We start from the raw sequence: 72,089 nt of genomic DNA, 5'->3' as shown, positions 1-72,089 counted from the left end.
TCTCCCAGCACAAAGCCCCTGCACATACAGATACTGACCATACAAATCCAAACACACACAAATACCTTCTCCTCCAACAGAACTCCAACTCAAACTCCCCTGTTTACAGCTCTGTTTGCTAGTTCCTGTGCCGCTGCCTGACTGGCTGCTACCTTTATAGGACCCCTAGTCAGTGAATCCCCGCCCCCTAATCAGGGCTCAGCTTCTCTCCCAGCACAAAGCCCGTACACATACAGATACTACCAATACAAAACCAAACACACACAAATACCATCTCCTCCAAGAGAACTCCCACTCAAACTCCCCTGCTTACAGCTCTGTTTGCTAGCTCCTGTGCCGCTGTCTGACTGGCTGCTACCTTTATAGGACCCCTAGTCAGTGAAGCCCCGCCCCCTAATCAGGGCTCAGCTTCTCTCCCAGCACAAAGCCCCTGCACATACAGATACTGACAATACAAAACGAAACACACACAAATACCTTCTCCTCCAACAGAACTCCCACTCCAACTCCCCTGTTTACAGCTCGGTTTGCTAGCTCCTGTGCCGCTGCAGCTGTCTTCTCCGCTGCCTGACTGGATGCTACCTTTATAGGACACCTAGTCAGTGAAGCCCCGCCCCCTAATCAGGGCTCAGCTTCTCTCCCAGCACAAAGCCCCTTCAAACCTCTACACATACAGATATTACCAATACAAAACCAAACACACACAAATACCTTCTCCTCCAACAGAACTCCCACTCCAACTCCCCTGTTTACAGCTCTGTTTGCTAGCTCCTGTGCCGCTGCAGCTGTCTGTGCCGCTGCCTGACTGGCTGCTACCTTTATAGGACCCCTAGTCAGTGAAGCCCCGCCCCCTAATCAGGGCTCAGCTTCTCTCCCAGCACAAAGCCCGTACACATACAGACACTACCAATACAAAACCGAACACACACAAATACCTTCTCCTCCAACAGAACTCCCACTCAAACTCCCCTGTTTATAGGTCTGTTTGCTAGCTCCTGTGCCGCTGCCTGACTGGCTGCTACCTTTATAGGACGCCTAGTCAGTGAAGCCCCGCCCCCTAATCAGGGCTCAGCTTCTCTCCCAGCACAAAGCCCCTTCAAACCTCTACACATACAGATACTACCAATACAAAACCAAACACACACAAATACCTCCTCCTCCAACAGAACTCCCACTCAAAATCCCCTGTTTACAGCTCTGTTTGCTAGCTCCTGTGCCACTGCAGCTGTCTGTTCCGCTGCCTGACTGGCTGCTACCCTTATAGGACCCCTAGTCAGTGAAGCCCCGCCCCCTAATCAGGGCTCAGCTTCTCTCCCAGTAAAAAGCCCCTACAAGCCTCTACACATACAGATACCACCAATACAAAACCAAACACACACAAATACCTTCACCTCCAACAGAACTCGCACTCAAACGCCCCTGTTTACAGCTCTGTTTGCTAGCTCCTGTGCCGCTGCCTGACTGGCTGCTACCTTTATAGGACCCCTAGTAAGTGAAGCCCCGCCCCCTAATGAGGGCTCAGCTTCTCTCCCAGCACAAGGCCCCTCCAAGCCTATACACATACAGAAACTACCAATACAAAAACAAACACACACACAAATACCTTCACCTCCAACAGAACTCGCACTCAAACGCCCCTGTTTACAGCTCTGTTTGCTAGCTCCTGTGCCGCTGCATGACTGGCTGCTCCCTTTATAGGACCCTTAGTCAGTGAGGCCCCGCCCCCTAATCAGGGCTCAGCTTCTCTCCCAGCACAAAGCCCCTACACATACAGATACCACCAATACAAAACCAAACCCACACAAATATCTTCTCCTCCAACAGAATTCCCACTCAAACTCCCCTGTTTACAGCTCTGCTTGCTAGCTCCTGTGCCGCTGCAGATGTCTGTGCCGCTGCCTGACTGGCTGCTACCTTTATAGGACCCCTAGTCAGTGAAGCCCCGCCCCCTAATCAGGACTCAGCTTCTCTCCCAGCACAAAGCCACTACACATACGGATACTACCAATACAAAACCAAACACACACGAATACCTTCTCCTCCAACAGAATTCCCACTCAAACTCCCCTGTTTACAGCTCTGCTTGCTAGCTCCTGTGCCGCTGCAGCTGTCTGTTCCGCTGCCTGACTGGCTGCTACCTTTATAGGACCCCAAGTCAGTGAAGCCCCGCCCCTAATCAGGGCTCAGCTTCTCTCCCAGCACAAAGCCCCTACAAGCCTCTACACATACAGATACCACCAATACAGAACCAAACACACACAAATACCTTCTCCTCCAACAGAACTCCCAATCAAACTCCCCTGTTTACAGCTCCGTTTGCTAGCTCCTGTGCCGCTGCAGCTGTCTGTTCCGCTGCCTGACTGGCTGCTACCTTTATAGGACCCCTAGTCAGTGAAGCCCCGCCCCCTAATCAGGGCTCAGCTTCTCTCCAAGCACAAAGCCCCGCCAAACCAATACACATACAGATATTACCAATACAAAAAAACACACAAATACCTTCTCCTCCAACAGAACTCCCACTCAAACTCCCCTGTTTACAGCTCTGTTTGCTAGCTCCTGTGCCGCTGCCTGACTGGCTGCTACCTTTATAGGACCCCTAGTCAGGGAAGCCCCGTCCCCTAATCAGGGCTCAGCTTCTCTCCCAGCACAAAGCCCCTCCAAGCCTCTACACATACAGATACTACCAATACAATACCAAACACACACAAAAATACCTTCTCCTCCAACAGAAGTCCCACTCAAACTCCCCTGTTTACAGCTCTGTTTGCTAGCTCCTGTACCGCTGCAGCTGTCTGTGCTGCTGCCTGACTGGCTGCTCCCTTTATAGGACCCCTCGTCAGTGAAGCCCCGCCCCCTAATCAGGGCTCAGCTTCTCTCCCAGCACAAAGCCCCTACACATACAGATACCAACAACACAAAACCAAACACACACAAATACCTTCTCCTCCAACAGAACTCCCACTCAAACTCCCCTGTTTACAGGTCTGTTTGCTAGCTCCTGTGCCGTTGCCTGACTGGCTGCTACTTTTATAGGACCCCTAGTCAGGGAAGCCCCGCCCCCTAATCAGGGCTCAGCTTCTCTCCCAGCACAAAACCCCTCCAGGCCTCTACACATACAGATACTACCAATACAAAACCAAACACACACAAATACCTTCTCCTCCAACAGAACTCCCACTCAAACTCCCCTGTTTACAGCTCTGTTTGATAGCTCCTGTGCCGCTGCCTGAGTGGCTGCTACCTTTATAGGACCCCTAGTCAGGGAAGTCCCGCCCCCTAATAAGGGCTCAACTTCTCTCCCAGCACAAAGCCCCTGCACATACAGATACTAACAATACAAAACCAAACAAACACACACAAATACCTTCTCCTCCAACAGAACTCCCACTCAAACTCCCCTGTTTACAGCTCTGTTTGCTAGCTCCTGTGCCTCTGCAGCTGTCTGTGCCGCTGCCTGACTGGCTGCTACCTTCATAGGACCCCTAGTCAGTGAAGCCCCGCCCCCTAATCAGGGCTCAGCTTCTCTCCCAGTAAAAAGCCCCTACAAGCCTCTACACATACAGATAGCACCAATACAAAACCAAACACACACAAATACCTTCACCTCCAACAGAACTCCCACTCAAACGCCCCTGTTTACAGCTCTGTTTGCTAGCTCCTGTGCCGCTGCCTGACTGGCTGCTACCTTTATAGGACCCCTAGTAAGTGAAGCCCCGCCTTCTAATCAGGGCTCAGCTTCTCTCCCAGCACAAAGCCCCTCCAAGCCTCTACACATACAGATACTACCAATACAAAATCAAACACACACAAATACCTTCTCCTCCAACAGAACTCCCACTCCAACTCCCCTGTTTACACCTCTGTTTGCTAGCTCCTGTGCCGCTGCCTGACTGGCTGCTCCCTTTATAGGACCCCTTGTCAGTGAAGCCCCGCCCCCTAATGAGGGCTCAGCTTCTCTCCCAGCACAAGGCCCCTCCAAGCCTCTACACATACAGAAACTACCAATACAAAAACAAACACACACACAAATACCTTCTCCTCCAACAGAACTCCCACTCAAACTCCCGTTTACAGCTCTGTTTGCTAGCTCCTGTGCCGCTGCATGACTGGCTGCTCCCTTTATAGGACCCTTAGTCAGTGAAGCCCCGCCCCCTAATCAGGGCTCAGTTTCTCTCCCAGCACAAAGCCCCTACACATACGGATACTACCAATACAAAACCAAACACACACACAAATACCTTCTCCTCCAACAGAATTCCCACTCAAACTCCCCTGTTTACAGCTCTGTTTGCTAGGTCCTGTGCCGCTGCACCTGTCTGTGCTGCTACCTTTATAGGACCCCTAGTCAGTGAAGCCCCGCCCCCTAATCAGGACTCAGCTTCTCTCCCAGCACAAAGCCACTACACATACGGATACTACCAATACAAAACGAAACACACACGAATACCTTCTCCTCCAACAGAACTCAAACTCAAACTCCCCTGTTTACAGCTCTGTTTGCTAGCTCCTGTGCCGCTGCAGATGTCTGTGCCGCTGCCTGACTGGCTGCTACCTTTATAGGACCCCTAGTCAGTGAAGCCCCGCCCCCTAATCAGGGCTCAGTTTCTCTCCCAGCACAAAGCCCCTACACATACGGATACTACCAATACAAAACCAAACACACACACAAATACCTTCTCCTCCAACAGAATTCCCACTCAAACTCCCCTGTTTACAGCTCTGTTTGCTAGGTCCTGTGCCGCTGCACCTGTCTGTGCTGCTACCTTTATAGGACCCCTAGTCAGTGAAGCCCCGCCCCCTAATCAGGACTCAGCTTCTCTCCCAGCACAAAGCCACTACACATACGGATACTACCAATACAAAACCAAACACACACGAATACCTTCTCCTCCAACAGAACTCAAACTCAAACTCCCCTGTTTACAGCTCTGTTTGCTAGCTCCTGTGCCGCTGCCTGACTGGCTGCTCCCTTTATAGGACCCCAAGTCAGTGAAGCCCCGCCCCTAATCAGGGCTCAGCTTCTCTCCCAGCACAAAGCCCCTACAAGCCTCTACACATACAGATACCACCAATACAGAACCAAACACACACAAATACCTTCTCCTCCAACAGAACTCCCACTCAAACTCCCCTGTTTACAGCTCTGTTTGCTAGCTCCTGTGCCGCTGCAGCTGTCTGTTCCGCTGCCTGACTGGCTGCTACCTTTATAGGACCCCTAGTCAGTGAAGCCCCGCCCCCTAATCAGGGCTCAGCTTCTCTCCAAGCACAAAGCCCCGCCAAACCAATAAACATACAGATACTACCAATACAAAACCACACACACAAATACCTTCTCCTCCAACAGAACTGCCACTCAAAATCCCCTGCTTACAGCTCTGTTTGCCATCTCCTGTGCCGCTGTCTGACTGGCTCCTACCTTTATAGGACCCCTAATCAGCGAAGCCCCGCCCGCTAATCAGGGCTCATCTTCTCTCCCAGCACAAAGCCCCTCCAAGCCTCTACACAAACAGATACCACCAATACAAAACCAAACACACACAAAAGTGCCTTATCCTCCAACAGAACTCCCACTCAAACTCCCGTTTACAGCTCTGTTTGCTCGCTCCAGTGCCGCTGCCTGACTGGCTGCTACCTTTATAGGACCCCTAGTCAGGGAAGCCCCGCCCCCTAATAAGGGCTCAGCTTCTCTCCCAGCACAAAGCCCCTGCACATACGGATACTAACAATACAAAACCAAACACACACACACAAATGCCTTCTCCTCCAACAGTACTCCCACTCAAACTCCCGTTTACAGCTCTGTTTGCTAGCTCCTGTACCGCTGCAGCTCTCTGTGTCGCTGCCTGACTGGCTGCTCCCTTTATAGGACCCCTCGTCAGTGAAGCCCCGCCCCCTAATCAGGGCTCAGCTTCTCTCCCAGCACAAAGACCCTCCAAGCCTCTACACATACAGATACCACCAATACAAAACCAAACACACACAAATACCTTCTCCTCCAACAGAACTCCCACTCAAACTCCCCTGTTTACAGCTCTGTTTGCTAGCTCCTGTGCCGCTGCCTGACTGGCTGCTACCTTTATAGGACCCCTAGTCAGGGAAGCCCCGCCCCCTAATCAGGGCTCAGCTTCTCTCCCAGCACAAAGCCCCTCCAAGACTCTACACATACAGATACTACCAATACAATACCAAACACACACAAAAATACCTTCTCCTCCAACAGAAGTCCCACTCAAACTCCCCTGTTTACAGCTCTGTTTGCTAGCTCCTGTACCGCTGCAGCTGTCTGTGCTGCTGCCTGACTGGCTGCTCCCTTTATAGGACCCCTAGTCAGTGAAGCCCCGCCCCCTAATCAGGGCTCAGCTTCTCTCCCAGCACAAAGCCCCTCCAAGCCTCTACAAATACAAAACCAAACACACACACAAATACCTTCTCCTCCCACAGAACTCCCACTCAAACTACCCCGTTTACAGCTCTGTTTGCTAGCTCCTGTACCGCTGCAGCTGTCTGTGTTGCTGCCTGACTGGCTGCTCCCTTTATAAGACCCCTAGTCAGTGAAGCCCCGCCCCCTAATCAGGGCTCAGCTTCTCTCCCAGCACAAAGCCCCTCCAAGCCTCTACACACACAGATACCACCAATACAAAACCAAACACACACACAAATGCCTTCTCCTCCAACAGAACTCCCACTCAAACTCCCCTGTTTACAGCTCTGTTTGCTAGCTCCTGTGCCGTTGCCTGACTGGCTGCTACTTTTATAGGACCCCTAGTCAGGGAAGCCCCGCCCCCTAATCAGGGCTCAGCTTCTCTCCCAGCACAAAACCCCTCCAGGCCTCTACACATACAGATACTACCAATACAAAACCAAACACACACAAATACCTTCTCCTCCAACAGAACTCCCACTCAAACTCCCCTGTTTACAGCTCTGTTTGATAGCTCCTGTGCCGCTGCCTGAGTGGCTGCCACCTTTATAGGACCCCTAGTCAGGGAAGTCCCGCCCCCTAATAAGGGCTCAACTTCTCTCCCAGCACAAAGCCCCTGCACATACAGATACTCACAATACAAAACCAAACAAACACACACAAATACCTTCTCCTCCAACAGAACTCCCACTCAAACTCCCCTGTTTACAGCTCTGTTTGCTAGCTTCTGTGCCGCTGCGGCTGTCTGTGCCGCTGCCTGACTGGCTGCTACCTTTATAGGACCCCTTATCAGTCAAGCCCCGCCCCCTAACCAGGGCTCAGCTTCTCTCCCAGCACAAAGCCCCTACACATACAGATACTACCAATACAAAACCAAACACACACACACACAAATACCTTCTCCTCCAACAGAACTCGCTCTCAAACTCCCCTGTTTACAGCTCTGTTTGCTAGCTCCTGTTACGCTGCCTGACTGGCTGCTACCTTTATAGGACCCCTTCTCAGTGAAGCCCCGCCCCCTAATCAGGTCTCAGCTTCGCTCCCAGCACAAAGCCCCTCCAAGCCTCTACACATACAGATCCTACCAATACAAGACCAAACACACACACAAACACCTTCTCCTCCAACAGAACTCCCACTCAAACTCCCCTGTTTACAGCTCTGTTTGCTAGCTTCTGTGCCGCTGCGGCTGTCTGTGCCGCTGCCTGACTGGCTACTCCCTTTATAGGACCCCTAGTCAGTGAAGCCCCGCCCCCTAATCAGGGCTCAGCTTTTCTCCCAGCACAAAGCCCCTACACATACAGATACTACCAATACAAAACCAAACACACACAAATACCTTCTCCTCCAACAGAACTCCCACTCAAACTCCCCTGTTTACACCTCTGTTTGCTAGCTCCTGTGCCGCTGCAGCTGTCTGTGCCGCTGCCTGACTGGCTGCTCCCTTTATAGGACCCCTAGTCAGTGAAGCCCGCCCCCTAATCAGGGCTCAGCTTCTCTCCAAGCACAAAGCCCCGCCAAACCAACACACATACAGATACTACCAATACAAAACCAAACACACACAAACACCATCTCCTCCAACCGAACTCCCACTCAAACTCCCCTGTTTACAGCTCTGTTTAATAGCTCCTGTGCCACTGCAGCTGTCTGTTCCGCTGCCTGACTGGCTGCTACCTTTATAGGACCCCTAGTCAGTGAAGCCCCGCCCCGTAATCAGGGCTCAGCTTCTCTCCCAGCACAAAGCCCCTCCAAGCCTCTACACATACAGATAATACCAATACAAAACCAAACACACACAAATACCTTCTCCTCCAACAGAACTCCCACTCAAACTCTCCTGTTCACAGCTGTTTGCTAGCTCCTGTGCCGCTGCCTGACGGGCTGCTACCTTTATAGGACCCCTAGTCAGTGAAGCCCCGCCCCGTAATCAGGGCTCAGCTTCTCTCCCAGCACAAAGCCCCTCCAAACCTCTACACATACAGATACTACCAATGCAAAACCAAACACACAAATACCTTCTCCTCCAACAGAACTCCCACTCAAACTCCCCTGTTTACAGCTCTGTTTGCTAGCTCCTGTGCCGCTGCAGCTGTCTGCCGCTGCCTGACTGGCTGCTACCTTTATAGGACCCCTAGTCAGTGAAGCCCCGCCCCCTAATCAGGGCTAAGCTTCTCTCCCAGCACAAAGCCCCTCCAAACCTCTACACATACAGATAATACCAATACAAAAACACACACAAATACCTTCTCCTCCAACAGAACTCCCACTCAAACTCCCCTGTTTACAGCTCTGTTTGCTAGTTCCTGTGCCGCTGCCTGACTGGCTGCTCCCTTTATAGGACCCCTAGTCAGTGAAGCCCCCCCCCCTAATCAGGGCTCAGCTTCTCTCCCAGCACAAAGCCCGTACACATACAGATACTACCAATACAAGACCGAACACACACAAATACCTTCTCCTCCAACAGAACTCCCACTCAAACTCCCCTGTTTACAGCTCTGTTTGCTAGCTCCTTTGCCGCTGCCTGACTGGCTGCTACCTTTATAGGACCCCTAGTCAGGGAAGCCCCGCCCCCTAATCAGGGCTCAGCTTCTCTCCCAGCACAAAGCCCCTGCACATACAGATACTGACCATACAAATCCAAACACACACAAATACCTTCTCCTCCAACAGAAGTCCCACTCAACCTCCCCTGTTTACAGCTCTGTTTGCTAACTCCTGTGCCGCTGCAGCTGTCTTAGCCGCTGCCTGACTGGCTGCTACCTTTATAGGACCCCTAGTCAGTGAAGCCCCGCCCCCAATTAGGGCTCAGCTTCTCTCCCAGCACAAAGCCCCTCCAAGCCTCTACACATACAGATACTACCAATACAAAAATACACACAAATACCTTCTCCTCCAACAGAACTCCCACTCAAACTCCCCTGCTTACAGCTCTGTTTGCTAGCTCCTGTGCCGCTGTCTGACTGGCTGCTACCTTTATAGGACCCCTAGTCAGTGAAGCCCCGCCCCCTAATCAGGGCTCAGCTTCTCTCCCAGCACAAAGCCCCTGCACATACAGATACTGACAATACAAAACCAAACACACACAAATACCTTCTCCTCCAACAGAACTCCCACTCCAACTCCCCTGTTTACAGCTCAGTTTGCTAGCTCCTGTGCCGCTGCAGCTGTCTTAGCCGCTGCCTGACTGGCTGCTACCTTTATAGGACGCCTAGTCAGTGAAGCCCCGCCCCCTAATCAGGGCTCAGCTTCTCTCCAAGCACAAAGCCCCGCCAAACCCCGACACATACAGATACTACCAATAAAAAACCAAACACACAAATACCATCTCCTCCAACAGAAGTCCCACTCAAACTCCCCTGTTCAAAGCTCTCTTTGCTAGCTCCTGTGCCGCTGCAGCTGTCTGTGCCGCTGCCTGAGTGGCTCCTACCTTTATAGGACCCCTAGTCAGTAAAGCCCCGCCCCCTTATCAGGGCTCAGCTTCTCTCCAAGCACAAAGCCCCGCCAAACCCCTACACATACAGATACTACCAATACAAAACCAAACACACACAAATACCATCTCCTCCAACAGAACTCCCACTCAAACTCCCCTGTTTACAGGTCTGTTTGCTAGCTCCTGTGCCGCTGCAGCTGTCCTTGCCGCTGCCTGACTGGCTGCTACCTTCATAGGACCCCTAGTCAGGGAAGCCCCGCCCCCTAATCAGGGCTCAGATTCTGTCGCAGCACAAAGCCCCTCCAAGCCTCTACACATACAGATACTACCAATACAAAACCAAACATACACAAATACCTTCTCCTCCAACACAACTCGCCTGTTTACAGCTCTGTTTGCTAGCTCCTGTGCCGCTGCAGCTGTCTGTGCCGCTGCCTGACTGGCTGCTACCTTTACAGGACCCCTAGTCAGTGAAGCCCCGCCCCCTAATCAGGGCTCAGCTTCTCTCCCAGCACAAAGCCCCTACACATACAGATACTACCAATACAAAACCAAACACACACAAATACCTTCCCCTCCAACAGAACTCCCACTCAAACTGCCCTGTTTACAGCTCTGTTTGCTAGCGCCTGTGCCACTGCAGCTGTCTGTGCCGCTGCCTGACTGGCTGCTCCCTTTATAGGACCCCTAGTCAGTGAAGCCCCGCCCCCTAATCAGGGCCCAGCTTCTCTCCCAGCACAAACCCCCTCCAAGCCTCTACACATACAGATACCACCAATACAAAAACACACACAAATACCTTCTCCTCCAACAGAACTCCCACTCAAACTCCCCTGTTTACAGCTCTGTTTGCTAGTTCCTGTGCCGCTGCCTGACTGGCTGCTACCTTTATAGGACCCCTAGTCAGTGAAGCCCCGCCCCCTAATCAGGGCTCAGCTTCTCTCCCAGCACAAAGCCCGTACACATACAGATACTACCAATACAAAACCGAACACACACAAATACCATCTCCTCCAAGAGAACTCCCACTCAAACTCCCCTGTTTACAGCTCTGTTTGCTAGCTCCTGTGCCGCTGCCTGACTGGCTGCTCCCTTTATAGGACCCCTAGTCAGTGAAGCCCCGCCCCCTAATCAGGGCCCAGCTTCTCTCCCAGCACAAACCCCCTCCAAGCCTCTACACATACAGATACCACCAATACAAAAACACACACAAATAACTTCTCCTCCAACAGAACTCCCACTCCAACTCCCCTGCTTACAGCTCTGTTTGCTAGCTCCTGTGCCGCTGTCTGACTGGCTGCTACCTTTATAGGACCCCTAGTCAGTGAAGCCCCGCCCCCTAATCAGGGCTCAGCTTCTCTCCCAGCACAAAGCCCCTACACATACAGATACTACCAATACAAAACCAAACACACACAAATACCTTCTCCTCCAACAGAACTCCCACTCAAACTCCCCTGTTTACAGCTCTGTTTGCTAGCTCCTGTGCCGCTGCAGCTGTCTGCCGCTGCCTGACTGGCTGCTACCTTTATAGGACCCCTAGTCAGTGAAGCCCCGCCCCCTAATCAGGGCTAAGCTTCTCTCCCAGCACAAAGCCCCTCCAAACCTCTACACATACAGATAATACCAATACAAAAACACACACAAATACCTTCTCCTCCAACAGAACTCCCACTCAAACTCCCCTGTTTACAGCTCTGTTTGCTAGTTCCTGTGCCGCTGCCTGACTGGCTGCTACCTTTATAGGACCCCTAGTCAGTGAAGCCCCGCCCCCTAATCAGGGCTCAGCTTCTCTCCCAGCACAAAGCCCGTACACATACAGATACTACCAATACAAAACCGAACACACACAAATACCATCTCCTCCAAGAGAACTCCCACTCAAACTCCCCTGTTTACAGCTCTGTTTGCTAGCTCCTGTGCCGCTGCCTGACTGGCTGCTCCCTTTATAGGACCCCTAGTCAGTGAAGCCCCCCCCCCTAATCAGGGCTCAGCTTCTCTCCCAGCACAAAGCCCGTACACATACAGATACTACCAATACAAGACCGAACACACACAAATACCTTCTCCTCCAACAGAACTCCCACTCAAACTCCCCTGTTTACAGCTCTCTTTGCTAGCTCCTGTGCCGCTGCAGCTGTCTTAGCCGCTGCCTGACTGGCTGCTACCTTTATAGGAACCCTAGTCAGTCAAGCCCCGCCCCCTAATCAGGGCTCAGCTTCTCTCCCAGCACAAAGCCCCTACACATACAGATACTACCAATACAAAACCAAACACACACAAATACCTTCTCCTCCAACAGAACTCCCACTCAAACTCCCCTGTTTACAGCTCTGTTTGCTAGCTCCTTTGCCTCTGCCTGACTGGCTGCTACCTTTATAGGACCCCTAGTCAGGGAAGCCCCGCCCCCTAATCAGGGCTCAGCTTCTCTCCCAGCACAAAGCCCCTGCACATACAGATACTGACCATACAAATCCAAACACACACAAATACCTTCTCCTCCAACAGAAGTCCCACTCAAACTCCCCTGTTTACAGCTCTGTTTGCTAGCTCCTGTGCCGCTGCAGCTGTCTTAGCCGCTGCCTGACTGGCTGCTACCTTTATAGGACCCCTAGTCAGTGAAGCCCCGCCCCCAATTAGGGCTCAGCTTCTCTCCCAGCACAAAGCCCCTCCAAGCCTCTACACATACAGATACTACCAATACAAAAATACACACAAATACCTTCTCCTCCAACAGAACTCCCACTCAAACTCCCCTGCTTACAGCTCTGTTTGCTAGCTCCTGTGCCGCTGTCTGACTGGCTGCTACCTTTATAGGACCCCTAGTCAGTGAAGCCCCGCCCCCTAATCAGGGCTCAGCTTCTCTCCCAGCACAAAGCCCCTGCACATACAGATACTGACAATACAAAACCAAACACACACAAATACCTTCTCCTCCAACAGAACTCCCACTCCAACTCCCCTGTTTACAGCTCAGTTTGCTAGCTCCTGTGCCGCTGCAGCTGTCTTAGCCGCTGCCTGACTGGCTGCTACCTTTATAGGACGCCTAGTCAGTGAAGCCCCGCCCCCTAATCAGGGCTCAGCTTCTCTCCCAGCACAAAGCCCCTTCAAACCTCTACACATACAGATACTACCAATACAAAACCAAACACACACAAATACCTCCTCCTCCAACAGAACTCCCACTCAAACACCCCTGTTTACAGCTCTGTTTGCTAGCTCCTGTGCCGCTGCAGCTGTCTGTTCCGCTGCCTGACTGGCTGCTACCTTTATAGGACCCCTAGTCAGTGAAACCCCGCCCCCTAATCAGGGCTCAGCTTCTCTCCAAGCACAAAGCCCCGCCAAACCCCGACACATACAGATACTACCAATAAAAAACCAAACACACAAATACCATCTCCTCCAACAGAAGTCCCACTCAAACTCCCCTGTTCAAAGCTCTCTTTGCTAGCTCCTGTGCCGCTGCAGCTGTCTGTGCCGCTGCATGAGTGGCTCCTACCTTTATAGGACCCCTAGTCAGTAAAGCCCCGCCCCCTTATCAGGGCTCAGCTTCTCTCCAAGCACAAAGCCCCGCCAAACCCCTACACATACAGATACTACCAATACAAAACCAAACACACACAAATACCATCTCCTCCAACAGAACTCCCACTCAAACTCCCCTGTTTACAGGTCTGTTTGCTAGCTCCTGTGCCGCTGCAGCTGTCCTTGCCGCTGCCTGACTGGCTGCTACCTTCATAGGACCCCTAGTCAGGGAAGCCCCGCCCCCTAATCAGGGCTCAGATTCTGTCGCAGCACAAAGCCCCTCCAAGCCTCTACACATACAGATACTACCAATACAAAACCAAACATACACAAATACCTTCTCCTCCAACACAACTCGCCTGTTTACAGCTCTGTTTGCTAGCTCCTGTGCCGCTGCAGCTGTCTGTGCCGCTGCCTGACTGGCTGCTACCTTTACAGGACCCCTAGTCAGTGAAGCCCCGCCCCCTAATCAGGGCTCAGCTTCTCTCCCAGCACAAAGCCCCTACACATACAGATACTACCAATACAAAACAAAACACACACAAATAACTTCTCCTCCAACAGAACTCCCACTCCAACTCCCCTGCTTACAGCTCTGTTTGCTAGCTCCTGTGCCGCTGTCTGACTGGCTGCTACCTTTATAGGACCCCTAGTCAGTGAAGCCCCGCCCCCTAATCAGGGCTCAGCTTCTCTCCCAGCACAAAGCCCCTACACATACAGATACTACCAATACAAAACCAAACACACACAAATACCTTCTCCTCCAACAGAACTCCCACTCAAACTCCCCTGTTTACAGCTCTGTTTGCTAGGTCCTGTGCCGCTGCAGCTGTCTGTGCCGCTGCCTGACTGGCTGCTACCTTTATAGGACCCCTAGTCAGTGAAGCCCCGCCCCCTAATCAGGGCTCAGCTTCTCTCCCAGCACAAAGCCCCTCCAAGCCTCTACACATACAGATACCACCAATACAAAACCAAACACACACAAATACCTTCTCCTCCAACAGAACTCCCACTCAAACTCCCCTGTTTACAGCTCTGTTTGCTAGCTCCTGTGCCGCTGAAGCTGTCTGTGCCGCTGCCTGACAGGCTGCTACCTGTATAGGACCCCTAGTCAGTGAAGCCCCGCCTTCTAATCAGGGCTCAGCTTTTCTCCCAGCACAAAGCACCTCCAAGCCTCTACACATACAGATACTACCAATACAAAACCAAACACACAAATACCTTCTCCTCCAACAGAACTCACACTCAAACTCCCCTGTTTACACCTCTGTTTGCTAGCTCCTGTGCCGCTGCCTGACTGGCTGCTCCCTTTATAGGACCCCTTGTCAGTGAAGCCCCGCCCCTTAATGAGGGCTCAGCTTCTCTCCCAGCACAAAGCCCCTCCAAGCCTCTATACATACAGATACTACCAATACAAAACCAAACACACACAAATAACTTCTCCTCCAACAGAACTCCCACTCCAACTCCCCTGTTTACAGCTCCGTTTCCTAGCTCCTGTGCGCTGCAGCTGTCTTAGCCGCTGCCTGAGTGGCTGCTACCTTTATAGGACACCTAGTCAGTCAAGCCCCGCCCCCTAATCAGGGCTCAGCTTCTCTCCCAGCACAAAGCCCCTACACATACAGATACTACCAATACAAAACCAAACACACACAAATACCTTCTCCTCCAACAGAACTCCCACTCAAACTCCCCTGTTTAGAGCTCTGTTTGCTAGCTCCTGTGCCGCTGCCTGACTGGCTGCTACCTTTATAGGACCCCTAGTCAGGGAAGCCCCGCCCCCTAATCAGGGCTCAGCTTCTCTCCCAGCACAAAGCCCCTGCACATACAGATACTGACAATACAAAACCAAACACACACAAATACCTTCTCCTCCAACAGAACTCCAACTCCCCTGTGTACAGCTCTGTTTGCTAGCTCCTGTGCCGCTGCAGCTGTCTTAGCCGCTGCCTGACTGGCTGCTACCTTTATAGGACCCCTAGTCAGTCAAGCCCCGCCCCCTAATCAGGGCTCAGCTTCTCTCCCAGCACAAAGCCCCTACACATACAGATACTACCAATACAAAACCAAACACACACAAATACCTTCTCCTCCAACAGAACTCCCACTCAAACTCCCCTGTTTACAGCTCTGTTTGCTAGCTCCTGTGCCGTTGCCTGACTGGCTGCTACTTTTATAGGACCCCTAGTCAGGGAAGCCCCGCCCCCTAATCAGGGCTCAGCTTCTCTCCCAGCACAAAACCCCTCCAGGCCTCTACACATACAGATACTACCAATACAAAACCAAACACACACAAACACCTTCTCCTCCAACAGAACTCCCACTCCAACTCCCCTGTTTACAGCTCTGTTTGATAGCTCCTGTGCCGCTGCCTGAGTGGCTGCTACCTTTATAGGACCCCTAGTCAGGGAAGCCCCGCCCCCTAACCAGGGCTCAGCTTCTCTCCCAGCACAAAGCCCCTACACATACAGATACTACCAATACAAAACCAAACACACACACACAAATACCTTCTGCTCCAACAGAACTCCCTCTCAAACTCCCCTGTTTACAGCTCTGTTTGCTAGCTCCTGTTCCGCTGCCTGACTGGCTGCTCCTTTATAGGACCCCTCGTCAGTGAAGCCCCGCCCCCTAATCAGGGCTCAGCTTCTCTCCCAGCACAAAGCCCCTACACATACAGATACTACCAATACAAAACCAAACACACACAAATACCTTCTCTTCCAACGGAACTCCCACTCAAACTCCCGTTTACAGCTCTGTTTGCTAGCTCCAGTGCCGCTGCCTGACTGGCTGCTCCCTTTATAGGACCCCTCGTCAGTGAAGCCCCGCCCCCTAATAAGGGCTCAGCTTCTCTCCCAGCACAAAGCCCCTGCACATACGGATACTAACAATACAAAACCAAACACACACACACAAATACCTTCTCCTCCAACAGAACTCTCTCTCAAACTCCCCTGTTTACAGCTCAGTTTGCTAGCTCCTGTTCCGCTGCCTGACTGGCTGCTACATTTATAGGACCCCTAGTCAGTGAAGCCCCGCAACCTAATCAGGGCTCAGCTTCTCTCCCAGCACAAAGCCCCTACACATACAGATACCACCAACACAAAACCAAACACACACAAATACCTTCTCCTCCAACTGAACTCCCACTCAAACTACCCCGTTTACAGCTCTGTTTGCTAGCTCCTGTACCGCTGCAGCTGTCTGTGTCGCTGCCTGACTGGCTGCTCCCTTTATAGGACCCCTCGTCAGTGAAGCCCCGCCCCCTAATCAGGGCTCAGCTTCTCTCCCAGCACAAAGACCCTCCAAGCCTCTACACATACAGATACCACCAATACAAAACCAAACACACACACACAAATACCTTCGCCTCCAACAGAACTCCCACTCAAACTCCCCTGTTTACAGCTCTCTTTGCTAGCTCCAGTGCCGCTGCAGCTGTCTGTGCCGCTGCCTGACTGGCTGGTACCTTTATAGGAACCCTAGTCAGTCAAGCCCCGCCCCCTAATCAGGGCTCAGCTTCTCTCCCAGCACAAAGCCCCTACACATACAGATACTACCAATACAAAACCAAACACACACAAATACCTTCTCCTCCAAGAGAGCTCCCACTCAAACTCCCCTGTTTAGAGCTCTGTTTGCTAGCTCCTGTGCCGCTGCCTGACTGGCTGCTACCTTTATAGGACCCCTAGTCAGGGAAGCCCCGCCCCCTAATCAGGGCTCAGCTTCTCTCCCAGCACAAAGCCCCTGCACATACAGATACTGACAATACAAAACCAAACACACACAAATACCTTCTCCTCCAACAGAACTCCCACTCAAACTCCCCTGTGTACAGCTCTGTTTGCTAGCTCCTGTGCCGCTGCAGCTGTCTGTGCCGCTGCCTGACTGGCTGCTACCTTTATAGGACGCCTAGTCAGTGAAGCCCCGCCCCCTAATCAGGGCTCAGCTTCTCTCCAAGCACAAAGCCCCGCCAAACCCCTTCATATACATATACTACCAATACAAAAACACACACAAATACCTTCTCCTCCAACAGAACTCCAACTCAAACTCCCCTGTTTACAGCTCTGTTTGCTAGCTCCTTTGCCGCTGCCTGACTGGCTGCTCCCTTTATAGGACCCCTAGTCAGTGAAGCCCCGCCCCCTAATCAGGGCTCAGCTTCTCTCCCAGCACAAAGCCCGTACACATACAGATACTACCAATACAAAACCGAACACACACAAATACCATCTCCTCCAAGAGAACTCCCACTCAAACTCCCCTGTTTACAGCTCTGTTTGCTAGCTCCTGTGCCGCTGCAGCTGTCTTAGCCGCTGCCTGACTGCCTGCTACCTTTATAGGAACCCTGGTCAGTGAAGCCCCGCCTCCTAAGCAGGGCTCAGCTTCTCTCCCAGCACAAAGCCCCTACACATACAGATACTACCAATACAAAACCAAACACACACAAATACCTTCTCCTCCAACAGAACTCCCACTCAAACTCCCCTGTTTACAGCTCTGTTTGCTAGCTCCTGTGCCGCTGCCTGACTGGCTGCTACCTTTATAGGACCCCTAGTCAGGGAAGCCCCGCCCCCTAATCAGGGCTCAGCTTCGCTCCCAGCACAAAGCCCCTGCACATACAGATACTGACAATACAAAACCAAACACACAAAAATACCTTCTCCTCCAACAGAACTCCCACTCAAACTCCCCTGTGTACAGCTCTGTTTGCTAGCTCCTGTGCCGCTGCCTGACTGGCTGCTACCTTTATAGGACCCCTAGTCAGGGAAGCCCCGCCCCCTAATCAGGGCTCAGCTTCTCTCCCAGCACAAAGCCCCTGCACATACAGAAACTACCAATACAAAACCAAACACACACACAAATACCTTCTCCTCCAACAGAACTCCCACTCAAACTCCCCTGTTTACAGCTCTGTTTGCTAGCTCCTGTGCCGCTGCCTGACTGGCTGCTACCTTTATAGGACCCCTAGTCAGGGAAGCCCCGCCCCCTAATCAGGGCTCAACTTCTCTCCCAGCACAAATTCCCTACACATACAGATACCACCAATACAAAACCAAACCCACACAAATACCTTCTCCTCCAATAGAACTCCCACTCAAACTCCCCTGTTTACAGCTCTGTTAGATAGCTCCTGTGCCACTGCAGCTGTCTGTGCCGCTGCCTGACTCGCTGCTACCTTCATAGGTCCCCTAGTCAGTGAAGTCCCGCCCCCTAATCAGGGCTCAGCTTCTCTCCCAGCACAAAGCCCCTGCAAATACAGATACTACCAATACAAAAGCAAACACACACACAAATAACTCCTCCAACAGAATTCCCACTCAAACTCCCCTGTTTACAGCTCAGTTTGCTAGCTCCTGTGCCGCTGCAGCTGTCTGTGCCGCTACCTTTATAGGACCCCTAGTCAGTGAAGCCCCGCCTCCTAATCAGGGCTCAGCTTCTCTCCCAGCACAAAGCCCCTTCAAGCCTCTACACATACAGATACTACCAATACAAAACCAAACACACACACAAATACCTTCTCCTCCAACAGAACTCCCACTCAAACTCCCCTGTTTACAGCTCTGTTTGCTCGCTCCTGTGCCGCTGCCTGACTGGCTGCTACCTTTATAGGACCCCTAGTCAGTGAAGCCCCGCCCCCTAATCAGGGCTCAGCTTCTCTCCCAGCACAAACCCCCTCCAAGCCTCTACACATACAGATACCACCAATACAAAAACACACACAAATAACTTCTCCTCCAACAGAACTCCCACTCCAACTCCCCTGCTTACAGCTCTGTTTGCTAGCTCCTGTGCCGCTGTCTGACTGGCTGCTACCTTTATAGGACCCCTAGTCAGTGAAGCCCCGCCCCCTAATCAGGGCTCAGCTTCTCTCCCAGCACAAAGCCCCTACACATACAGATACCACCAATACAAAACCAAACCCACACAAATACCTTCTCCTCCAATAGAACTCCCACTCAAACTCCCCTGTTTACAGCTCTGTTTGTTAGCTCCTGTGCCGCTGCAGCTGTCTGTGCCGCTGCCTGACTGGCTGCTACCATTATAGGACCCCTACTCAGTTAAGCCCCGCCCCCTAATCAGGGCTCAGCTTCCCTCCCAGCACAAAGCCCCTCCAAGCCTCTACACATACAGATACTACCAATACAAAAAAACACACAAATACCTTCTCCTCCAACAGAGCTCCCACTCAAACTCCCCTGCTTACAGCTCTGTTTGCTATCTCCTGTGCCGCTGTCTGACTGGCTCCTACCTTTATAGGACCCCTAGTCAGTGAAGCCCCGCCCCTGATCGGGGCACAGCTTCTCTCCCAGCACAAAGCCCCTGCAAGCCTCTACACATACAGATACTACCAATTCAAAAAAACACACAAATACGTTCTCCTCCAACAGAACTCCCACTCAAACTCCCCTGTTTACAGCTCTGTTTCCTAGCTCCTGTGCCGCTGCAGCTGTCTGTGCCGCTGCCTGACTGGCTGCTACCTTCATAGGACCCCTAGTCAGTGAAGCCCCGCCCCTAATCAGGGCTCAGCTTCTCTCCCAGCACAAAGCCCCTCCAAGCCTCTACACATACAGATACTACCAATACAAAACCAAACACACACAAATACCTTCTCCTCCAACACAACTCCCCTGTTTACAGCTCTGTTTGCTAGCTCCTGTGCCGCTGCAGCTGTCTGTGCCGCTGCCTGACTGGCTGCTACCTTTACAGGACCCCTAGTCAGTGAAGCCCCGCCCCCTAATCAGGGCTCAGCTTCTCTCCCAGCACAAAGCCCCTACACATACAGATACTACCAATACAAAACCAAACACACACAAATACCTTCCCCTCCAACAGAACTCCCACTCAAACTGCCCTGTTTACAGCTCTGTTTGCTAGCGCCTGTGCCACTGCAGCTGTCTGTGCCGCTGCCTGACTGGCTGCTACCTTTATAGGACCCCTAGTCAGTGAAGCCCCGCCCCCTAATCAGGGCTCAGCTTCTCTCCCAGCACAAAGCCCCTCCAAGCCTCTACACATACAGATACCACCAATACAAAACCAAACACACACAAATACCTTCTCCTCCAACAGAACTCCCACTCAAACTCCCCTGTTTACAGCTCTGTTTGCTAGCTCCTGTGCCGCTGAAGCTGTCTGTGCCGCTGCCTGACAGGCTGCTACCTGTATAGGACCCCTAGTCAGTGAAGCCCCGCCTTCTAATCAGGGCTCAGCTTTTCTCCCAGCACAAAGCCCCTCCAAGCCTCTACACATACAGATACTACCAATACAAAACCAAACACACAAATACCTTCTCCTCCAACAGAACTCACACTCAAACTCCCCTGTTTACACCTCTGTTTGCTAGCTCCTGTGCCGCTGCCTGACTGGCTGCTCCCTTTATAGGACCCCTAGTCAGTGAAGCCCCGCCCCTTAATGAGGGCTCAGCTTCTCTCACAGCACAAAGCCCCTACACATACAGATACCACCAATACAAAACCAAACCCACACAAATACCTTCTCCTCCAACAGAACTCCCACTCCAACTCCCCTGTTTACAGCTCTGTTTGCTAGCTCCTGTGCCGCTGCCTGACTGGCTGCTACCTTTATAGGACCCCTAGTCAGTGAAGCCCCGCCCCCTAATCAGGGCTCAGCTTCTCTCCCAGCACAAAGCCCCTCCAAGCCTCTATACATACAGATACTACCAATACAAAACCAAACACACACAAATAACTTCTCCTCCAACAGAACTCCCACTCCAACTCCCCTGTTTACAGCTCCGTTTCCTAGCTCCTGTGCGCTGCAGCTGTCTTAGCCGCTGCCTGAGTGGCTGCTACCTTTATAGGACACCTAGTCAGTCAAGCCCCGCCCCCTAATCAGGGCTCAGCTTCTCTCCCAGCACAAAGCCCCTACACATACAGATACTACCAATACAAAACCAAACACACACAAATACCTTCTCCTCCAACAGAACTCCCACTCAAACTCCCCTGTTTAGAGCTCTGTTTGCTAGCTCCTGTGCCGCTGCCTGACTGGCTGCTACCTTTATAGGACCCCTAGTCAGGGAAGCCCCGCCCCCTAATCAGGGCTCAGCTTCTCTCCCAGCACAAAGCCCCTGCACATACAGATACTGACAATACAAAACCAAACACACACAAATACCTTCTCCTCCAACAGAACTCCAACTCCCCTGTGTACAGCTCTGTTTGCTAGCTCCTGTGCCGCTGCAGCTGTCTTAGCCGCTGCCTGACTGGCTGCTACCTTTATAGGACCCCTAGTCAGTCAAGCCCCGCCCCCTAATCAGGGCTCAGCTTCTCTCCCAGCACAAAGCCCCTACACATACAGATACTACCAATACAAAACCAAACACACACAAATACCTCCTCTTCCAACGGAACTCCCACTCAAACTCCCCTGTTTAGAGCTCTGTTTGCTAGCTCCTGTGCCCCTGCAGCTGTCTGTGACGCTGCCTGACTGGCGGCTACCTTCATAGGACCCCTAATCAGCGAAGCCCCGCCCGCTAATCAGGGCTCATCTTCTCTCCCAGCACAAAGCCCCTCCAAGCCCCTACACAAACAGATACTACCAATACAAAACCAAACACACACAAAAATGCCTTATCCTCCAACAGAACTCCCACTCAAACTCCCCTGTTTACAGCTCTGTTTGCTAGCTCCTGTACCGCTGCAGCTGTCTGTGTCGCTGCCTGACTGGCTGCTCCCTTTATAGGACCCCTCGTCAGTGAAGCCCCGCCCCCTAATCAGGGCCAGGCTTCTCTCCCAGCACAAAGCCCCTACACATACAGATACTACCAATACAAAACCAAACACACACAAATACCTTCTCCTCCAACAGAACGCCCACTCAAACTCCCGTTTACAGCTCTGTTTGCTAGCTCCTGTACCGCTGCAGCTGTCTGTGTCGCTGCCTGACTGGCTGCTCCCTTTATAGGACCCCTCGTCAGTGAAGCCCCGCCCCCTAATCAGGGCTCAGCTTCTCTCCCAGCACAAAGACCCTCCAAGCCTCTACACATACAGATACCACCAATACAAAACCAAACACACACACACAAATACCTTCGCCTCCAACAGAACTCCCACTCAAACTCCCCTGTTTACAGCTCTCTTTGCTAGCTCCAGTGCCGCTGCAGCTGTCTGTGCCGCTGCCTGACTGGCTGGTACCTTTATAGGAACCCTAGTCAGTCAAGCCCCGCCCCCTAATCAGGGCTCAGCTTCTCTCCCAGCACAAAGCCCCTACACATACAGATACTACCAATACAAAACCAAACACACACAAATACCTTCTCCTCCAAGAGAGCTCCCACTCAAACTCCCCTGTTTAGAGCTCTGTTTGCTAGCTCCTGTGCCGCTGCCTGACTGGCTGCTACCTTTATAGGACCCCTAGTCAGGGAAGCCCCGCCCCCTAATCAGGGCTCAGCTTCTCTCCCAGCACAAAGCCCCTGCACATACAGATACTGACAATACAAAACCAAACACACACAAATACCTTCTCCTCCAACAGAACTCCCACTCAAACTCCCCTGTGTACAGCTCTGTTTGCTAGCTCCTGTGCCGCTGCAGCTGTCTGTGCCGCTGCCTGACTGGCTGCTACCTTTATAGGACGCCTAGTCAGTGAAGCCCCGCCCCCTAATCAGGGCTCAGCTTCTCTCCAAGCACAAAGCCCCGCCAAACCCCTTCATATACATATACTACCAATACAAAAACACACACAAATACCTTCTCCTCCAACAGAACTCCAACTCAAACTCCCCTGTTTACAGCTCTGTTTGCTAGCTCCTTTGCCGCTGCCTGACTGGCTGCTCCCTTTATAGGACCCCTAGTCAGTGAAGCCCCGCCCCCTAATCAGGGCTCAGCTTCTCTCCCAGCACAAAGCCCGTACACATACAGATACTACCAATACAAAACCGAACACACACAAATACCATCTCCTCCAAGAGAACTCCCACTCAAACTCCCCTGTTTACAGCTCTGTTTGCTAGCTCCTGTGCCGCTGCAGCTGTCTTAGCCGCTGCCTGACTGCCTGCTACCTTTATAGGAACCCTGGTCAGTGAAGCCCCGCCTCCTAAGCAGGGCTCAGCTTCTCTCCCAGCACAAAGCCCCTACACATACAGATACTACCAATACAAAACCAAACACACACAAATACCTTCTCCTCCAACAGAACTCCCACTCAAACTCCCCTGTTTACAGCTCTGTTTGCTAGCTCCTGTGCCGCTGCCTGACTGGCTGCTACCTTTATAGGACCCCTAGTCAGGGAAGCCCCGCCCCCTAATCAGGGCTCAGCTTCGCTCCCAGCACAAAGCCCCTGCACATACAGATACTGACAATACAAAACCAAACACACAAAAATACCTTCTCCTCCAACAGAACTCCCACTCAAACTCCCCTGTGTACAGCTCTGTTTGCTAGCTCCTGTGCCGCTGCCTGACTGGCTGCTACCTTTATAGGACCCCTAGTCAGGGAAGCCCCGCCCCCTAATCAGGGCTCAGCTTCTCTCCCAGCACAAAGCCCCTGCACATACAGAAACTACCAATACAAAACCAAACACACACACAAATACCTTCTCCTCCAACAGAACTCCCACTCAAACTCCCCTGTTTACAGCTCTGTTTGCTAGCTCCTGTGCCGCTGCCTGACTGGCTGCTACCTTTATAGGACCCCTAGTCAGGGAAGCCCCGCCCCCTAATCAGGGCTCAACTTCTCTCCCAGCACAAATTCCCTACACATACAGATACCACCAATACAAAACCAAACCCACACAAATACCTTCTCCTCCAATAGAACTCCCACTCAAACTCCCCTGTTTACAGCTCTGTTAGATAGCTCCTGTGCCACTGCAGCTGTCTGTGCCGCTGCCTGACTCGCTGCTACCTTCATAGGTCCCCTAGTCAGTGAAGTCCCGCCCCCTAATCAGGGCTCAGCTTCTCTCCCAGCACAAAGCCCCTGCAAATACAGATACTACCAATACAAAAGCAAACACACACACAAATAACTCCTCCAACAGAATTCCCACTCAAACTCCCCTGTTTACAGCTCAGTTTGCTAGCTCCTGTGCCGCTGCAGCTGTCTGTGCCGCTACCTTTATAGGACCCCTAGTCAGTGAAGCCCCGCCTCCTAATCAGGGCTCAGCTTCTCTCCCAGCACAAAGCCCCTTCAAGCCTCTACACATACAGATACTACCAATACAAAACCAAACACACACACAAATACCTTCTCCTCCAACAGAACTCCCACTCAAACTCCCCTGTTTACAGCTCTGTTTGCTCGCTCCTGTGCCGCTGCCTGACTGGCTGCTACCTTTATAGGACCCCTAGTCAGTGAAGCCCCGCCCCCTAATCAGGGCTCAGCTTCTCTCCCAGCACAAACCCCCTCCAAGCCTCTACACATACAGATACCACCAATACAAAAACACACACAAATAACTTCTCCTCCAACAGAACTCCCACTCCAACTCCCCTGCTTACAGCTCTGTTTGCTAGCTCCTGTGCCGCTGTCTGACTGGCTGCTACCTTTATAGGACCCCTAGTCAGTGAAGCCCCGCCCCCTAATCAGGGCTCAGCTTCTCTCCCAGCACAAAGCCCCTACACATACAGATACCACCAATACAAAACCAAACCCACACAAATACCTTCTCCTCCAATAGAACTCCCACTCAAACTCCCCTGTTTACAGCTCTGTTTGTTAGCTCCTGTGCCGCTGCAGCTGTCTGTGCCGCTGCCTGACTGGCTGCTACCATTATAGGACCCCTACTCAGTTAAGCCCCGCCCCCTAATCAGGGCTCAGCTTCCCTCCCAGCACAAAGCCCCTCCAAGCCTCTACACATACAGATACTACCAATACAAAAAAACACACAAATACCTTCTCCTCCAACAGAGCTCCCACTCAAACTCCCCTGCTTACAGCTCTGTTTGCTATCTCCTGTGCCGCTGTCTGACTGGCTCCTACCTTTATAGGACCCCTAGTCAGTGAAGCCCCGCCCCTGATCGGGGCACAGCTTCTCTCCCAGCACAAAGCCCCTGCAAGCCTCTACACATACAGATACTACCAATTCAAAAAAACACACAAATACGTTCTCCTCCAACAGAACTCCCACTCAAACTCCCCTGTTTACAGCTCTGTTTCCTAGCTCCTGTGCCGCTGCAGCTGTCTGTGCCGCTGCCTGACTGGCTGCTACCTTCATAGGACCCCTAGTCAGTGAAGCCCCGCCCCTAATCAGGGCTCAGCTTCTCTCCCAGCACAAAGCCCCTCCAAGCCTCTACACATACAGATACTACCAATACAAAACCAAACACACACAAATACCTTCTCCTCCAACACAACTCCCCTGTTTACAGCTCTGTTTGCTAGCTCCTGTGCCGCTGCAGCTGTCTGTGCCGCTGCCTGACTGGCTGCTACCTTTACAGGACCCCTAGTCAGTGAAGCCCCGCCCCCTAATCAGGGCTCAGCTTCTCTCCCAGCACAAAGCCCCTACACATACAGATACTACCAATACAAAACCAAACACACACAAATACCTTCCCCTCCAACAGAACTCCCACTCAAACTGCCCTGTTTACAGCTCTGTTTGCTAGCGCCTGTGCCACTGCAGCTGTCTGTGCCGCTGCCTGACTGGCTGCTACCTTTATAGGACCCCTAGTCAGTGAAGCCCCGCCCCCTAATCAGGGCTCAGCTTCTCTCCCAGCACAAAGCCCCTCCAAGCCTCTACACATACAGATACCACCAATACAAAACCAAACACACACAAATACCTTCTCCTCCAACAGAACTCCCACTCAAACTCCCCTGTTTACAGCTCTGTTTGCTAGCTCCTGTGCCGCTGAAGCTGTCTGTGCCGCTGCCTGACAGGCTGCTACCTGTATAGGACCCCTAGTCAGTGAAGCCCCGCCTTCTAATCAGGGCTCAGCTTTTCTCCCAGCACAAAGCCCCTCCAAGCCTCTACACATACAGATACTACCAATACAAAACCAAACACACAAATACCTTCTCCTCCAACAGAACTCACACTCAAACTCCCCTGTTTACACCTCTGTTTGCTAGCTCCTGTGCCGCTGCCTGACTGGCTGCTCCCTTTATAGGACCCCTAGTCAGTGAAGCCCCGCCCCTTAATGAGGGCTCAGCTTCTCTCACAGCACAAAGCCCCTACACATACAGATACCACCAATACAAAACCAAACCCACACAAATACCTTCTCCTCCAACAGAACTCCCACTCCAACTCCCCTGTTTACAGCTCTGTTTGCTAGCTCCTGTGCCGCTGCCTGACTGGCTGCTACCTTTATAGGACCCCTAGTCAGTGAAGCCCCGCCCCCTAATCAGGGCTCAGCTTCTCTCCCAGCACAAAGCCCCTCCAAGCCTCTATACATACAGATACTACCAATACAAAACCAAACACACACAAATAACTTCTCCTCCAACAGAACTCCCACTCCAACTCCCCTGTTTACAGCTCCGTTTCCTAGCTCCTGTGCGCTGCAGCTGTCTTAGCCGCTGCCTGAGTGGCTGCTACCTTTATAGGACACCTAGTCAGTCAAGCCCCGCCCCCTAATCAGGGCTCAGCTTCTCTCCCAGCACAAAGCCCCTACACATACAGATACTACCAATACAAAACCAAACACACACAAATACCTTCTCCTCCAACAGAACTCCCACTCAAACTCCCCTGTTTAGAGCTCTGTTTGCTAGCTCCTGTGCCGCTGCCTGACTGGCTGCTACCTTTATAGGACCCCTAGTCAGGGAAGCCCCGCCCCCTAATCAGGGCTCAGCTTCTCTCCCAGCACAAAGCCCCTGCACATACAGATACTGACAATACAAAACCAAACACACACAAATACCTTCTCCTCCAACAGAACTCCAACTCCCCTGTGTACAGCTCTGTTTGCTAGCTCCTGTGCCGCTGCAGCTGTCTTAGCCGCTGCCTGACTGGCTGCTACCTTTATAGGACCCCTAGTCAGTCAAGCCCCGCCCCCTAATCAGGGCTCAGCTTCTCTCCCAGCACAAAGCCCCTACACATACAGATACTACCAATACAAAACCAAACACACACAAATACCTCCTCTTCCAACGGAACTCCCACTCAAACTCCCCTGTTTAGAGCTCTGTTTGCTAGCTCCTGTGCCCCTGCAGCTGTCTGTGACGCTGCCTGACTGGCGGCTACCTTCATAGGACCCCTAATCAGCGAAGCCCCGCCCGCTAATCAGGGCTCATCTTCTCTCCCAGCACAAAGCCCCTCCAAGCCCCTACACAAACAGATACTACCAATACAAAACCAAACACACACAAAAATGCCTTATCCTCCAACAGAACTCCCACTCAAACTCCCCTGTTTACAGCTCTGTTTGCTAGCTCCTGTACCGCTGCAGCTGTCTGTGTCGCTGCCTGACTGGCTGCTCCCTTTATAGGACCCCTCGTCAGTGAAGCCCCGCCCCCTAATCAGGGCCAGGCTTCTCTCCCAGCACAAAGCCCCTACACATACAGATACTACCAATACAAAACCAAACACACACAAATACCTTCTCCTCCAACAGAACGCCCACTCAAACTCCCGTTTACAGCTCTGTTTGCTAGCTCCTGTACCGCTGCAGCTGTCTGTGTCGCTGCCTGACTGGCTGCTCCCTTTATAGGACCCCTCGTCAGTGAAGCCCCGCCCCCTAATCAGGGCTCAGCTTCTCTCCCAGCACAAAGACCCTCCAAGACTCTACACATACAGATACCACCAATACAAAACCAAACACACACACACAAATACCTTCGCCTCCAACAGAACTCCCACTCAAACTCCCCTGTTTACAGCTCTCTTTGCTAGCTCCAGTGCCGCTGCAGCTGTCTGTGCCGCTGCCTGACTGGCTGGTACCTTTATAGGAACCCTAGTCAGTCAAGCCCCGCCCCCTAATCAGGGCTCAGCTTCTCTCCCAGCACAAAGCCCCTACACATACAGATACTACCAATACAAAACCAAACACACACAAATACCTTCTCCTCCAAGAGAGCTCCCACTCAAACTCCCCTGTTTAGAGCTCTGTTTGCTAGCTCCTGTGCCGCTGCCTGACTGGCTGCTACCTTTATAGGACCCCTAGTCAGGGAAGCCCCGCCCCCTAATCAGGGCTCAGCTTCTCTCCCAGCACAAAGCCCCTGCACATACAGATACTGACAATACAAAACCAAACACACACAAATACCTTCTCCTCCAACAGAACTCCCACTCAAACTCCCCTGTGTACAGCTCTGTTTGCTAGCTCCTGTGCCGCTGCAGCTGTCTGTGCCGCTGCCTGACTGGCTGCTACCTTTATAGGACGCCTAGTCAGTGAAGCCCCGCCCCCTAATCAGGGCTCAGCTTCTCTCCAAGCACAAAGCCCCGCCAAACCCCTTCATATACATATACTACCAATACAAAAACACACACAAATACCTTCTCCTCCAACAGAACTCCAACTCAAACTCCCCTGTTTACAGCTCTGTTTGCTAGCTCCTTTGCCGCTGCCTGACTGGCTGCTCCCTTTATAGGACCCCTAGTCAGTGAAGCCCCGCCCCCTAATCAGGGCTCAGCTTCTCTCCCAGCACAAAGCCCGTACACATACAGATACTACCAATACAAAACCGAACACACACAAATACCATCTCCTCCAAGAGAACTCCCACTCAAACTCCCCTGTTTACAGCTCTGTTTGCTAGCTCCTGTGCCGCTGCAGCTGTCTTAGCCGCTGCCTGACTGCCTGCTACCTTTATAGGAACCCTGGTCAGTGAAGCCCCGCCTCCTAAGCAGGGCTCAGCTTCTCTCCCAGCACAAAGCCCCTACACATACAGATACTACCAATACAAAACCAAACACACACAAATACCTTCTCCTCCAACAGAACTCCCACTCAAACTCCCCTGTTTACATCTCTGTTTGCTAGCTCCTGTGCCGCTGCCTGACTGGCTGCTACCTTTATAGGACCCCTAGTCAGGGAAGCCCCGCCCCCTAATCAGGGCTCAGCTTCGCTCCCAGCACAAAGCCCCTGCACATACAGATACTGACAATACAAAACCAAACACACACAAATACCTTCTCCTCCAACAGAACTCCCACTCAAACTCCCCTGTTTACAGCTCTGTTTGCTCGCTCCTGTGCCGCTGCCTGACTGGCTGCTCCCTTTATAGGACCCCTAGTCAGTGAAGCCCCGCCCCCTAATCAGGGCTCAACTTCTCTCCCAGCACAAATTCCCTACACATACAGATACCACCAATACAAAACCAAACCCACACAAATACCTTCTCCTCCAATAGAACTCCCACTCAAACTCCCCTGTTTACAGCTCTGTTAGATAGCTCCTGTGCCACTGCAGCTGTCTGTGCCGCTGCCTGACTCGCTGCTACCTTCATAGGTCCCCTAGTCAGTGAAGTCCCGCCCCCTAATCAGGGCTCAGCTTCTCTCCCAGCACAAAGCCCCTGCAAATACAGATACTACCAATACAAAAGCAAACACACACACAAATAACTCCTCCAACAGAATTCCCACTCAAACTCCCCTGTTTACAGCTCAGTTTGCTAGCTCCTGTGCCGCTGCAGCTGTCTGTGCCGCTACCTTTATAGGACCCCTAGTCAGTGAAGCCCCGCCTCCTAATCAGGGCTCAGCTTCTCTCCCAGCACAAAGCCCCTTCAAGCCTCTACACATACAGATACTACCAATACAAAACCAAACACACACACAAATACCTTCTCCTCCAACAGAACTCCCACTCAAACTCCCCTGTTTACAGCTCTGTTTGCTCGCTCCTGTGCCGCTGCCTGACTGGCTGCTCCCTTTATAGGACCCCTAGTCAGTGAAGCCCCGCCCCCTAATCAGGGCTCAGCTTCTCTCCCAGCACAAAGCCCCTACACATACAGATACCACCAATACAAAACCAAACCCACACAAATACCTTCTCCTCCAATAGAACTCCCACTCAAACTCCCCTGTTTACAGCTCTGTTTGTTAGCTCCTGTGCCGCTGCAGCTGTCTGTGCCGCTGCCTGACTGGCTGCTACCATTATAGGACCCCTAGTCAGTGAAGCCCCGCCCCTAATCAGGGCTCAGCTTCTCTGCCAGCACAAAGCCCCTGCAAGCCTCTACACATACAGATACTACCAATTCAAAAAAACACACAAATACGTTCTCCTCCAACAGAACTCCCACTCAAACTCCCCTGTTTACAGCTCTGTTTCCTAGCTCCTGTGCCGCTGCAGCTGTCTGTGCCGCTGCCTGACTGGCTGCTACCTTCATAGGACCCCTAGTCAGTGAAGCCCCGCCCCTAATCAGGGCTCAGCTTCTCTGCCAGCACAAAGCCCCTACACATACAGGTACTACCAATCCAAACCAAACACCCACAAATACCTTCTCCTCCAACAGAACTCCCACTCAAACTCCCCTCTTGACAGCTCTGTTTGCTAGCTCCTGTGCCGCTGCAGCTGTCTGTGCCGCTGCCTGACTGGCTGCTACCTTCATAGGTCCCCTAGTCAGTGAAGCCCCGCCCCCTAATCAGGGCTCAGCTTCTCTCCCAGCACAAAGCCCCTGCAAATACAGATACTACCAATACAAAACCAAACACACACACAAGTAACTTCTCCTCAAACAGAACTCCCACTCAACCTCCCCTGTTTACAGTTCTGTTTGCTAGCTCCTGTGCCGCTGCCTGACTGGCTGCTCCGTTTTTAGGACCCCTCGTCAGTGAATCCCCGCCCCCTAATCAGGGCTCAGCTTCTCTCCCAGCACAAAGCCCCTACACATACAGATACCACCAATACAAAACCAAACCCACACAAATACCTTCTCCTCCAATACAACTCCCACTCAAACTCCCCTGTTTACAGCTGTGTTTGCTAGCTCGTGTGCCACTGCAGCTGTCTGTGCCGCTGCCTGACTCGCTGCTACCTTAATAGGTCCCCTAGTCAGTGAAGCCCCGCCCCCTAATCAGGGCTCAGCTTCTCTCCCAGCACAAAGCCCCTACACATACAGGTACTACCAATCCAAACCAAACACACACAAATACCTTCTCCTCCAACAGAACTCCCACTCAAACTCCCCTGTTTTCAGCTCTGTTTGCTAGCTCCTCTGCCGCTGCAGCTGTCTGTGCCGCTGCCTGACTGGCTGCTACCTTCATAGGTCCCCTAGTCAGTGAAGCCCCGCCCCCCAATCAGGGCTCAGCTTCTCTCCCAGCACAAAGCCCCTGCAAATACAGATACTACCAATACAAAACCAAACACACACACAAGTAACTTCTCCTCCAACAGAACTCCCACTCAAACTCCCCTTTTTAAAGCTCTATTTGCTAGCTCCTGTGCCGCTGCAGCTGTCTGTGCCGCTGCCTGACTGGCTGCTACCTTCATAGGACCCCTAGTCAGTGAAGCCCCGCCCCCTAATCAGGGCTCAGCTTCTGTCCCAGCACAAAGCCCCTCCAAGCCTCTACACATACAGATACTACCAATACAAAACCAAACATACACAAAAACCTTCTCCTCCAACACAACTCCCCTGTTTACAGCTCTGTTTGCTAGCTCCTGTGCTGCTGCAGCTTTCTGTGCCGCTGCCTGACTGGCTGCTACCTTTACAGGACCCCTAGTCAGTGAAGCCCCGCCCCCGAATCAGGGCTCAGCTTCTCTCCCAGCACAAAGCCCCTACACATACAGATACTACCAATACAAAACCAAACACACACAAATACCTTCTCCTCCAACAGAACTCCCACTCAAACTCCCCTGTTTACAGCTCTGTTTGCTAGCTCCTGTGCCACTGCAGCTGTCTGTGCCGCTCCCTGACTGGCTGCTACCTATGCTATCATGGAGCAGGTCCTCAAAGAATCAATCCTGAAGCACTTGCATGAGAGGAAAGTGATCAGGAGCAGCCAGCATGGATTCACCAAGGGAAGGTCATGCCTGACTAATCTAATCGCCTTTTATGATGAGATTACTGGTTCTGTGGATGAAGGGAAAGCAGTGGATGTATTGTTTCTTGACTTTAGCAAAGCTTTTGACACGGTCTCCCATAGTATTCTTGTCAGCAAGTTAAGGAAGTATGGGCTGGATGAATGCACCATAAGGTGGGTAGAAAGCTGGCTAAATTGTCGGGCTCAACGGATAGTGATCAATGGCTCCATGTCTAGTTGGCAGCCGGTATCAAGTGGAGTGCCCCAGGGGTCGGTCCTGGGGCCAGTTTTATTCAATATCTTCATAAATGATCTGGAGGATGGTGTGGATTGCACTCTCAGCAAATTTGCGGATGATACTAAACTGGGAGGAGTGGTAGATACGCTGGAGGGGAGGGATAGGATACAGAAGGACCTAGACCAATTGGAAGATTGGGCCAAAAGGAATCTGATGAGGTTCAATAAGGATAAGTGCAGGGTCCTGCACTTAGGACGGAAGAACCCAATGCACAGCTACAGACTAGGGACCGAATGGCTAGGCAGCGGTTCTGCAGAAAAGGACCTAGGGGTGACAGTGGACGAGAAGCTGGATATGAGTCAGCAGTGTGCCCTTGTTGCCAAGAAGGCCAATGGCATTTTGGGATGTATAAGTAGGGGCATAGCGAGCAGATCGAGGGACGTGATCATTCCCCTCTATTCGACATTGGTGAGGCCTCATCTGGAGTACTGTGTCCAGTTTTGGGCCCCACACTTCAAGAAGGATGTGGATAAATTGGAGAGAGTCCAGCGAAGGGCAACAAAAATGATTAGGGGACTGGAACACATGAGTTATGAGGAGAGGCTGAGGGAGCTGGGATTGTTTAGCCTGCAGAAGAGAAGAATGAGGGGGGATTTGATAGCTGCTTTCAACTACCTGAAAGGGGGTTCCAAAGAGGATGGCTCTAGACTGTTCTCAATGGTAGCAGATGACAGGACGAGGAGTAATGGTCTCAAGTTGCAGTGGGGGAGGTTTAGATTGGATATTAGGAAAAACTTTTTCACTAAGAGGGTGGTGAAACACTGGAATGCGTTACCTAGGGAGGTGGTAGAATCTCCTTCCTTAGAGGTTTTTAAGGTCAGGCTTGACAAAGCCCTGGCTGGGATGATTTAACTGGGAATTGGTCCTGCTTTGAGCAGGGGGTTGGACTAGATGACCTTCTGGGGTCCCTTCCAACCCTGATATTCTATGATTCTACCTTTATAGGACCCCTAGTCAGTTAAGCCCCGCCCCCTAATCAGGGCTCAGCTTCTCTCCCAGCACAAAGCCCCTCCAAGCCTCTACACATACAGATACTACCAATACAAAAACACACACAAATACCTTCTCCTCCAACAGAACTGCCACTCAAACTCCCCTGTTCACAGCACTGTTTGCTAGCTCCTGTGCCGCTGCCTGACTGGCTGCTACCTTTATAGGACCCCTAGTCAGTGAAGCCCCGCCCCCTAATCAGGGCTCAGCTTCTCTCCAAGCACAAAGCCCCGCCAAACCAATACACATACAGATACTACCAATACAAAACCAAACACACACAAATACCTTCTCCTCCAACAGAACTCCCACTCAAACTCCCCTGCTTACAGCTCTGTTTGCTATCTCCTGTGCCGCTGTCTGACTGGCTCCTACCTTTATAGGACCCCTAGTCAGTGAAGCCCCGCCCCTGATCGGGGCACAGCTTCTCTCCCAGCACAAAGCCCCTCCAAGCCTCTACACATACAGATACTACCAATACAAAAAAACACACAAATACCTTCTCCTCCAACAGAACTCCCACTCAAACTCCCCTGTTTACAGCTCTGTTTGCTAGCTCCTGTGCCGCTGCAGCTGTCTGTGCCGCTGCCTGACTGGCTGCTACCTTCATAGGACCCCTAGTCAGTGAAGCCCCGCCCCCTAATCAGGGCTCAGCTTCTCTCCCAGCACAAAGCCCCTACACATACAGGTACTACCAATCCAAACCAAACACACACAAATACCTTCTCCTCCAACAGAACTCCCACTCAAACTCCCCTGTTTACAGCTCTGTTTGCTAGCTCCTCTGCCGCTGCAGCTGTCTGTGCCGCTGCCTGACTGGCTGCTACCTTCATAGGACCCCTAGTCAGTGAAGCCCCGCCCCCTAATCAGGGCTCAGCTTCTCTCCCAGCACAAAGCCCCTACACATACAGATACTACCAGTACAAAACCAAACACACACAAATACCTTCTCCTCCAACAGAACTCCCACTCAAACTCCCCTTTTTAAAGCTCTCTTTGCAAGTTCCTGTGCCGCTGCAGCTGTCTGTGCCGCTGCCTGACTGGCTGCTACCTTCATAGGACCCCTAGTCAGTGAAGCCCCGCCCCCTAATCAGGGCTCACCTTCTCTCCCAGTACAAAGCCCCTACAAGCCTCTACACATACAGATACCACCAATACAAAACAAAACACACACAAATACCTTCTCCTCCAACAGAACTCCAACTCAAACTCCCCTGTTGACAGCTCTGTTTGCTAGCTCCTGTGCCACTGCAGCTGTCTGTGCCGCTGCCTGACTCGCTGCTACCTTCATAGGTCCCCTAGTCAGTGAAGCCCCGCCCCCTAATCAGGGCTCAGCTTCTCTCCCAGCACAAAGCCCCTGCAAATACAGATACTACCAATACAAAACCAAACAAACACAAATACCTTCTCCTCCAACAGAACTCCCACTCAAACTCCCCTGTTTACAGCTCCTTTTGCTAGCTCCTGTGCCACTGCAGCTGTCTGTGCCGCTGCCTGACTGGCTGCTCCCTTTATAGGACCCCTAGTCAGTGAAGCCCCGCCCCCTAATCAGGGCTCAGCTTCTCTCCGAGCACAATGCCCCTCCAAGCCTCTACACATACAGATACCACCAATACAAAACCAAACACACACACAAATACCTTCTCCTCCAACAGAACTCCCACTCAACCTCCCCTGTTTACAGCTCTGTTTGCTAGCTCCTGTGCCGCTGCCTGACTGGCTGCTCCGTTTTTAGGACCCCTCGTCAGTGAATCCCCGCCCCCTAATCAGGGCTCAGCTTCTCTCCCAGCACAAAGCCCCTACAGATACAGATACCACCAATACAAAACCAAACCCACACAAATACCTTCTCCTCCAATAGAACTTCCACTCAAACTCCCCTGTTTACAGCTCTGTTTGCTAGCTCGTGTGCCGCTTCAGCTGTCTGTGCCGCTGCCTGACTCGCTGCTACCTTCATAGGTCCCCTAGTCAGTGAAGCCCCGCCCCCTAATCAGGGCTCAGCTTCTCTCCCAGCACAAAGCCCCTACACATACAGGTACTACCAATCCAAACCAAACACACACAAATACCTTCTCCTCCAACAGAACTCCCACTCAAACTCCCCTGTTTACAGCTCTGTTTGCTAGCTCCTGTGCCGCAGCAGCTGTCCTTGCCGCTGCCTGACTGGCTGCTACCTTCATAGGTCCCCTAGTCAGTGAAGCCCCGCCCCCTAATCAGGGCTCAGCTTCTCTCCCAGCACAATGCCCCTCCAAGCCTCTACACATACAGATACCACCAATACAAAACCAAACACACACACAAATACCTTCTCCTCCAACAGAACTCCCACTCAAACTCCCCTGTTTACAGCTCTGTTTGCTAGCTCCTGTGCCGCTGCCTGACTGGCTGCTCCGTTTTTAGGACCCCTAGTCAGTGAAGCCCCGCCCCCTAATCAGGGCTCAGCTTCTCTCCCAGCACAAACCCCCTGCAAATACAGATACTACCAATACAAAACCAAACATACAAAAATACCTTCTCCTCCAACACAACTCTGATGTTTACAGCTCTGTTTGCTAGCTCCTGTGCCGCTGCAGCTGTCTGTGCCGCTGCCTGACTGGCTGCTACCTTCATAGGACCCCTAGTCAGGGAAGCCCCGCCCCCTAATCAGCGCTCAGCTTCTGTCCCAGCACAAAGCCCCTCCAAGCCTCTACACATACAGATACTACCAATACAAAACCAAACATACACAAATACCTTCTCCTCCAACACAACTCCCCTGTTTACAGCTCTGTTTGCTAGCTCCTGTGCCGCTGCAGCTGTCTGTGCCGCTGCCTGACTGGCTGCTACCTTTACAGGACCCCTAGTCAGTGAAGCCCCGCCCCCTAATCAGGGCTCAGCTTCTCTCCCAGCACAAAGCCCCTGCAAATACAGATACTACCAATACAAAACCAAACACACACACAAATAACTTCTCCTCCAACAGAACTCCCACTCAAACTCCCCTGTTTACAGCTCTCTTTGCTAGCTCCTGTGCCGCTGCAGCTGTCCTTGCCGCTGCCTGACTGGCTGCTACCTTCATAGGACCCCTAGTCAGGGAAGCCCCGCCCCCTAATCAGGGCTCAGCTCCTGTCCCAGCACAAAGCCCCTCCAAGCCTCTACACATACAGATACTACCAATACAAAACCAAACATGCACAAATACCTTCTCCTCCAACACAACTCCCCTTTTTACAGCTCTGTTTGCTAGCTCCTGTGCTGCTGCAGCTTTCTGTGCCGCTGCCTGACTGGCTGCTACCTTTACAGGACCCCTAGTCAGTGAAGCCCCGCCCCCGAATCAGGGCTCAGCTTCTCTCCCAGCACAAAGCCCCTACACATACAGATACTACCAATACAATACCAAACACACACAAATACCTTCTCCTCCAACAGAACTCCCACTCAAACTCCCCTGTTTACAGCTCTGTTTGCTAGCTCCTGTGCCGCTCCCTGACTGGCTGCTACCTTTATAGGACCCCTAGTCAGTTAAGCCCCGCCCCCTAATCAGGGCTCAGCTTCTCTCCCAGGACAAAGCCCCTCCAGGCCTCTACACATACAGATACTACCAATACAAAAACACACACAAATACCTTCTCCTCCAACAGAACTCCCACTCAAACTCCCCTGTTTACAGCTCTGTTTGCTAGCTCCTGTGCCGCTGCAGCTGTCTGTGCCGCTGCCTGACTGGCTGCTACCTTCATAGGACCCCTAGTCAGTGAAGCCCCGCCCCCTAATCAGGGCTCAGCTTCTCTCCCAGCACAAAGCCCCTACACATACAGGTACTACCAATCCAAACCAAACACACACAAATACCTTCTCCTCCAACAGAACTCCCACTCAAACTCCCCTGTTGACAGCTCTGTTTGCTAGCTCCTGTGCCGCTGCAGCTGTCTGTGCCGCTGCCTGACTGGCTGCTACCTTCATAGGACCCCTAGTCAGTGAAGCCCCGCCCCCTAATCAGGGCTCAGCTTCTCTCCCAGTACAAAGCCCCTACAAGCCTCTACACATACAGATACCACAAATACAAAACCAAACACACACAAATACCTTCTCCTCCAACAGAACTCCCACTCAAACTCCCCTGTTGACAGCTCTGTTTGCTAGCTCCTGTGCCACTGCAGCTGTCTGTGCCGCTGCCTGACTCGCTGCTACCTTCATAGGTCCCCTAGTCAGTGAAGCCCCGCCCCCTAATCAGGGCTCAGCTTCTCTCCCAGCACAAAGCCCCTGCAAATACAGATACTACCAATACAAAACCAAACACACACACACAAGTAACTTCTCCTCCAACAGAACTCCCACTCAAACTCCCCTGTTTACAGTTCTGTTTGCTAGCTCCTGTGCCGCAGCAGCTGTCCTTGCCACTGCCTGACTGGCTGCTACCTTCATAGGTCCACTAGTCAGTGAAGTCCCGCCCCCTAATCAGGGCTCAGCTTCTCTCCCAGCACAAAGCCCCTGCAAATGCAGATACTACCAATACAAAACCAAACACACACACAAGTAACTTCTCCTCCAACAGAACTCCCACTCAAACTCCCCTGTTTACAGCTCCTTTTGCTAGCTCCTGTGCCGCTGCAGCTGTCCTTGCCGCTGCCTGACTGGCTGCTACCTTCATAGGACCCCTAGTCAGTGAAGCCCCGCCCCCTAATCAGGGCTCAGCTTCTCTCCCAGCACAAAGCCCCTGCAAATGCAGATACTACCAATACAAAACCAAACACACACACAAGTAACTTCTCCTCCAACAGAACTCCCACTCAAACTCCCCTGTTTACAGCTCTGTTTGTTAGCTCCTGTGCCGCTGCAGCTGTCTGTGCCGCTGCCTGACTGGCTGCTACCAGTATAGGACCCCTACTCAGTTAAGCCCCGCCCCCTAATCAGGGCTCAGCTTCTCTGCCAGCACAAAGCCCCTCCAAGCCTCTACACATACAGATACTACCAATACAAAAAAACACACAAATACCTTCTCCTCCAACAGAACTCCCACTCAACCTCCCGTGTTTACAGCTCTGTTTGCTAGCTCCTGTGCCGCTGCCTGACTGGCTGCTCCGTTTTTAGGACCCCTCGTCAGTGAAGCCCCGCCCCCTAATCAGGGCTCAGCTTCTCTCCCAGCACAAAGCCCCTACACATACAGATACCACCAATACAAAACCAAACCCACACTAATACCTTCTCCTCCAATAGAACTCCCACTCAAACTCCCCTGTTTACAGCTCTGTTTGCTAGCTCGTGTGCCACTGCAGCTGTCTGTGCCGCTGCCTGACTCGCTGCTACCTTCATAGGTCCCCTAGTCAGTGAAGCCCCGCCCCCTAATCAGGGCTCAGCTTCTCTCCCAGCACAATGCCCCTCCAAGCCTCTACACATACAGATACCACCAATACAAAACCAAACACACACACAAATAGCTTCTTCTCCAACAGAACTCCCACTCAAACTCCCCTGTTTACAGCTCTGTTTGCTAGCTCCTGTGCCGCTGCCTGACTGGCTGCTCCGTTTTTAGGACCCCTCGTCAGTGAAGCCCCGCCCCCTAATCAGGGCTCAGCTTCTCTCCCAGCACAAAGCCCCTACACATACAGGTACTACCAATACAAAACCAAACACAAATACCTTCTCCTCCAACAGAACTCCGACTCAAACTCCCCTGTTTACAGCTCTGTTTGCTAGCTCCTGTGCCGCTGCAGCTGTCTGTGCCACTGCCTGACTGGCTGCAACATTTATAGTACCCCTAGTCAGTGAAGCCTCGCCCCCTAATCAGAACTCAGCTTCTCTCCCAGCACAAAGCCTCTCCAAGCCTCTACACATACAGAAACTACCAATACAAAACCAAACACACACACAAATACCGTCTCCTCCAACAGAACTCCCACTCAAACTCCCCTGTTTACACGTCTGTTTGCTAGGTCCTGTGCCGCTGCAGCTGTCTGTGCCGCTACCTTTATAGGACCCCTAGTCAGTGAAGCCCCGCCCCCTAATCAGGGCTCAGCTTCTCTCCCAGCACAAAGCCCCTACACATACGGATACTACCAATACAAAACCAAACGCACATAAATACCTTCTCCTCCAACAGAAGTCCCACTCAAACTCCCCTGTTTACAGCTCTGTTTGCTAGCTCCTGTGCCGCTGCAGCTGTCTGTGCCGCTGCCTGACTCGCTGCTACCTTCATAGGTCCCCTAGTCAGTGAAGCCCCGCCCCCTAATCAGGGCTCAGCTTCTCTCCCAGCACAAAGCCCCTGCAAATACAGATACTACCAATACAAAACCGAACACACACACACAAATACCTTCTCCTCCAACAGAACTCCCACTCAAACTCCCCTGTTTACAGCTCTGTTTGCTAGCTCCTGTGCCGCTGTTTGACTGGCTGCTACCTTTATAGGACCCCTAGTCAGTGAAGCCCCGCCCCCTAATCAGGGCTCAGCTTCTCTCCCAGCACAAAGCCCCTACACATACAGGTACCACCAATACAAAACCGGACACAAAAATACCTTCTCCTCCAACAGAACTCCCACTCAAACTCCCCTGTTTACAGCTCTGTTTGCTATCTCCTGTGCCACTGCAGCTGTCTGTGCCGCTGCCTGACTGGCTGCTACCTTTATAGGACCCCTAGTCAGTGAAGCCCCGCCCCCAATCAGGGTTCAGCTTCTCTCCCAGCACAAAGCCCCTCCAAGCCTCTACACATACAGATACTACCAATACAAAAAAACACACAAATACCTTCTCCTCCAACAGAACTCCCACTCAAACTCCCCTGCTTACAGCTCTGTTTGCTATCTCCTGTGCCGCTGTCTGACTGGCTCCTACCTTTATAGGACCCCTAGTCAGTGAAGCCCCGCCCCCTGATCGGGGCACAGCTTCTCTCCCAGCACAAAGCCCTTCCAAGCCTCTACACATACAGATACTAACAATACAAAACCAAACACACACAAATACCTTCTCCTCCAACAGAACTCCCACACAAACTCCCCTGTTTACAGCTCTGTTTGCTAGCTCCTGTGCCGCTGCCTGACTGGCTGCTACCTTTATAGGACCCCTAGTCAGTGAAGCCCCGCCCCCTAATCAGGGCTCAGCTTCTCTCCCAGCACAAAGCCCCTTCAAACCTCTACACATACAGGTACTACCAATACAAAACCAAACACACACAAATACCTCCTCCTCCAACAGAACTCCCACTCAAACTCCCCTCTTTACAGATCTGTTTGCTAGCTCCTGTGCCGCTGCAGCTGTCTGTTCCGCTTCCTGACTGGCTGCTACCTTTATAGGACCCCTAGTCAGTGAAACCCCGCCCCCTAATCAGGGCTCAGCTTCTCTCCAAGCACAAAGCCCCGCCAAACCCCTACACATACAGATACTACCAATACAAAAACACACACAAATACCTTCTCCTCCAACAGAACTCCCACTCAAACTCCCCTGTTCACAGCTCTGTTTGCTAGCTCCTGTGCCGCTACAGCTGTCTGTGCCGCTGCCTGACTGGCTGCTACCTTTATAGGACCCCTAGTCAGTGAAGCCCCGCCACCTAATCAGGGCTCAGCTTCTCTCCAAGCACAAAGCCCCGCCAAACCCCTACACATACAGATACTACCAATACAAAACCAAACACACACAAATACCATCTCCTCCAACAGAACTCCCACTCAAACTCCCCTGTTTACAGGTCTGTTTGCTAGCTCCTGTGCCGCTGCCTGACTGGCTGCTACCTTTATAGGACCCCTAGTCAGTGAAGACCCGCCCCCTAATCAGGGCTCAGCTTCTCTCCCAGCACAAAGCCCCTCCAAGCCTCTACACATACCGATACTACCAATACAAAACCAAACACACACAAATACCTTCTCCTCCAACAGAACTCCCACTCCAACTCCCCTGTTTACAGCTCTGTTTGCGAGCTCCTGTGCCGCTGCAGCTGTCTGAGCCACTGTCTGACTGGCTGCTACCTTTATAGGACCCCTAGTCAGTCAAGCCCCGCCCCCTAATCAGGGCTCAGCTTCTCTCCCAGCACAAAGCCCCTTCAAGCCTCTACACATACATATACTACCAATACAAAACCAAACACACACAAATACCATCTCCTCCAACAGAACTCCCACTCAAACTCCCCTGTTTACAGCTCTGTTTGCTAGCTCCTGTGCCGCTGCCTGACTGGCTGCTACCTTTATAGGACCCCTAGTCAGGGAAGCCCCGCCCCCTAATCAGGGCTCAGCTTCTCTCCCAGCACAAAGCCCCTGCACATACAGATACTGACAATACAAAACCAAACACACACAAATACCTTCTCCTCCAACAGAACTCCCACTCCAACTCCCCTTTTACAGCTCTTTTTGCTAGCTCCTGTGCCGCTGCCTGACTGGCTGCTACCTTTATAGGACTCCAAGTCAGTGAAGCCCCGCCCCCTAATCAGGGCTCAGCTTCTCTCCCAGCACAAAGCCCCTTCAAACCTCTACACATACATATACTACCAATACAAAAACACACACAAATACCTTCTCCTCCAGCAGAACTCCCACACAAACTCCCCTGTTTACAGCTCTGTTTGCTAGCTCCTGTGCCGCTGCAGCTGTCTGTTCCGCTGCCTGACTGGCTGCTACCTTTATAGGACCCCTAGTCAAGGAAGCCCCGCCCCCTAATCAGGGCTCAGCTTCTCTCCCAGCACAAAGCCCCTGCACATACAGATACTGACAATACAAAACCAAACACACACAAATACCTTCTCCTACAACAGAACTCCCACTCCAACTCCCCTGTTTACAGCTCTGTTTGCTAGCTCCTGTGCCGCTGCCAGACTGGCTGCTACCTTTATAGGACCCCTAGTCAGTGAAGCCCCGCCCCCTAATCAGGGCTCAGCTTCTCTCCCAGCACAAAGCCCCTTCAAACCTCTACACATACAGATACTACCAATACAAAAACACACACAAATACCATCTCCTCCAGCAGAACTCCCACTCAAACTCCCCTGTTTACAGCTCTGTTTGCTAGCTCCTGTGCCGCTTCAGCTGTCTGTGCCGCTGCCTGACTGGCTGCTACCTTTATAGGACCGCTAGTCAGTCAAGCCCCGCCCCCTAATCAGGGCTCAGCTTCTCTCCCAGCACCTAGCCCCTCCAAGCCTCTACACATACAGATACTACCAATACAAAACCAAACACACACAAATACCTCCTCCTCCAACAGAAGTCCCACTCAAACTCCCCTGTTTACAGCTCTGTTTGCTAGCTCCTGTGCCGCTGCAGCTGTCTGAGCCACTGCCTGACTGGCTGCTCCCTTTATAGGACCCCTAGTCAGTCAAGCCCCGCCCCCTAATCAGGGCTCAGCTTCTCTCCCAGCACAAAGCCCCTTCAAGCCTCTACACATACATATACTACCAATACAAAACCAAACACACACAAATACCATCTCCTCCAACAGAACTGCCACTCAAACTCCCCTGTTTACAGCTCTGTTTGCTAGCTCCTGTGCCGCTGCCTGACTGGCTGCTACCTTTATAGGACCCCTAGTCAGGGAAGCCCCGCCCCCTAATCAGGGCTCAGCTTCTCTCCCAGCACAAAGCCCCTGCACATACAGATACTGACAATACAAAACCAAACACACACAAACACCTTCTCCTCCAACAGAACTCCCACTCAAACTCCCCTGTTTACAGCTCTGTTTGCTAGCTCCTGTGCCGCTGCAGCTGTCTGCCGCTGCCTGACTGGCTGCTCCCTTTATAGGACCCCTAGTCAGTGAAGCCCCGCCCCCTAATCAGGGCTCAGCTTCTCTCCCAGCACAAAGCCCCTCCAAGCCTCTACACATACAGATACTACCAATACAAAACCAAACACACACAAATACCTCCTCCTCCAACAGAACTCCCACTCAAACTCCCCTCTTCACAGCTCTGTTTGCTAGCTCCTGTGCCGCTGCCTGACTGGCTGCTACCTTTATAGGACCCCTAGTCAGTCAAGCCCCGCCCCCTAATCAGGGCTCAGCTTCCCTCCAAGCACAAAGCCCCTTCAAACCTCTACACATACAGATACTACCAATACAAAAACACACACAAATACCTTCGCCTCCAACAGAACTCCCACTCAAACTCCCCTGTTCACAGCTCTGTTTGCTAGCTCCTGTGCCGCTGCCTGACTGGCTGCTACCTTTATAGGACCCCTAGTCAGTGAAGACCCGCCCCCTAATCAGGGCTCAGCTTCTCTCCCAGCACAAAGCCCCTCCAAGCCTCTACACATACAGATACTACCAATACAAAACCAAACACACACAAATACCTTCTCCTCCAACAGAACTCCCACTCCAACTCCCCTGTTTACAGCTCTGTTTGCTAGCTCCTGTGCCGCTGCAGCTGTCTGAGCCGCTAACTGACTGGCTGCTACCTTTATAGGACCCCTAGTCAGTGAAGCCCCGCCCCCTAATCAGGGCTCAGCTTCTCTCCCAGCACCTAGCCCCTCCAAGCCTCTACACATACAGATACTACCAATACAAAAACACACACAAATACCTTCTCCTCCAACAGAACTCCCACTCAAACTCCCCTGTTTACAGCTCTGTTTGCTAGCTCCTGTGCCGCTTCAGCTGTCTGTGCCGCTGCCTGACTGGCTGCTACCTTCATAGGACCCCTAGTCAGTGAAGCCCCGCCCCCTAATCAGGGCTCAGCTTCTCTCCCAGCACCTAGCCCCTCCAAGCCTCTACACATACAGATACTACCAATACAAAACCAAACACACACAAATACCTTCTCCTCCAACAGAACTCCCACTCAAACTCCCCTGCTTACAGCTCTGCTTGCTAGCTCCGGTGCCGCTGCCTGACTGGCTGCTATCTTTATAGGACCCCTAGTCAGTGAAGCCCCGCCCCTAATCAGGGCTCAGCTTCTCTCCCAGCACAAAGCTCCTACACATACAGATACTACCAATACAAAACCAAACACACACAAATACCTTCTCCTCCAACAGAACTCCCACTCAAACTCCCCTGTTTACAGCTCCTTTTGCTAGCTCCTGTGCCACTGCAGCTGTCTGTGCCGCTGCCTGACTGGCTGCTCCCTTTATAGGACCCCTAGTCAGTGAAGCCCCGCCCCCTAATCAGGGCTCAGCTTCTCTCCGAGCACAATGCCCCTCCAAGCCTCTACACATACAGATACCACCAATACAAAACCAAACACACACACAAATACCTTCTCCTCCAACAGAACTCCCACTCAACCTCCCCTGTTTACAGCTCTGTTTGCTAGCTCCTGTGCCGCTGCCTGACTGGCTGCTCCGTTTTTAGGACCCCTCGTCAGTGAATCCCCGCCCCCTAATCAGGGCTCAGCTTCTCTCCCAGCACAAAGCCCCTACAGATACAGATACCACCAATACAAAACCAAACCCACACAAATACCTTCTCCTCCAATAGAACTTCCACTCAAACTCCCCTGTTTACAGCTCTGTTTGCTAGCTCGTGTGCCGCTTCAGCTGTCTGTGCCGCTGCCTGACTCGCTGCTACCTTCATAGGTCCCCTAGTCAGTGAAGCCCCGCCCCCTAATCAGGGCTCAGCTTCTCTCCCAGCACAAAGCCCCTACACATACAGGTACTACCAATCCAAACCAAACACACACAAATACCTTCTCCTCCAACAGAACTCCCACTCAAACTCCCCTGTTTACAGCTCTGTTTGCTAGCTCCTGTGCCGCAGCAGCTGTCCTTGCCGCTGCCTGACTGGCTGCTACCTTCATAGGTCCCCTAGTCAGTGAAGCCCCGCCCCCTAATCAGGGCTCAGCTTCTCTCCCAGCACAATGCCCCTCCAAGCCTCTACACATACAGATACCACCAATACAAAACCAAACACACACACAAATACCTTCTCCTCCAACAGAACTCCCACTCAAACTCCCCTGTTTACAGCTCTGTTTGCTAGCTCCTGTGCCGCTGCCTGACTGGCTGCTCCGTTTTTAGGACCCCTAGTCAGTGAAGCCCCGCCCCCTAATCAGGGCTCAGCTTCTCTCCCAGCACAAACCCCCTGCAAATACAGATACTACCAATACAAAACCAAACATACAAAAATACCTTCTCCTCCAACACAACTCTGATGTTTACAGCTCTGTTTGCTAGCTCCTGTGCCGCTGCAGCTGTCTGTGCCGCTGCCTGACTGGCTGCTACCTTCATAGGACCCCTAGTCAGGGAAGCCCCGCCCCCTAATCAGCGCTCAGCTTCTGTCCCAGCACAAAGCCCCTCCAAGCCTCTACACATACAGATACTACCAATACAAAACCAAACATACACAAATACCTTCTCCTCCAACACAACTCCCCTGTTTACAGCTCTGTTTGCTAGCTCCTGTGCCGCTGCAGCTGTCTGTGCCGCTGCCTGACTGGCTGCTACCTTTACAGGACCCCTAGTCAGTGAAGCCCCGCCCCCTAATCAGGGCTCAGCTTCTCTCCCAGCACAAAGCCCCTGCAAATACAGATACTACCAATACAAAACCAAACACACACACAAATAACTTCTCCTCCAACAGAACTCCCACTCAAACTCCCCTGTTTACAGCTCTCTTTGCTAGCTCCTGTGCCGCTGCAGCTGTCCTTGCCGCTGCCTGACTGGCTGCTACCTTCATAGGACCCCTAGTCAGGGAAGCCCCGCCCCCTAATCAGGGCTCAGCTCCTGTCCCAGCACAAAGCCCCTCCAAGCCTCTACACATACAGATACTACCAATACAAAACCAAACATGCACAAATACCTTCTCCTCCAACACAACTCCCCTTTTTACAGCTCTGTTTGCTAGCTCCTGTGCTGCTGCAGCTTTCTGTGCCGCTGCCTGACTGGCTGCTACCTTTACAGGACCCCTAGTCAGTGAAGCCCCGCCCCCGAATCAGGGCTCAGCTTCTCTCCCAGCACAAAGCCCCTACACATACAGATACTACCAATACAATACCAAACACACACAAATACCTTCTCCTCCAACAGAACTCCCACTCAAACTCCCCTGTTTACAGCTCTGTTTGCTAGCTCCTGTGCCGCTCCCTGACTGGCTGCTACCTTTATAGGACCCCTAGTCAGTTAAGCCCCGCCCCCTAATCAGGGCTCAGCTTCTCTCCCAGGACAAAGCCCCTCCAGGCCTCTACACATACAGATACTACCAATACAAAAACACACACAAATACCTTCTCCTCCAACAGAACTCCCACTCAAACTCCCCTGTTTACAGCTCTGTTTGCTAGCTCCTGTGCCGCTGCAGCTGTCTGTGCCGCTGCCTGACTGGCTGCTACCTTCATAGGACCCCTAGTCAGTGAAGCCCCGCCCCCTAATCAGGGCTCAGCTTCTCTCCCAGCACAAAGCCCCTACACATACAGGTACTACCAATCCAAACCAAACACACACAAATACCTTCTCCTCCAACAGAACTCCCACTCAAACTCCCCTGTTGACAGCTCTGTTTGCTAGCTCCTGTGCCGCTGCAGCTGTCTGTGCCGCTGCCTGACTGGCTGCTACCTTCATAGGACCCCTAGTCAGTGAAGCCCCGCCCCCTAATCAGGGCTCAGCTTCTCTCCCAGTACAAAGCCCCTACAAGCCTCTACACATACAGATACCACAAATACAAAACCAAACACACACAAATACCTTCTCCTCCAACAGAACTCCCACTCAAACTCCCCTGTTGACAGCTCTGTTTGCTAGCTCCTGTGCCACTGCAGCTGTCTGTGCCGCTGCCTGACTCGCTGCTACCTTCATAGGTCCCCTAGTCAGTGAAGCCCCGCCCCCTAATCAGGGCTCAGCTTCTCTCCCAGCACAAAGCCCCTGCAAATACAGATACTACCAATACAAAACCAAACACACACACACAAGTAACTTCTCCTCCAACAGAACTCCCACTCAAACTCCCCTGTTTACAGTTCTGTTTGCTAGCTCCTGTGCCGCAGCAGCTGTCCTTGCCACTGCCTGACTGGCTGCTACCTTCATAGGTCCACTAGTCAGTGAAGTCCCGCCCCCTAATCAGGGCTCAGCTTCTCTCCCAGCACAAAGCCCCTGCAAATGCAGATACTACCAATACAAAACCAAACACACACACAAGTAACTTCTCCTCCAACAGAACTCCCACTCAAACTCCCCTGTTTACAGCTCCTTTTGCTAGCTCCTGTGCCGCTGCAGCTGTCCTTGCCGCTGCCTGACTGGCTGCTACCTTCATAGGACCCCTAGTCAGTGAAGCCCCGCCCCCTAATCAGGGCTCAGCTTCTCTCCCAGCACAAAGCCCCTGCAAATGCAGATACTACCAATACAAAACCAAACACACACACAAGTAACTTCTCCTCCAACAGAACTCCCACTCAAACTCCCCTGTTTACAGCTCTGTTTGTTAGCTCCTGTGCCGCTGCAGCTGTCTGTGCCGCTGCCTGACTGGCTGCTACCAGTATAGGACCCCTACTCAGTTAAGCCCCGCCCCCTAATCAGGGCTCAGCTTCTCTGCCAGCACAAAGCCCCTCCAAGCCTCTACACATACAGATACTACCAATACAAAAAAACACACAAATACCTTCTCCTCCAACAGAACTCCCACTCAACCTCCCGTGTTTACAGCTCTGTTTGCTAGCTCCTGTGCCGCTGCCTGACTGGCTGCTCCGTTTTTAGGACCCCTCGTCAGTGAAGCCCCGCCCCCTAATCAGGGCTCAGCTTCTCTCCCAGCACAAAGCCCCTACACATACAGATACCACCAATACAAAACCAAACCCACACTAATACCTTCTCCTCCAATAGAACTCCCACTCAAACTCCCCTGTTTACAGCTCTGTTTGCTAGCTCGTGTGCCACTGCAGCTGTCTGTGCCGCTGCCTGACTCGCTGCTACCTTCATAGGTCCCCTAGTCAGTGAAGCCCCGCCCCCTAATCAGGGCTCAGCTTCTCTCCCAGCACAATGCCCCTCCAAGCCTCTACACATACAGATACCACCAATACAAAACCAAACACACACACAAATAGCTTCTTCTCCAACAGAACTCCCACTCAAACTCCCCTGTTTACAGCTCTGTTTGCTAGCTCCTGTGCCGCTGCCTGACTGGCTGCTCCGTTTTTAGGACCCCTCGTCAGTGAAGCCCCGCCCCCTAATCAGGGCTCAGCTTCTCTCCCAGCACAAAGCCCCTACACATACAGGTACTACCAATACAAAACCAAACACAAATACCTTCTCCTCCAACAGAACTCCGACTCAAACTCCCCTGTTTACAGCTCTGTTTGCTAGCTCCTGTGCCGCTGCAGCTGTCTGTGCCACTGCCTGACTGGCTGCAACATTTATAGTACCCCTAGTCAGTGAAGCCTCGCCCCCTAATCAGAACTCAGCTTCTCTCCCAGCACAAAGCCTCTCCAAGCCTCTACACATACAGAAACTACCAATACAAAACCAAACACACACACAAATACCGTCTCCTCCAACAGAACTCCCACTCAAACTCCCCTGTTTACACGTCTGTTTGCTAGGTCCTGTGCCGCTGCAGCTGTCTGTGCCGCTACCTTTATAGGACCCCTAGTCAGTGAAGCCCCGCCCCCTAATCAGGGCTCAGCTTCTCTCCCAGCACAAAGCCCCTACACATACGGATACTACCAATACAAAACCAAACGCACATAAATACCTTCTCCTCCAACAGAAGTCCCACTCAAACTCCCCTGTTTACAGCTCTGTTTGCTAGCTCCTGTGCCGCTGCAGCTGTCTGTGCCGCTGCCTGACTCGCTGCTACCTTCATAGGTCCCCTAGTCAGTGAAGCCCCGCCCCCTAATCAGGGCTCAGCTTCTCTCCCAGCACAAAGCCCCTGCAAATACAGATACTACCAATACAAAACCGAACACACACACACAAATACCTTCTCCTCCAACAGAACTCCCACTCAAACTCCCCTGTTTACAGCTCTGTTTGCTAGCTCCTGTGCCGCTGTTTGACTGGCTGCTACCTTTATAGGACCCCTAGTCAGTGAAGCCCCGCCCCCTAATCAGGGCTCAGCTTCTCTCCCAGCACAAAGCCCCTACACATACAGGTACCACCAATACAAAACCGGACACAAAAATACCTTCTCCTCCAACAGAACTCCCACTCAAACTCCCCTGTTTACAGCTCTGTTTGCTATCTCCTGTGCCACTGCAGCTGTCTGTGCCGCTGCCTGACTGGCTGCTACCTTTATAGGACCCCTAGTCAGTGAAGCCCCGCCCCCAATCAGGGTTCAGCTTCTCTCCCAGCACAAAGCCCCTCCAAGCCTCTACACATACAGATACTACCAATACAAAAAAACACACAAATACCTTCTCCTCCAACAGAACTCCCACTCAAACTCCCCTGCTTACAGCTCTGTTTGCTATCTCCTGTGCCGCTGTCTGACTGGCTCCTACCTTTATAGGACCCCTAGTCAGTGAAGCCCCGCCCCCTGATCGGGGCACAGCTTCTCTCCCAGCACAAAGCCCTTCCAAGCCTCTACACATACAGATACTAACAATACAAAACCAAACACACACAAATACCTTCTCCTCCAACAGAACTCCCACACAAACTCCCCTGTTTACAGCTCTGTTTGCTAGCTCCTGTGCCGCTGCCTGACTGGCTGCTACCTTTATAGGACCCCTAGTCAGTGAAGCCCCGCCCCCTAATCAGGGCTCAGCTTCTCTCCCAGCACAAAGCCCCTTCAAACCTCTACACATACAGGTACTACCAATACAAAACCAAACACACACAAATACCTCCTCCTCCAACAGAACTCCCACTCAAACTCCCCTCTTTACAGATCTGTTTGCTAGCTCCTGTGCCGCTGCAGCTGTCTGTTCCGCTTCCTGACTGGCTGCTACCTTTATAGGACCCCTAGTCAGTGAAACCCCGCCCCCTAATCAGGGCTCAGCTTCTCTCCAAGCACAAAGCCCCGCCAAACCCCTACACATACAGATACTACCAATACAAAAACACACACAAATACCTTCTCCTCCAACAGAACTCCCACTCAAACTCCCCTGTTCACAGCTCTGTTTGCTAGCTCCTGTGCCGCTACAGCTGTCTGTGCCGCTGCCTGACTGGCTGCTACCTTTATAGGACCCCTAGTCAGTGAAGCCCCGCCCCCTAATCAGGGCTCAGCTTCTCTCCAAGCACAAAGCCCCGCCAAACCCCTACACATACAGATACTACCAATACAAAACCAAACACACACAAATACCATCTCCTCCAACAGAACTCCCACTCAAACTCCCCTGTTTACAGGTCTGTTTGCTAGCTCCTGTGCCGCTGCCTGACTGGCTGCTACCTTTATAGGACCCCTAGTCAGTGAAGACCCGCCCCCTAATCAGGGCTCAGCTTCTCTCCCAGCACAAAGCCCCTCCAAGCCTCTACACATACCGATACTACCAATACAAAACCAAACACACACAAATACCTTCTCCTCCAACAGAACTCCCACTCCAACTCCCCTGTTTACAGCTCTGTTTGCGAGCTCCTGTGCCGCTGCAGCTGTCTGAGCCACTGTCTGACTGGCTGCTACCTTTATAGGACCCCTAGTCAGTCAAGCCCCGCCCCCTAATCAGGGCTCAGCTTCTCTCCCAGCACAAAGCCCCTTCAAGCCTCTACACATACATATACTACCAATACAAAACCAAACACACACAAATACCATCTCCTCCAACAGAACTCCCACTCAAACTCCCCTGTTTACAGCTCTGTTTGCTAGCTCCTGTGCCGCTGCCTGACTGGCTGCTACCTTTATAGGACCCCTAGTCAGGGAAGCCCCGCCCCCTAATCAGGGCTCAGCTTCTCTCCCAGCACAAAGCCCCTGCACATACAGATACTGACAATACAAAACCAAACACACACAAATACCTTCTCCTCCAACAGAACTCCCACTCCAACTCCCCTTTTACAGCTCTTTTTGCTAGCTCCTGTGCCGCTGCCTGACTGGCTGCTACCTTTATAGGACTCCAAGTCAGTGAAGCCCCGCCCCCTAATCAGGGCTCAGCTTCTCTCCCAGCACAAAGCCCCTTCAAACCTCTACACATACATATACTACCAATACAAAAACACACACAAATACCTTCTCCTCCAGCAGAACTCCCACACAAACTCCCCTGTTTACAGCTCTGTTTGCTAGCTCCTGTGCCGCTGCAGCTGTCTGTTCCGCTGCCTGACTGGCTGCTACCTTTATAGGACCCCTAGTCAAGGAAGCCCCGCCCCCTAATCAGGGCTCAGCTTCTCTCCCAGCACAAAGCCCCTGCACATACAGATACTGACAATACAAAACCAAACACACACAAATACCTTCTCCTACAACAGAACTCCCACTCCAACTCCCCTGTTTACAGCTCTGTTTGCTAGCTCCTGTGCCGCTGCCAGACTGGCTGCTACCTTTATAGGACCCCTAGTCAGTGAAGCCCCGCCCCCTAATCAGGGCTCAGCTTCTCTCCCAGCACAAAGCCCCTTCAAACCTCTACACATACAGATACTACCAATACAAAAACACACACAAATACCATCTCCTCCAGCAGAACTCCCACTCAAACTCCCCTGTTTACAGCTCTGTTTGCTAGCTCCTGTGCCGCTTCAGCTGTCTGTGCCGCTGCCTGACTGGCTGCTACCTTTATAGGACCGCTAGTCAGTCAAGCCCCGCCCCCTAATCAGGGCTCAGCTTCTCTCCCAGCACCTAGCCCCTCCAAGCCTCTACACATACAGATACTACCAATACAAAACCAAACACACACAAATACCTCCTCCTCCAACAGAAGTCCCACTCAAACTCCCCTGTTTACAGCTCTGTTTGCTAGCTCCTGTGCCGCTGCAGCTGTCTGAGCCACTGCCTGACTGGCTGCTCCCTTTATAGGACCCCTAGTCAGTCAAGCCCCGCCCCCTAATCAGGGCTCAGCTTCTCTCCCAGCACAAAGCCCCTTCAAGCCTCTACACATACATATACTACCAATACAAAACCAAACACACACAAATACCATCTCCTCCAACAGAACTGCCACTCAAACTCCCCTGTTTACAGCTCTGTTTGCTAGCTCCTGTGCCGCTGCCTGACTGGCTGCTACCTTTATAGGACCCCTAGTCAGGGAAGCCCCGCCCCCTAATCAGGGCTCAGCTTCTCTCCCAGCACAAAGCCCCTGCACATACAGATACTGACAATACAAAACCAAACACACACAAACACCTTCTCCTCCAACAGAACTCCCACTCAAACTCCCCTGTTTACAGCTCTGTTTGCTAGCTCCTGTGCCGCTGCAGCTGTCTGCCGCTGCCTGACTGGCTGCTCCCTTTATAGGACCCCTAGTCAGTGAAGCCCCGCCCCCTAATCAGGGCTCAGCTTCTCTCCCAGCACAAAGCCCCTCCAAGCCTCTACACATACAGATACTACCAATACAAAACCAAACACACACAAATACCTCCTCCTCCAACAGAACTCCCACTCAAACTCCCCTCTTCACAGCTCTGTTTGCTAGCTCCTGTGCCGCTGCCTGACTGGCTGCTACCTTTATAGGACCCCTAGTCAGTCAAGCCCCGCCCCCTAATCAGGGCTCAGCTTCCCTCCAAGCACAAAGCCCCTTCAAACCTCTACACATACAGATACTACCAATACAAAAACACACACAAATACCTTCGCCTCCAACAGAACTCCCACTCAAACTCCCCTGTTCACAGCTCTGTTTGCTAGCTCCTGTGCCGCTGCCTGACTGGCTGCTACCTTTATAGGACCCCTAGTCAGTGAAGACCCGCCCCCTAATCAGGGCTCAGCTTCTCTCCCAGCACAAAGCCCCTCCAAGCCTCTACACATACAGATACTACCAATACAAAACCAAACACACACAAATACCTTCTCCTCCAACAGAACTCCCACTCCAACTCCCCTGTTTACAGCTCTGTTTGCTAGCTCCTGTGCCGCTGCAGCTGTCTGAGCCGCTAACTGACTGGCTGCTACCTTTATAGGACCCCTAGTCAGTGAAGCCCCGCCCCCTAATCAGGGCTCAGCTTCTCTCCCAGCACCTAGCCCCTCCAAGCCTCTACACATACAGATACTACCAATACAAAAACACACACAAATACCTTCTCCTCCAACAGAACTCCCACTCAAACTCCCCTGTTTACAGCTCTGTTTGCTAGCTCCTGTGCCGCTTCAGCTGTCTGTGCCGCTGCCTGACTGGCTGCTACCTTCATAGGACCCCTAGTCAGTGAAGCCCCGCCCCCTAATCAGGGCTCAGCTTCTCTCCCAGCACCTAGCCCCTCCAAGCCTCTACACATACAGATACTACCAATACAAAACCAAACACACAAATACCTCCTCCTCCAACAGAACTCCCACTCAAACTCCCCTGTTTGCAGCTCTGTTTGCTAGCTCCTGTGCCTCTGCAGCTGTCTGTGCCGCTGCCTGACTGGCTGCTATTTTTACAGGACCCCTAGTCAGTGAAGCCCCGCCCCCTAATCAGGGCTCAGCTTCTCTCCCATCACCTAGCCCCTCCAAGCCTCTACACATACAGATACTACCAATACAAAACCAAACACACACAAATACCTTCTCCTCCAACAGAACTCCCACTCAAACTCCCCTGCTTACAGCTCTGCTTGCTAGCTCCTGTGCCGCTGCCTGACTGGCTCCTACCTTTATTGGACCCCTGTTCAGTGAAGCCCCGCCCCCTGATCAGGGCTCAGCTTCTCTCCCAGCACAAAGCCCCTCCAAGCCTCTACACATACAGATACTACCAATACAAAACCAAACACACAAATACCTCCTCCTCCAACAGAACTCCCACTCAAACTCCCCTGTTTACAGCTCTGTTTGCTAGCTCCTGTGCCGCTGCAGCTGTCTGTGCCGCTGCCTGACTGGCTGCTATTTTTACAGGACCCCTAGTCAGTGAAGCCCCGCCCCCTAATCAGGGCTCAGCTTCTCTCCCATCACCTAGCCCCTCCAAGCCTCTACACATACAGATACTACCAATACAAAACCAAACACACACAAATACCTTCTCCTCCAACAGAACTCCCACTCAAACTCCCCTGCTTACAGCTCTGCTTGCTAGCTCCGGTGCCGCTGCCTGACTGGCTGCTATCTTTATAGGACCCCTAGTCAGTGAAGCCCCGCCCCTAATCAGGGCTCAGCTTCTCTCCCAGCACAAAGCTCCTACACATACAGATACTACCAATACAAAACCAAACACACACAAATACCTTCTCCTCCAACAGAACTCCCACTCAAACTCCCCTGTTTACAGCTCTGTTTGCTAGCTCCTGTGCCGCTGCAGCTGTCTGTGCCGCTGCCTGACTGGCTCCTACCTTTATAGGACCCCTAGTCAGTGAAGCCCCGCCCCCTGATCAGGGCTCAGCTTCTCTCCCAGCACAAAGACCCTCCAAGCCTCTACACATACAGATACTACCAATACAAAAACACACACAAATACCTTCTCCTCCAACAGAACTCCCACTCAAACTCCCCTGTTTACAGCTCTGTTTGCTAGCTCCTTTGCCGCTGCAGCTGTCTGTGCCGCTGCCTGACTGGCTGCTACCTTTACAGGACCCCTAGTCTGTGAAGCCCCGCCCCCTAATCAGGGCTCAGCTTCTCTCCCAGCACAAAGACCCTTCAAACCTGTACACATACAGATACTACCAATACAAAAACACAAACAAATACCTTCTCCTCCAGCAGAACTCCCACTCAAACTCCCCTGCTTACAGCTCTGTTTGCTAGCTCCTGTGCCGCTGTCTGACTGGCTGCTACCTTTTTAGGACCCCTAGTCAGTGAAGCCCCGCCACCTAATCAGGGCTCAGCTTCTCTCCCAGCACAAAGCCCCTCCAAGCCTCTACACATACATATACTACCAATACAAAACCAAACACACACAAATAACATCTCCTGCAACAGAACTGCCACTCAAACTCCCCTGTTTACAGCTCTGTTTGCTAGCTCCTGTGCCGCTGCCTGACTGGCTGCTACCTTTATAGGACCCCTAGTCAGGAAAGCCCCGCCCCCTAATCAGGGCTCAGCTTCTCTCCCAGCACAAAGCCCCTGCACATACAGATACTGACAATACAAAACCAAACACACACAAATACCTTCTCCTACAACAGAACTCCCACTCCAACTCCCCTGTTTACAGCTCTGTTTGCTAGCTCCTGTGCCGCTGCCTGACTGGCTGCTACCTTTATAGGACCCCTAGTCAGTGAAGCCCCGCCCCCTAATCAGGGCTCAGCTTCTCTCCCAGCACCTAGCCCCTCCAAGCCTCTACACATACAGATACTACCAATACAAAAACACACACAAATACCTTCTCCTCCAACAGAACTCCCACTCAAACTCCCCTGTTTACAGCTCTGTTTGCTAGCTCCTGTGCCGCTTCAGCTGTCTGTGCCGCTGCCTGACTGGCTGCTACCTTCATAGGACCCCTAGTCAGTGAAGCCCCGCCCCCTAATCAGGGCTCAGCTTCTCTCCCAGCACCTAGCCCCTCCAAGCCTCTACACATACAGATACTACCAATACAAAACCAAACACACAAATACCTCCTCCTCCAACAGAACTCCCACTCAAACTCCCCTGTTTGCAGCTCTGTTTGCTAGCTCCTGTGCCGCTGCAGCTGTCTGTGCCGCTGCCTGACTGGCTGCTATTTTTACAGGACCCCTAGTCAGTGAAGCCCCGCCCCCTAATCAGGGCTCAGCTTCTCTCCCAGCACAAAGCCCCTTCAAACCTCTACACATACAGGTACTACCAATACAAAAACACACACAAATACCTTCTCCTCCAACAGAACTCCCACTCAAACTCCCCTGTTTACAGCTCTGTTTGCTAGCTCCTTTGCCGCTGCAGCTGTCTGTGCCGCTGCCTGACTGGCTGCTACCTTTACAGGACCCCTAGTCTGTGAAGCCCCGCCCCCTAATCAGGGCTCAGCTTCTCTCCCAGCACAAAGACCCTTCAAACCTGTACACATACAGATACTACCAATACAAAAACACAAACAAATACCTTCTCCTCCAGCAGAACTCCCACTCAAACTCCCCTGCTTACAGCTCTGTTTGCTAGCTCCTGTGCCGCTGTCTGACTGGCTGCTACCTTTTTAGGACCCCTAGTCAGTGAAGCCCCGCCACCTAATCAGGGCTCAGCTTCTCTCCCAGCACAAAGCCCCTCCAAGCCTCTACACATACATATACTACCAATACAAAACCAAACACACACAAATAACATCTCCTGCAACAGAACTGCCACTCAAACTCCCCTGTTTACAGCTCTGTTTGCTAGCTCCTGTGCCGCTGCCTGACTGGCTGCTACCTTTATAGGACCCCTAGTCAGGAAAGCCCCGCCCCCTAATCAGGGCTCAGCTTCTCTCCCAGCACAAAGCCCCTGCACATACAGATACTGACAATACAAAACCAAACACACACAAATACCTTCTCCTACAACAGAACTCCCACTCCAACTCCCCTGTTTACAGCTCTGTTTGCTAGCTCCTGTGCCGCTGCCTGACTGGCTGCTACCTTTATAGGACCCCTAGTCAGTGAAGCCCCGCCCCCTAATCAGGGCTCAGCTTCTCTCCCAGCACAAAGCCCCTGTACATACAGATACTGACAATACAAAACCAAACACACACAAATACCTTCTCCTCCAACAGAACTCCCACTCAAACTCCCCTGTTTACAGCTCTGTTTGCTAGCTCCTGTGCCGCTTCAGCTGTCTGTGCCGCTACCTGACTGGCTGCTACCTTCATAGGACCCCTAGTCTGTGAAGCCCCGCCCCCTAATCAGGGCTCAGCCTCTCTCCCAGCACCTAGCCCCTCAAAGCCTCTACACATACAGATACTACCAATACAAAACCAAACACACACAAATACCTCCTCCTCCAACAGAACTCCCACTCAAACTCCCCTGTTTACAGCTCTGTTCGCTAGCTCCTGTGCCGCTGCAGCTGTCTGCCGCTGCCTGACTGGCTGCTCCCTTTATAGGACCCCTAGTCAGTGAAGCCCCGCCCCCTAATCAGGGCTCAGCTTCTCTCCCAGCACAAAGCCCCTCCAAGCCTCTACACATACAGATACTACCAATACAAAACCAAACACACACAAATACCTTCTCCTCCAACAGAACTCCCACTCAAACTCCCCTGTTTACAGCTCTGTTTGCTAGCTCCTGTGCCGCTGCCTGACTGGCTGCTACCTTTATAGGACCCCTAGTCAGGGAAGCCCCGCCCCCTAATCAGGGCTCAGCTTCTCTCCCAGCACAAACCCCCTGCACATACAGATACTGACAATACAAATCCAAACACACACAAATACCTTCTCCTCCAACAGAACTCCAACTCCCCTGTTTACAGCTCTGTTTGCTAGCTCCTGTGCCGCTGCAGCTGTCTGTGCCGCTGCCTGACTGGCTGCTACCTTCACAGGACCCCTACTCAGTGAAGCCCCGCCCCCTAATCAGGGCTCAGCTTCTCTCCAAGCACAAAGCCCCTCCAAGCCTCTACACATACATATACTACCAATACAAAACCAAACACACACAAATACCTTCTCCTCCAACAGAACTCCCACTCAAACTCCCCTGTTCACAGCTCTGTTTGCTAGCTCCTGTGCCGCTGCCTGACTGGCTGCTACCTTTATAGGACCCCTACTCAGTGAAGACCCGCCCCCTAATCAGGGCTCAGCTTCTCTCCCAGCACAAAGCCCCTCCAAGCCTCTACACATACATATACTACCAATACAAAACCAAACACACACAAATACCTTCTCCTCCAACAGAACTCCCACTCAAACTCCCCTGTTTACAGCTCTGTTTGCTAGCTCCTGTGCCGCTGCCTGACTGGCTGCTACCTTTATAGGACCCCTAGTCAGGGAAGCCCCGCCCCCTAATCAGGGCTCAGCTTCTCTCCCAGCACAAAGCCCCTGCACATACAGATACTGACAATACAAAACCAAACACACACAAGTACCTTCTCCTACAACAGAACTCCCACTCCAACTCCCCTGTTTACAGCTCTGTTTGCTAGCTCCTGTGCCGCTGCCTGACTGGCTGCTACCTTTATAGAACCCCTCGTCAGTGAAGCCCCGCCCCCTAATCAGGGCTCAGCTTCTCTCCAAGCACAAAGCCCCGCCAAACCCCTACACATACAGATACTACCAATACAAAACCAAACACACACAAATACCTTCTCCTCCCACAGAACTCCCACTCCAACTCCCCTGTTTACAGCTCTGTTTGCGAGCTCCTGTGCCGCTGCAGCTGTCTGAGCCACTGCCTGACTGGCTGCTACCTTTATAGGACCCCTAGTCAGTCAAGCCCCGCCCCCTAATCAGGGCTCAGCTTCTCTCCCAGCACAAAGCCCCTGTACATACAGATACTGACAATACAAAACCAAACACACAAATACCTTCTCCTCCAACAGAACTCCCACTCAAACTCCCCTGTTTACAGCTCTGTTTGCTAGCTCCTGTGCCGCTTCAGCTGTCTGTGCCGCTGCCTGACTGGCTGCTACCTTCATAGGACCCCTAGTCTGTGAAGCCCCGCCCCCTAATCAGGGCTCAGCCTCTCTCCCAGCACCTAGCCCCTCCAAGCCTCTACACATACAGATACTACCAATACAAAACCAAACACACACAAATACCTCCTCCTGCAACAGAACTCCCACTCAAACTCCCCTGTTTACAGCTCTGTTTGCTAGCTCCTGTGCCGCTGCAGCTGTCTGCCGCTGCCTGACTGGCTGCTCCCTTTATAGGACCCCTAGTCAGTGAAGCCCCGCCCCCTAATCAGGGCTCAGCTTCTCTCCCAGCACAAAGCCCCTCCAAGCCTCTACACATACAGATACTACCAATACAAAACCAAACACACACAAATACCTCCTCCTGCAACAGAACTCCCACTCAAACTCCCCTGTTTACAGCTCTGTTTGCTAGCTCCTGTGCCGCTGCAGCTGTCTGCCGCTGCCTGACTGGCTGCTCCCTTTATAGGACCCCTAGTCAGGGAAACCCCGCCCCCTAATCAGGGCTCAGCTTCTCTCCCAGCACAAACCCCCTGCACATACAGATACTGACAATACAAATCCAAACACACACAAATACCTTCTCCTCCAACAGAACTCCAACTCCCCTCTTTACAGCTCTGTTTGCTAGCTCCTGTGCCGCTGCAGCTGTCTTACCCTCTGCCTGACTGGGTGCTACCTTTATAGGACCCCTAGTCAGTGGAGCCCCGCCCCCTAATCAGGGCTCAGCTTCTCTCCCAGCACAAAGCCCCTGCACATACAGATACTGACAATACAAAACCAAACACACACAAATACCTTTTCCTACAACAGAACTCCCACTCCAACTCCCCTGTTTACAGCTCTGTTTGCTAGCTCCTGTGCCGCTGCCTGACTGGCTGCTACCTTTATAGAACCCCTACTCAGTGAAGACCCGCCCCCTAATCAGGGCTCAGCTTCTCTCCCAGCACAAAGCCCCTCCAAGCCTCTACACATACAGATACTACCAATACAAAACCAAACACACACAAATACCTTCTCCTCCCACAGAACTCCCACTCCAACTCCCCTGTTTACAGCTCTGTTTGCGAGCTCCTGTGCCGCTGCAGCTGTCTGAGCCACTGCCTGACTGGCTGCTACCTTTATAGGACCCCTAGTCAGTCAAGCCCCGCCCCCTAATCAGGGCTCAGCTTCTCTCCAAGCACAAAGCCCCGCCAAACCCCTACACATACAGATACTACCAATACAAAACCGAACACACACAAATACCTTCTCCTCCAACAGAACTCCCACTCAAACTGCCCTGTTTACAGGTCTGTTTGCTAGCTCCTGTGCCGCTGCCTGACTGGCTGCTACCTTTATAGGACCCCTAGTCAGTCAAGCCCCGCCCCCTAATCAGGGCTCAGCTTCTCTCCCAGCACAAAGCCCCTGCACATACAGATACTGACAATACAAAACCAAACACACAAATACCTTCTCCTCCAACAGAACTCCCACTCAAACTCCCCTGTTTACAGCTCTGTTTGCTAGCTCCTGTGCCGCTTCAGCTGTCTGTGCCGCTGCCTGACTGGCTGCTACCTTCATAGGACCCCTAGTCTGTGAAGCCCCGCCCCCTAATCAGGGCTCAGCCTCTCTCCCAGCACCTAGCCCCTCCAAGCCTCTACACATACAGATACTACCAATACAAAACCAAACACACACAAATACCTCCTCCTGCAACAGAACTCCCACTCAAACTCCCCTGTTTACAGCTCTGTTTGCTAGCTCCTGTGCCGCTGCAGCTGTCTGCCGCTGCCTGACTGGCTGCTCCCTTTATAGGACCCCTAGTCAGTGAAGCCCCGCCCCCTGATCAGGGCTCAGCTTCTCTCCCAGCACAAAGCCCCTCCAAGCCTCTACACATACAGATACTACCAATACAAAACCAAACACACACAAATACCTTCTCCTCCAACAGAACTCCCACTCAAACTCCCCTGTTTACAGCTCTGTTTGCTAGCTCCTGTGCCGCTGCCTGACTGGCTGCTACCTTTATAGGACCCCTAGTCAGTGAAGCCCCGCCCCCTAATCAGGGCTCAGCTTCTCTCCCAGCACAAAGCCCCTCCAAGCCTCTACACATACAGATACTACCAATACAAAACCAAACACACACAAATACCTCCTCCTGCAACAGAACTCCCACTCAAACTCCCCTGTTTACAGCTCTGTTTGCTAGCTCCTGTGCCGCTGCAGCTGTCTGCCGCTGCCTGACTGGCTGCTCCCTTTATAGGACCCCTAGTCAGGGAAGCCCCGCCCCCTAATCAGGGCTCAGCTTCTCTCCCAGCACAAACCCCCTGCACATACAGATACTGACAATACAAATCCAAACACACACAAATACCTTCTCCTCCAACAGAACTCCAACTCCCCTGTTTACAGCTCTGTTTGCTAGCTCCTGTGCCGCTGCAGCTGTCTTACCCTCTGCCTGACTGGGTGCTACCTTTATAGGACCCCTAGTCAGTGGAGCCCCGCCCCCTAATCAGGGCTCAGCTTCTCTCCCAGCACAAAGCCCCTGTACATACAGATACTGACAATACAAAACCAAACACACACAAATACCTTCTCCTCCAACAGAACTCCCACTCAAACTCCCCTGTTCACAGCTCTGTTTGCTAGCTCCTGTGCCGCTGCCTGACTGGCTGCTACCTTTATAGGACCCCTACTCAGTGAAGACCCGCCCCCTAATCAGGGCTCAGCTTCTCTCCCAGCACAAAGCCCCTCCAAGCCTCTACACATACAGATACTACCAATACAAAACCAAACACACACAAATACCTTCTCCTCCCACAGAACTCCCACTCCAACTCCCCTGTTTACAGCTCTGTTTGCGAGCTCCTGTGCCGCTGCAGCTGTCTGAGCCACTGCCTGACTGGCTGCTACCTTTATAGGACCCCTAGTCAGTCAAGCCCCGCCCCCTAATCAGGGCTCAGCTTCTCTCCAAGCACAAAGCCCCGCCAAACCCCTACACATACAGATACTACCAATACAAAACCGAACACACACAAATACCTTCTCCTCCAACAGAACTCCCACTCAAACTGCCCTGTTTACAGGTCTGTTTGCTAGCTCCTGTGCCGCTGCCTGACTGGCTGCTACCTTTATAGGACCCCTAGTCAGGGAAGCCCCGCCCCCTAATCAGGGCTCAGCTTCTCTCCCAGCACAAAGCCCCTGCACATACAGATACTGACAATACAAAACCGAACACACACAAATACCTTCTCCTACAACAGAACTCCCACTCCAACTCCCCTGTTCACAGCTCTGTTTGCTAGCTCCTGTGCCGCTGCCTGACTGGCTGCTACCTTTATAGGACCCCTACTCAGTGAAGACCCGCCCCCTAATCAGGGCTCAGCTTCTCTCCCAGCACAAAGCCCCTCCAAGCCTCTACACATACAGATACTACCAATACAAAACCAAACACACACAAATACCTTCTCCTCCAACAGAACTCCCACTCCAACTCCCCTGTTTACAGCTCTGTTTGCTAGCTCCTGTGCCGCTGCAGCTGTCTGTGCCGCTGCCTGACTGGCTGCTACCTTTATAGGTCCCCTAGTCAGTGAAGCCCCGCCCCCTAATCAGGGCTCAGCTTCTCTCCAAGCACAAAGCCCCGCCAAACCCCTACACATACAGATACTACCAATACTAAACCAAACACACACAAATACCTTCTCCTCCAACAGAACTCCCACTCAAACTCCCCTGTTCACAGCTCTGTTTGCTAGCTCCTGTGCCGCTGCCTGACTGGCTGCTACCTTTATAGGACCCCTAGTCAGTGAAGACCCGCCCCCTAATCAGGGCTCAGCTTCTCTACCAGCACAAAGCCCCTGTACGTACAGATACTGACAATACAAAACCAAACACACACAAATACCTTCTCCTCCAACAGAACTCCCACTCAAACTCCCCTGTTTACAGCTCTGTTTGCTAGCTCCTGTGCCGCTTCAGCTGTCTGTGCCGCTGCCTGACTGGCTGCTACCTTCATAGGACCCCTAGTCTGTGAAGCCCCGCCCCCTAATCAGGGCTCAGCTTCTCTCCCAGCACCTAGCCCCTCCAAGCCTCTACACATACAGATACTACCAATACAAAACCAAACACACACAAATACCTCCTCCTCCAACAGAAGTCCCACTCCAACTCCCCTGTTTACAGCTCTGTTTGCTAGCTCCTGTGCCGCTGCCTGACTGGCTGCTACCTTTATAGGACCCCTAGTCAGGGAAGCCGCGCCCCCTAATCAGGGCTCAGCTTCTCTCCCAGCACAAAGCCCCTGCACATACAGATACTGACAATACAAAACCAAACACACACAAACACCTTCTCCTCCAACAGAACTCCCACTCAAACTCCCCTGTTCACAACTCTGTTTGCTACCTCCTGTGCCGCTGCCTGACTGGCTGCTACCTTTATAGGACCCCTAGTCAGTGAAGACCCGCCCCCTAATCAGGGCTCAGCTTCTCTCCCAGCACAAAGCCCCTCCAAGCCTCTACACATACACATACTACCAATACAAAAACACACACACACACAAATACCTTCTCCCCCAACAGAACTCCAACTCCCCTGTTTACAGCTCTGTTTGCTAGCTCCTGTGCCGCTGCAGCTGTCTTACCCTCTGCCTGACTGGCTGCTACCTTTATAGGACCCCTAGTCAGTGAAGCCCCGCCCCCTAATCAGGGCTCAGCTTCTCTCCCAGCACAAAGCCCCTGTACATACAGATACTGACAATACAAAACCAAACACACACAAATACCTTCTCCTCCAACAGAACTCCCACTCAAACTCCCCTGTTTACAGCTCTGTTGGCTAGCTCCTGTGCCGCTGCAGCTGTCTGCCGCTGCCTGACTGGCTGCTCCCTTTATAGGACCCCTAGTCAGTGAAGCCCCGCCCCCTAATCAGGGCTCAGCTTCTCTCCCAGCACAAAGCCCCTCCAAGCCTCTACACATACAGATACTACCAATACAAAACCAAACACACACAAATACCATCTCCTGCAACCGAACTGCCACTCAAACTCCCCTGTTTACAGCTCTGTTTGCTAGCTCCTGTGCCACTGCCTGACTGGCTGCTACCTTTATAGGACCCCTAGTCAGGGAAGCCCCGCCCCCTAATCAGGGCTCAGCTTCTCTCCCAGCACAAAGCCCCTGCACATACAGATACTGACAATACAAAACCAAACACACACAAATACCTTCTCCTCCAACAGAACTCCCACTCAAACTCCCCTGTTTACCACTCTGTTTGCTAGCTCCTGTGCCGCTGCAGCTGTCTGTGCCGCTGCCTGACTGGCTGCTACCTTTATAGGACCGCTAGTCAGTCAAGCCCCGCCCCCTAATCAGGGCTCAGCTTCTCTCCCAGCACAAAGCCCCTGTACATACAGATACTGACAATACAAAACCAAACACACACAAATACCTTCTCCTCCAACAGAACTCCCACTCAAACTCCCCTGTTTACAGCTCTGTTTGCTAGCTCCTGTGCCGCTTCAGCTGTCTGTGCCGCTGCCTGACTGGCTGCTACCTTCATAGGACCGCTAGTCAGTCAAGCCCCGCCCCCTAATCAGGGCTCAGCTTCTCTCCCAGCACCTAGCCCCTCCAAGCCTCTACACATACAGATACTACCAATACAAAACCAAACACACACAAATACCATCTCCTCCAACAGAACTGCCACTCAAACTCCCCTGTTTACAGCTCTGTTTGCTAGCTCCTGTGCCGCTGCCTGACTGGCTGCTACCTTTATAGGACCCCTAGTCAGTGAAGCCCCGCCCCCTAATCAGGGCTCAGCTTCTCTCCCAGCACAAAGCCCCTGTACATACAGATACTGACAATACAAAACCAAACACACACAAATACCTTCTCCTACAACAGAACTCCCACTCCAACTCCCCTGTTTACAGCTCTGTTTGCTAGCTCCTGTGCCGCTGCCTGACTGGCTGCTACCTTTATAGAACCCCTAGTCAGTGAAGCCCCGCCCCCTAATCAGGGCTCAGCTTCTCTCCAAGCACAAAGCCCCTGCACATACAGATACTGACAATACAAAACCAAACACACACAAATACCTTCTCCTCCAACAGAACTCCCACTCAAACTCCCCTGTTTACCACTCTGTTTGCTAGCTCCTGTGCCGCTGCAGCTGTCTGTTCCGCTGCCTGACTGGCTGCTACCTTTATAGGTCCCCTAGTCAGTGAAGCCCCGCCCCCTAATCAGGGCTCAGCTTCTCTCCAAGCACAAAGCCCGGCTAAACCCCTACACATACAGATACTACCAATACAAAACCAAACACACACAAATACCTTCTCCTCCAACAGAACTCCCACTCAAACTCCCCTGTTCACAGCTCTGTTTGCTAGCTCCTGTGCCGCTGCCTGACTGTATGCTACCTTTATAGGACCCCTAGTCAGTGAAGCCCCGCCCCCTAATCAGGGCTCAGCTTCTCTCCCAGCACAAAGCCCCTCCAAGCCTCTACACATACAGATACTACCAATACAAAACCAAACACACACAAATAACTTCTCCTCCAACAGAACTCCCACTCAAACTCCCCTGTTTACCGCTCTGTTTGCTAGCTCCTGTGCCGCTGCAGCTGTCTGCCGCTGCCTGACTGGCTGCTACCTTTATAGGACCCCTAGTCAGTGAAGCCCCGCCCCCTAATCAGGGCTCAGCTTCTCTCCCAGCACAAAGCCCCTTCAAACCTCTACACATACAGATACTACCAATACAAAAACACAAACAAATACCTTCTCCTCCAGCAGAACTCCCACTCAAACTCCCCTGTTTACAGTTCTGTTTGCTATCTCCTGTGCCGCTGCAGCTGTCTGTTCCGCTGCCTGACTGGCTGCTACCTTTATAGGACCCCTAGTCAGTCAAGCCCCGCCCCCTAATCAGGGCTCAGCTTCTCTCCCAGCACAAAGCCCCGCCAAACCCCTACACATACAGATACTACCAATACAAAAAAACACACAAATACCTTCGCCTCCAACAGAACTCCCACTCAAACTCCCCTGCTTACAGCTCTGTTTGCTAGCTCCTGTGCCGCTGTCTGACTGGCTGCTACCTTTTTAGGACCCCTAGTCAGTGAAGCCCCGCCCCCTAATCAGGGCTCAGCTTCTCTCCCAGCACAAAGCCCCTCCAAGCCTCTACACATACAGATACTACCAATACAAAACCAAATACACACCAATACCTTCTCCTCCAACAGAACTCCCACTCAAACTCCCCTGTTTACAGCTCTGTTTGCTAGCTCCTGTGCCACTGCAGCTTTCTGTTCCGCTGCCTGACTGGCTGCTACCTTTATAGGACCCCTAGTCAGTGAAGCCCCGCCCCCTAATCAGGGCTCAGCTTCTCTCCCAGCACAAAGACCCTCCAAGCCTCTACACATACAGATACTACCAATACAAAACCAAACACACACAAATACCTTCTCCTCCAACAGAACTCCCACTCAAACTCCCCTGTTCACAGCTCTGTTTGCTAGCTCCGGTGCCGCTGCCTGACTGGCTCCTATCTTTATAGGACCCCTAGTCAGTGAAGCCCCACCCCTGATCAGGGCTCAGCTTCTCTCCCAGCACAAAGACCCTACACATACAGATACTACCAATACAAAACCGAACACACACAAATACCTTCTCCTCCAACAGAACTCCCACTCAAACTGCCCTGTTTACAGGTCTGTTTGCTAGCTCCTGTGCCGCTGCCTGACTGGCTGCTACCTTTATAGGACCCCTAGTCAGTGAAGCCCCGCCCCCTAATCAGGGCTCAGCTTCTCTCCCAGTACAAAGCCCCTCCAAGCCTCTACACATACAGATACTACCAATACAAAACCAAATACACACCAATACCTTCTCCTCCAACAGAACTCCCACTCAAACTCCCCTGTTTAGAGCTCTGTTTGCTAGCTCCTGTGCCGCTGCAGCTGTCTGTGCCGCTGCCTGACTGGCTGCTACCTTTACAGGACCCCTAGTCTGTGAAGCCCCGCCCCCTAATCAGGGCTCAGCTTCTCTCCCAGCACAAAGCCCTTCCAAGCCTCTAAACATACAGATACTACCAATACAAAACCAAACACACACAAATACCGTCTCCTCCAACAGAACTCCCACTCAAACTCCCCTGTTTACAGCTCTGTTTGCTAGCTCCTGTGCCGCTGCCTGATTGGCTGCTACCTTTATAGGACCCCTAGTCAGTGAAACCGCGCCCCCTAATCAGGGCTCAGCTTCTCTCCAAGCACAAAGCCCCGCCAAACCCCTACACATACAGATACTACCAATACAAAAACACACACAAATACCTTCTCCTCCAACAGAACTCCCACTCAAACTCCCCTGTTCACAGCTCTGTTTGCTAGCTCCGGTGCCGCTGCCTGACTGGCTGCTATCTTTATAGGACCCCTAGTCAGTGAAGCTCCGCCCCCTAATCAGGGCTCAGCTTCTCTCCCAGCACAAAGCCCCTCCAAGCCTCTACACATACAGATACGACCAATACAAAAAAACACACAAATACCTTCTCCTCCAAAAGAACTCCCACTCAAACTCCCCTGCTTACAGCTCTGTTTGCTAGCTCCTGTGCCGCTGCCTGACTGGCTCCTACCTTAATAGGACCCCTAGTCAGTAAAGCCCCGCCCCCTGATCAGGGCTCAGCTTCTCTCCCAGCACAAAGCCCCTCCAAGCCTCTACACATACAGATACTACCAATACAAAACCAAACACACACAAATACCTTCTCCTCCAACAGAACTCCCACTCCAACTCCCCTGTTTACAGCTCTGTTTGCTAGCTCCTGTGCCGCTTCAGCTGTCTGTGCCGCTGCCTGACTGGCTGCTACCTTTATAGGACCCCTAGTCAGTGAAGCCCCGCCCCCTAATCAGGGCTCAGCTTCTCTCCCAGCACAAAGCCCCGCCAAACCCCTACACATACAGATACTACCAATACAAAACCAAACACACACAAATACCGTCTCCTCCAACAGAACTCCCACTCAAACTCCCCTGTTTACAGCTCTGTTTGCTAGCGCCTCTGCCACTGCAGCTGTCTGTGCCGCTGCCTGACTGGCTGCAACATTTACAGGACCCCTAGTAAGTGAAGCCCCGCCCCCTAATCAGGGCTCAGCTTCTCTCCCAGCACAAAGCCCCTCCAAGCCTCTACACATACAGATACTACCAAAGCAAAAAAACACACAAATACCTTCTCCTCCAAAAGAACTCCCACTCAAACTCCCCTGCTTACAGCTCTGCTTGCTAGCTCCTGTGCCGCTGCCTGACTGGCTCCTACCTTTATTGCACCCCTATTCAGTGAAGCCCCGCCCCCTGATCAGGGCTCAGCTTCTCTCCCAGCACAAAGCCCGTACACATACAGATACTACAAATACAAAACCGAACACACACAAATACCTTCTCCTCCAACAGAACTCCCACTCAAACTGCCCTGTTTACAGGTCTGTTTGCTAGCTCCTGTGCCGCTGCCTGACTGGCTGCTACCTTTACAGGACCCCTAGTCAGTGAAGCCCCGCCCCCTAATCAGGGCTCAGCTTCTCTCCCAGCACAAAGCCCCTCCAAGCCTCTACACATACAGATACGACCAATACAAAAAAACACACAAATACCTTCTCCTCCAAAAGAACTCCCACTCAAACTCCCCTGCTTACAGCTCTGTTTGCTAGCTCCTGTGCCGCTGCCTGACTGGCTCCTACCTTAATAGGACCCCTAGTCAGTAAAGCCCCGCCCCCTGATCAGGGCTCAGCTTCTCTCCCAGCACAAAGCCCCTCCAAGCCTCTACACATACAGATACTACCAATACAAAACCAAACACACACAAATACCTTCTCCTCCAACAGAACTCCCACTCCAACTCCCCTGTTTACAGCTCTGTTTGCTAGCTCCTGTGCCGCTTCAGCTGTCTGTGCCGCTGCCTGACTGGCTGCTACCTTTATAGGACCCCTAGTCAGTGAAGCCCCGCCCCCTAATCAGGGCTCAGCTTCTCTCCCAGCACAAAGCCCCGCCAAACCCCTACACATACAGATACTACCAATACAAAACCAAACACACACAAATACCGTCTCCTCCAACAGAACTCCCACTCAAACTCCCCTGTTTACAGCTCTGTTTGCTAGCGCCTCTGCCACTGCAGCTGTCTGTGCCGCTGCCTGACTGGCTGCAACATTTACAGGACCCCTAGTAAGTGAAGCCCCGCCCCCTAATCAGGGCTCAGCTTCTCTCCCAGCACAAAGCCCCTCCAAGCCTCTACACATACAGATACTACCAAAGCAAAAAAACACACAAATACCTTCTCCTCCAAAAGAACTCCCACTCAAACTCCCCTGCTTACAGCTCTGCTTGCTAGCTCCTGTGCCGCTGCCTGACTGGCTCCTACCTTTATTGCACCCCTATTCAGTGAAGCCCCGCCCCCTGATCAGGGCTCAGCTTCTCTCCCAGCACAAAGCCCGTACACATACAGATACTACAAATACAAAACCGAACACACACAAATACCTTCTCCTCCAACAGAACTCCCACTCAAACTGCCCTGTTTACAGGTCTGTTTGCTAGCTCCTGTGCCGCTGCCTGACTGGCTGCTACCTTTACAGGACCCCTAGTCAGTGAAGCCCCGCCCCCTAATCAGGGCTCAGCTTCTCTCCCAGCACAAAGCCCTTCCAAGCCTCTACACATACAGATACTACCAATACAAAACCAAACACACACAAATACCTTCTCCTCCAACAGAACTCCCACTCAAACTCCCCTGTTTACAGCTCTGTTGGCTAGCTCCTGTGCCGCTGCAGCTGTCTGTGCCGATGCCTGACTGGCTGCTACCTTTATAGGACCCCTAGTCAGTGAAACCCCGCCCCCTAATCAGGGCTCAGCTTCTCTCCCAGCACAAAGCCCCTCCAAGCCTCTACACATACAGATACTACCAATACAAAAACACACAAATACCTTCTCCTCCAACAGAACTCCCACTCAAACTCCCCTGTTCACAGCTCTGTTTGCTAGCTCCTGTGCCGCTGCCTGACTGGCTCCTACCTTTATAGGACCCCTAGTCAGTGAAGCCCCGCCCCCTGATCAGGGCTCAGCTTCTCTCCCAGCACAAAGCCCCTCCAAGCCTCTACATATACAGATACTACCAATACAAAAACACACAAATACCTTCTCCTCCAACAGAACTCCCACTCAAACTCCCCTGTTTACAGCTCTGTTTGCTAGCTCCTGTGCCGCTGCCTGACTGGCTCCTACCTTTATAGGACCCCTAGTCAGTGAAGCCCCGCCCCCTAATCAGGGCTCAGCTTCTCTCCCAGCACAAAGACCCTACACATACAGATACTACCAATACAAAACCGAACACACACAAATACGTTCTCCTCCAACAGAACTCCCACTCCAACTGCCCTGTTTACAGGTCTGTTTGCTAGCTCCTGTGCCGCTGCCTGACTGGCTGCTACCTTTATAGGACGCCTAGTCAGTGAAGCCCCGCCCCCTAATCAGGGCTCAGCTTCTCTCCCAGCACAAAGCCCCGCCAAACCCCTACACATACAGATACTACCAAAGCAAAAAAACACACAAATACCTTCTCCTCCAAAAGAACTCCCACTCAAACTTCCCTGTTTACAGCTCTGTTGGCTAGCTCCTGTGCCGCTGCCTGACTGGCTGCTACCTTTATAGGACCCCTAGTCAGTGAAGCCCCGCCCCCGAATCAGGGCTCAGCTTCTCTCCCAGCACAAAGCCCCTTCAAACCTCTACACATACAGACACTACCAATACAAAACCAAACACACACAAATACCTCCTCCTCCAACAGAACTCCCACTCAAACTCCCCTGTTCACAGCTCTGTTTGCTAGCTCCTGTGCCGCTGCAGCTGTCTGTTCCGCTTCCTGACTGGCTGCTACCTTTATAGGACCCCTAGTCAGTGAAGTCCCGCCCCCTAATCAGGGCTCAGCTTCTCTCCCAGCACAAAGCCCCTTCAAACCTCTACACATACATATACTACCAATACAAAAACACACACAACTACCTTCTCCTCCAACAGAACTCCCACTCAAACTCCCCTGTTTACAGCTCTGTTTGCTAGCTCCTGTGCCGCTGCAGCTGTCTGTGCCGATGCCTGACTGGCTGCTACCTTTATAGGACCCCTAGTCAGTGAAACCCCGCCCCCTAATCAGGGCTCAGCTTCTCTCCCAGCACAAAGCCCCTCCAAGCCTCTACACATACAGATACTACCAATACAAAAACACACACAAATACCTTCTCCTCCAACAGAACTCCCACTCAAACTCCCCTGTTCACAGCTCTGTTTGCTAGCTCCTGTGCCGCTGCCTGACTCGCTCCTACCTTTATAGGACCCCTAGTCAGTGAAGCCCCGCCCCCTGATCAGGGCTCAGCTTCTCTCCCAGCACAAAGCCCCTCCAAGCCTCTACATATACAGATACTACCAATACAAAAACACACACAAATACCTTCTCCTCCAACAGAACTCCCACTCAAACTCCCCTGTTTACAGCTCTGTTTGCTAGCTCCTGTGCCGCTGCCTGACTGGCTCCTACCTTTATAGGACCCCTAGTCAGTGAAGCCCCGCCCCCTAATCAGGGCTCAGCTTCTCTCCCAGCACAAAGCCCCTACACGTACAGATACTACCAATACAAAACCGAACACACACAAATACGTTCTCCTCCAACAGAACTCCCACTCCAACTGCCCTGTTTACAGGTCTGTTTGCTAGCTCCTGTGCCGCTGCCTGACTGGCTGCTACCTTTATAGGACGCCTAGTCAGTGAAGCCCCGCCCCCTAATCAGGGCTCAGCTTCTCGCCCAGCACAAAGCCCCTACACATACAGATACTACCAATACAAAACCAAACACACACAAATACCTTCTCCTCCAACAGAACTCCCACTCAAACTCCCCTGTTTACAGCTCTGTGTGCTAGCTCCTGTGCCACTGCAGCTGTCTGTGCCGCTGCCTGACTGGCTCCTACCTTTATAGGACCCCTAGTCAGTGAAGCCCCGCCCCCTAATCAGGGCTCAGCTTCTCTCCCAGCACAAAGCCCCTCCAAGCCTCTACATATACAGATATTACCAATACAAAAAAACACACAAATACCTTCTCCTCCAACAGAACTCCCACTCAAACTCCCCTCTTTACAG

The sequence above is a fragment of the Lepidochelys kempii genome, chromosome 26 (genome assembly GCF_965140265.1).
Source record: "Lepidochelys kempii isolate rLepKem1 chromosome 26, rLepKem1.hap2, whole genome shotgun sequence".
Lineage (NCBI taxonomy): Eukaryota > Metazoa > Chordata > Testudines > Cheloniidae > Lepidochelys > Lepidochelys kempii.
Note: the sequence above shows the minus strand (reverse complement) of the source record.